This window comes from Amblyomma americanum, chromosome 7 (assembly GCF_052857255.1).
Source record: "Amblyomma americanum isolate KBUSLIRL-KWMA chromosome 7, ASM5285725v1, whole genome shotgun sequence".
Classification (NCBI taxonomy): domain Eukaryota; kingdom Metazoa; phylum Arthropoda; class Arachnida; order Ixodida; family Ixodidae; genus Amblyomma; species Amblyomma americanum.
The window spans coordinates 63080125-63152213 of record NC_135503.1 but is presented as its reverse complement, the minus strand read 5'-3'; the positions used below and the strand labels follow the sequence as shown (position 1 = coordinate 63152213).

The following is a 72089-nucleotide window of genomic DNA, read 5'->3' as shown; positions in this document are numbered from 1 at the left end:
GCATTGTGTCTCTTCCAGAACACACCGCTGAAGAAAAGATGAGGGACAAAAAATCTGCGCATTATCAGCTTCACCTCATTAGTAGTAAGTCCCGCATTTGAGCAATCATTCGTGACTGTCCTGTTTGCCTTATATCAGGATCGGTCAAGACGGCGCAATTCAGGTTTCTGATGCGAAAGCACAATTGGTGTCCTAACATGGAAAATGCCGGTGTCTGGTGAAGCCTATGAAGTTAGTCACGTGATGCGGGAAATTGCGAGAAATAAGCCAGACTTTGAATGAGGGTGAGTTTGGCCAACCGGGAGAAATAAACGTTGCCGCGACTGGGTTTCGAACCCGTGGAGGCGCAAACAGATCAGTTTCACTATTAACTGCGCGAGAGCACTATGCTATCGCCGCAGTCGATCGCGCCTCGTGTTAAATTGCAGCACTCTCGCTCTGTTCATTGCACATCGTCACCTGCATCAACTTCCATCTGTGCACAAAAGTCACGAAAGGAAAAGAAACATGCTTTCAATCCCGCTTTCATCTACGTGGCGTTGGTGTCCACCTGCAAAAACCTGATTTCGCACAATATTTTTGGGGTTAGGAATGCTGAACCTGCCAGCAATTTTATTTTATGCCTTATTCTGTCGCTCAGTGTGCATATTGGAGCCATACGCAAAACCGAAATAATGCTACAGCAACAGCTCTTTCACGAGTCAAAAATGGCGACCTAGAATCATGATCTGAACGAGCTAAACGTAATCGCGATTATTGCACGATAGGAACCGCCACGGATAAGTTTCTTTCTTCGTGTTCCCAGTTTTTCGGTCTCTTATACGACTATACTACTGCCATTCATAAAGTTCTTCATTTACGAAATGGTTTTACAAAGCGAAAACAAAAAAAAACTCAGCGATTCGACAACCATCCACGCCCCGTCCACGAGTACACCACTATGACCAACAGAGTGCGATCGATGCCAAGGTGCTAATCTAGTTAACATGTTCAATTTACGCTTGCGAGGGTTATCCGCCCTTGAACTGCTGGCTTCAAGCGAAAATAAAATGTTCAGGTTTCGCAACGCGGCATTATGCTGGTTAAGCACACATTACAGGAAAGGTGATCAGCCGAGCCAAACTACTATATATAGTCGTTGACGAAGAAGACAAAAACAGGCTGGTTTTCGCGATGTAATCTGCCATTACTCGCCACAAAATGCTAATAATTAGATTACTCTCCCTTATATAATAACAATGTTTACGCCATGTAATTCACGTGCGAAAGTAATGCGCTCAAGTTCCGCGAGTGGCATGCAAACCGCGTCAAGTGCCTCCCATGACTTTTTGAGCGTATTAGACGTCTAAAGACTGCTCGTGATTGTCGGCACGGAAGTGATAGAAAACAGCGTAAAGTTAAAGTCAGTACACGCAATGTGTAGTGCATAAATTACAGTGTAAATGCGCCACATGCATATAGGCGCGTATATCAATTAAAACCGTGCGCAACAGGACCCGCCGCGACGGAGGCTGCCGACCCAAGTCAGCGTCGTAGCGATTAGGTGACGACAAAGTGCAATTTCTCACTGAAATATGGGTTTCTCTATCTACCCCTGCCTCTCCCAGCTTTCGACATAGTAATGAAACATGCGCAGCTTCGAGAAAAAAAGAAGAGTCAAACTGGCGCTTTCTTTCTTACTCTCGTCTTGATTACAACCGGTCATTTCCGCAATGTTATTAAAAGTAAGAATGTAAACCTTTTTTCTCCCTTAAATACGCTGTAACAAAAACCGCCCCATGGCAGAGGGAGCCCAGAGGGAGGAAGGGGTACCCAGAGGGACCAGGACTGCGCATCATGGGCTCTGAGCGCTAGAAGATGGGAGGGCTGTAATAAAATTACAAAAGGCTATCATAAAAGGCTGTCATTATCAAGATGCGGCTTCGTACGTTGTGAACGACGCGCATTTCAATATCGCAAAGACGATGCTTCATCGGCTTCTTACGTGAGACAATACGTTCGGAGCCATGATGGAGCAAACATTCCGGTGTGAGGCATCGCCTTTGCCACAGCTTCAGGCTGCATGTGGCAAAGAGAAATGCAGGCAGGGCACACGTGCAACTACTATGTATAGACGCACCCTGTGAGTAAAAGGCTACGCGGGAGCGGCCACAGCAACGTCTCGAACGGGGATTCTACATATACATATAGCTGGGTCGCGCGAAGACCTGCGTTTGTCAGAGCAACAAGCCGCGTATTTGTCTGAGTCGCATGGACCTCCGCGCGCGGACCGCCCACACTTTGACCGCAACACCGAGACCGCCCTGCAATCTTCATCGCTCACGGAACACTGGCAGGCGACCACCCCACCGCAGACACAAGATTTAGGGCAACGACAGGGAGAGAGATAAAGCGGCCCAGAAAAGAGCGCATCAAGCAAGGCGGGAATGAGAGAGTCCCCGGATTATGCATGCACAACGACGCAACACGGTGGGCTGGAATTAGCCTGTGAAGGCAGAGGACACGAACTCTTGTCTAGCTTCACGCACCAATACAAGAGAAAAAGGATGATAGAAAATAAAAAAAAGGAAGAGAACATGTCGTAAATAATGACGTCGCTCTAAGGTTCTCGTTCGCGTGTCTCATCCAGGCGTCGCTCGCGCGACCTGGGGTGGTGGAAAAAAAAGAGGTCATTCAGCTCAACATTGCTGTAAGTTGATTCGAAGCAAAGCGTCAGTATGGCTCCGCGTCGACGAGATGATAGAATGGTAAAAAGTAATATCCGTGCAGGAAGAAGCCCGTCTCTCCGCTACTGTCATTGACATGGAAGAAGGCACCGACGCGCGGCCCTTCAATGAATCATGTCTACTGGCGTACTCGCCCCTGAGTCGCTGGCTGGCCTCCAGTCTGCACCGTGGATCGCTGTTGCGTGCGTGGGGGTCTTGTGCCCAATCTGATTATATGCCAACTCGATTAGTGTCAACTGCGCTGCGGGCTGCTGCGCTGTCCTCGCGCTGTGCGCGTGTGTGCGAACTGGTTTGTCTTCACGGCGCAAACAGTGTAATGTAGATCTTTTTCAGTGCTCCATTTTCTGCCTTGTCTCCTGCAGTCTAAAATCAAGGGAGGTGCCGTAACAGCATTTCGCTATATGGCTGCGCCCTGCTCAGGTCACTCTTCCCAGGTTCAAAAGGACAACAATCGCGCAGACACGCGAAGCAAGAGATGTACTAGATAAAATGAACAAACGAAGCAGAAAAAAAGTCTCTACTTCCGACCGCGAATATTTATCACGTCCACAACTCTGGCGCCTGAGAGAGGGTTTAGAGACCAATGATCCCTGCGGCCCGTCAAAGAGCCGAGTCCAGCCCCATAGCGGAGTCAAGGAAAGGGCGAAGGATCGTGGAATAAGACCCCATCCTCGTCGTAACGGATGCGGGAAGTTGTCTGGGCGGGCACGTGTCATCAACAAAGGTATTCGCCGCCACTTCAACCCCACCCCCAACAAACACACCTTGGCTCGGTACGAGAGGAGCTTTTTTTTTTTGTTGCTGAATTTGCCTCAATGGGGGCGGCGCTAATGCATGGCTTGCTAAGGAGTGTACGCTTCATTCGCTTTTCTTTTCTTAGCCTTATGCACGCTACGGCGATATGCGTCCCAACTGTCTGTGATGCACCACGACGCATGTACAGCTCTGAAAGAACATCGAAAGCCTGCGTGGAAAACTACAGGAAATGAATCTTGACGGTTCCTGTTAAACTGGGAGGAAAAGAAGGAGAAATGTGCCCAAGTCGCAACACGTTTTTCTTGAATGACTAAATTCCAATACAAAATGAAGCAGAGTTCAGCATCAAGAAGGGAGTGCGTCAGGAATGACCCCATGTTTCCTTAGGCCTCTGGCTCTCAGTCGCCACACAGTGGCGCAAATGTGCACCTGATGAGTTGATTTGAAATATTGCGGGCGCTAACCCTACAGCGTCCGTCGTTTTCTTACGAAGTGGCCAAGTCAGAGCACATGTGGTCACACGCCTCGACGTCGTTTTAGCCTCAAATTATCCACGCCATTGAGACAAGGGTCCCTTGATGGGTACCTACTTGCAACACCTCATTCTTCCCACAACCGATGGATTCGAAACGTGCAGGAGGAAGTGAACCCAGACAACACAGAATGTAAATCGTACTTTCGCCAGACAAAGAGAAAAAAAACACACAGATCGCAGCCCCCGTTGCCATGATTCTTATGGCATAAACCTCCGCTATGTAAATATTTCGGCGCACAGTCCATCTGTAGCTTATAGTGACAAATCAAGCGCCAACTCCGATTAACACAGACTTATAAGGCTGTCTGGAAGCAACGATAGTAAAAGCGTTGATATGTAAAGCACTGAGAAAAGGAAAACGCGAATGGGTTGCCCCTTGAAAACAGGAGGAGCTTCTGGTCATCTGGTAAGACCTTCAAGTGTACGATCTGTCTGATGGCTGGCGGTCTTTGGCAGTTTTTCATCGAAGCGGAGCCGTCATGCAACGACAGTGTCGTGCTGTTACAATAGTCGAATGTAGTGGGTTGAAGTCATTATATGACCATAGATTGAAGAATTGTGGCCAGGTCCTGAACGGCTATAAATCTCAGAGCCGGAAAAACTGCGATTTTGAGAGAACACGTTGGATGAAAGTATCGTGTAAGCACGTCAGTGCACCTTCAGCACAACTAGAATGCCCCTCACTTTCGGCAGTCAGCGTGGCGTTAGCATTACTTGCGTTAACATACATAAGCCAACGAGCTTCAAGTTCAAAACCGCAAATGCTATCGTCTCTTTTCCTACGTTCATTTTGCGCCAACCGAATCAAAAATTGAAAGGAGCGATTTTTTGTGCTAAATTCTTTGCCTCTTTGTAACAAAAAATTGTTAAAACTCAATTTTTTTAAATGTAACACAACAGTTTTGCACTTCATGTGATCCTCATCTAGTCTTCTTTTCTTGTTTGCGACCTATCCGTGTGCGAGAGCTGGCGGTAGAACGGCTCTAAAAATGCAAGCAAGGCATAACGGCTAATGGCATGAAATTTGTCCCCGTGGCTCCAAGGGAGTAACTTTAGAGCTCAGAGAATTAGGCCCTTATGCAGATTCCTTTCAGGGCCCACCTGGCGCGGACGTAAGAGGCAAATTTCTAGAAAATAGACGACTCAGAATTTTCTCAAACTGTTCCATTCACTCCATCCCCCTGCCCCACTCCCAGCCGTCTGTAATAAAAAAAATTATAAAAAGAAATACCCGAAGAAGCCTATGTTGTTGGTCTCTGGTGAAGTGGCACATACTCACAGTGGGGGGTTGGCCAGGGTACCTTGCGCATTCAAGCAATAGTGACACATTAACGTAATTCAGTTGTTGTCATTGGTGAAGATGATGTCGTCAGGCTTAATGGCACATCCCCCGGTCATTGGTGAAATTTTGAGGCTATCTTCTTTTTCAAAGGTTGCTTTTTCCTCTTCTCCATCTCTCTCTTCTTCCAAGCTAACCTGAAAAAACATGAATAGCCTGTTCACCTCCATAAAACAGCGCACTCTATGCGTGACCATGCGTACAGTATACACGCGTTTGAAGACATGAGTATCCTTTATTCTTGTCAAAGCCATCTTGGATTTGAATTGTTGTTCAGGTGGTCTGTGCAGTGCGGAATCAGCAGTGGTGCTAAGAATCGTATGTGAAGTAAAAAAATGAACAGGCAATCATACGATGTGATGCCACAAATCTGCATTAGCAATACTGGTTTCACAGTGCGCTTCAAAAGTTTCAAAGCCAGAGGAACTACTTCTCAGCTGTATGTTCTGACACTTATGACCCCTATGAAGCCACCGCGGTTCTCAGAAGTGAAAATGATTCTTATATCCTCTACAGAGATTATAAGTTTCAATAGAGTCGTAACGCGCCCAAGTACGTGGCCTAGAAGCAGGCCCTGTGGTCTGAGATCTTTTGGCGTAAATTGTACACTTTGCTTTTACATTGATCGCATTTCTACTGCGTCTTTGATTTTGCCGTGGATTTTTCGTTCAGCTGCTGCGTGGGCTTCTGGTGAGTTGTGGATTCTGGAGGGTTGAGGTGAGTGGATGCTCGTAGGTATAGGAGGCGCATGTTTGTCGGCAGGTGTCCTGGAGGAGGCACCTTCTCGGCCCGGAGGGCGCCCAGATTTTGGATTTGGGCAGGCCGATATCGATTTGCCCGCAATGTAGAAGGATGGACAGACAAACGCTACGTTGGGATCAATGAAGAGCGAAAAATTAAACTGTCCGAAAGCAGCGGGTTTTGCCAAAACAGGGCTGTGTTGCCAACGCAGTAAAACAGCCCAAAACCAAGACAACACGTGACGGCACGGGCGCTGACGATAAACCCAAGGTTGTTCACAGAGACAGGGGATATTTATTGCGGACGACAAAAAATGAAGGCTATATGGCAAGCTGCTTCCTTGACTTAGCAGTTTAATATGACGCCTTCCTTTCACATCTTGCATCCACAAATTCTCCTGTTTCTGTCAGTAAACCTCAATTAAGGCCAGCGCCTGTGTCGTCGTCTTTTCCTGGCTCTCGCGTGTTTTTTCTTTACGTGCGACTATGAACAACTCGCCCGCCAAGACGTTTATTGCCAATCAAATCTTACTCCAAGCCTTGGATGTGCATTTCTGCAAGAAATATCCGAGAACAACTACGGAGCAAGCTCAAGATGCAAAACGAGTCATGTCCCAAGAAGAGAATAGGCGATCAACAGTTGTAAACTGCACGCACTGGATAAACAAAGAACTGCTCACCCACCTATGGACACCGTGCAGGAACCCAGGGAGCAGCACTTTCTGAGAACAGGCAGCGCCGCCGGTGGCCGCCGGAGCAGTTGCGTTGGGAGAGTCGCGGCAGCCTGGGTCGGGCGCGCGCCCAGTTTGGGGCGGCCGTCGGAAAGTTTTCGGGATTGTTGCAGCGAAGTGTTCGTGATCTGGGCTAGTTGGAGTGACACAGCGATAAATAAACAGTGCGGGAACATGAAGACACCAGACAGAGAGGCATGGACGAGCCCTGGCTTTATGCTGGGCGTCTATTTCCAAGTAGCAAAGCACGAGAAACAGAGCAGACGGCACAAGGAGAAGGGTGCCCAAGGGCAAGAAGCAAAACACAGCAACGATCTGAAGGGGATAGGATAAAAAATACGGTGAAGAAAGAAGTAGAAAAACACAGAACAAGATTTGTGGCACCCCCAAATGTGGTACAACGCGACACAAAGCCAGCCACGAGCATGTCGATCAATCGGGACGGCTGGATAGTTGTGAGAGGTGGGGGCGTACTTAGGCAAAAGCTGCGAGAATGAAAAGAAAAAGAACGCTACGAAGGAAGTGGCGGTGGAGAAGGAAGCAAACGGTACGGAAGAAAAAGAGGAATGAACGGATGGGGAGCTGAAACGGAGAAAAAATACGAGAAGCTGACGAAAGGCCTGAAAATTCGCGTACGTCGGCCAGCTAGGCTCATAGAAAGCGACATCTCCCTGCCTATGAGAATAGCTGAGATAACTGACGTGGTAGATTGGCAGAATTTTTTTCAAAGGCTTCAATTATCTCTCCGGTGGGTCGGATTCATCTTCCCCTGATGACAGAATAATTTTTAAAGGACGTACGACATGTAGCGGTGGTCTCCGCAGCGAATCTCAATAAGACGCCCTTTGATCATTCTCTCTACACTGCACTGGTATGCGCACAGGAAGTGGCTGATCAAGTATACAAGGTTGACCCTTTATTACATATGTTCCGATTGGAACACACGAATTTAAATTTTTTTATTTGCCTTCAAGATACGCGTACCTTTCTTTAAAATTTTTGTTTTCATATCTGTATGATGACTGAGGAAATCATTGTAACTATAAAATTTCGTATCGTTTTATTTAAAGACTGCATTATTATTGGAAAATGGACATATTTTATTTAGCCTGTGTTGGAGCCGAGTGTTTGTGGGGCCCTTCACGGAAAAAAAAAGTTACAATCAACAAAAGGAAACAAAAGCACTGACAAACACTTTCTGATATTGTGACCAAACCACGGGTTAATTGAGCGTTATGTAAAAACTACCTAGGTCGGCGCGCACCACCAGACGCGTTCTGTGGTTCCTAATAGAGCACGCCTTTTCGTTCTGTCGGGTAGGCTAAAAGAGAACACAAAATACAGGGGCCACATTGCCAAATAGTTTGATTTTTTTTTTCAGATGGTGAGAAAAATTACGAATGCAGGGGTTTGTGGGTGCCTTCTTTTTCTCTTTTGGGAAAGTCATGCGGCGAATCCTGATATGATTGACGCCTCACTGCCAGTCGGGACGAGAGCCATTCACTGTTCCTGTCGCTTCGGATCGTAGAACTTGTTTGGGGACGTGAAAAACATTGTCCCTGGCGAGCTCAAGTATGTTCTAGTATATACTGCTGCGCAGCAATTGATCTGTGACCACAGAATATCCCCAAAGCAACGAGCGAAGGAAAAATAGAACGCGCTCCCGGCAGTTTTGCAGCATCTGAGCGGCGCCGGCCCCGGCGCGCATCTCCCACCCGGTCTGCCCTGTCAGCCGCGAGGGGCGCGCGCATCGCACCGGAGTTACTCCTGCCCGGTGCCTATTAAGCGTTCATCTGAGAACTACGTTTGCATTAAGACCGCGGCGCCAGCGACCATGACTGCGGAGCGACCGGCCACGTAAACGCTGTCGCGCCCACGTAGCCCCTCCCCGCCACCCTTAAAACAAAATGGACACCCATTCAGTTATTTCGCCCTTTCCCGCAATCCTCCTCCTCCTTCTCTCCTCATTTCTCCCGAGTCGCAGCTAAAGTAGGGTGATTAGAAGACCTTTCTATTGCACTCTAGCTGGAGCGAACCACTGAGATGGCCGACCTTTGTGCAGGGCGCAGAGGGCGGGTTCAGAGTGGGGTTAGACTATGGCATGGAGAGGCTAGATTCTTGGTGCACGGACCAAGTCGACTCCTCACTGCGCAAGGCAGTGGCCATTTAGCGAGAGAGGAACCACCGACTTGAGCTGAAAAGATGGGTTGAAGCAGGCCGGGTGGTGACCGTGAACTCGGGTAGCGCTCTTATAGGCGCCGCGGAGTGGACCGCCGTAGTTGTACGAAGAGGCATGATTGGACGAACGGGGCATATCCCGCGATGAAGTGTTATGTACGTAAAGAACCCGCCGCTGCGCCGAAGTGGATATATGGTGACCTTGCTCCATTAAAACTTAATCATCAACACCGTAAGTGGCGGTGGAATTCGGCTGCTGATCTCAACTTCGGGGGATCGAATTCAGGCCGCGGCGGCCGCATTTCGGCAGATACGAAATGCAAACAGGCCCCTGTGCTTGGCGGTGTAAGTGCGTGTTAAAGAACCCAGGTTGTTAAGACCTTAGCCATCCAATGCGGCGTCCATACCAGCTCGCGTTCAAGTTGAGGACATTAAACCCACTGCCATACGGTCAGAAAACCTTCATTACGGTGCTTATCAACATCTAGTACTGGTCACATTAAGTCTCAAACTCAGTAACCAATTTTTTTTTTGTATGTGAGAGCATAAGGAGCTCGGCGGGCAGCTGCCGGTGCCGCTGCCTCATGTCAGATCTGATGACGTCATAAATTACACATGATCCGTGGTCATGACAAACATGTTATGTCATGATTCGTCGTCACTAAGCGAGCGTAAAGTTTCCAAACAGGAGGTGACGTCACCCAACCGCAAGCGTAGCAAGAAAACAAATAAAGAGTATATGGTACTCACAGTTAGTTTTGTGAGTAAATGCTAACTTCGTGCTAAAAGCGTTCGACCTCATGTTGCACTAACATGTATACTGTCTGTTGCAAAAGTTTAATGTCCACCGGGCGCCGTTCTTCCGAACGGTGCGGCAAACGGTAAAATTTGCAAACAGCGATGTACGACAACGCCACCTGGTCGCGACGATGTGCTCACGATCGCAATCATTCCTCTACCTTCAGAACACATCATTCTTCGCAGCCAAGGAGAATGCGCCGAAAGGCATGCGCCATTCTGAAGGCTTACCGGCATGCCACATGTAGCCACAGGGTGCGAACACTACTTCCTATAGTATAGCGACAGACCTTTGTTGGACCAAATGGCAAGTCCTCGAAATATTAATTTAAAAAATTAGCAGCGCTTTAACTATGCTACAGCGAATGGTAAAGCGATAGCTATCGCTATCGCCATCATCATCCTGTTGGCCATAGGACAAATTTGCCTGGCTATCAGTTTGGATATCAGTTTGGATATCAAGATGGTCAAGTTTGAATGGCTGGGGCCGGCCAAATTTGGCGGTCACCATGGTGTTGTCCATAGTCAAATTAGCCTGGACATCGATTTTTGTCCAAGTCGCTGAAGGTAAACTTTCGGAAGTGGAAGGGCCAGATCTGGAAATAACCAAGAGACAGAGAAATAACATTTATTGCCACCAGTCAAAACCGCACTGCAGAAGAAGTCTTCCTCCGCAGCGTGTCTGCCATAGGCCAGGATCCCGAAGGCCACGGAAGCAAACAGAGTTTGACTGATGATTTCACTTTGCACTTTACTGTTGAACCTGCGTAGTGAAGCCTCCCAGGTTTCTATCGTGTATGTGTCGCCATACAATGCTTCCGAAATCCACAGCATGTGAACCATATGTGCTATCTTTTTTGCAAAAAAATAACACTACGGCTTGAAAACCTCCTGGTGTAACTTATTAAGGTCAGCCGGGTTAGGAAAAGCCTCTGCCTGCAATTTCCTCCGAGAAACTTCCTCTTCTTTCCTGAAAGGGCAAGCCGCCGCAACGTCTGAGGCCTTCCTTCCTTCCTTCCTTCCTTCCTTTCTTCCTTCCAAGCCGCCCCCGGGAATTCCGTTCTACCGAGCCTGTAATGCTCTCTGATTTCTCAATAGGTTCTGAGGCTCATTCTTGCAATTCCCCATCTAGAGATGAGTGAGCCCCGAGGGTACACCTGAAAGTAACCTCGGGCGACCTTATGGGCTTCCTCATTCCCTATGAGGCCCTGATGCGCGGGTGCCTAGATAAGCGAGAGCCGCGACTGAGGTCCCCATACTTCATTATTCAGATCTGCGGCAGCTGCCGTAGCTCTTCCTGTTTCATAATTTGTAGTCGCAGTTTAAGAATCACTGACGACCACCTTGATCCCGGGATGGCATGCCGCGAGTGCTACGGCCGTCTCCTCCGCCTGTACTATCACGAAACCCGTTAATGAACAGAGCACACAGGGGATCCGTCGTCTCGAGCCGCAACCGCCGTAAAGGCGTTGCCCGTCTCGTATTCTGTTGCTTGTATGTTTAGAACGCCTTTACTGCCCTGATACTTAGCCTGCGATGCAGTCGCTCCGTCCTGTTTCCTGTCCTCTTGAAATTTGGGATTCATGTTCTTGGGCAACAGTGGGACCACTAAAGGCGCTCGTGTGCTGTGCGACGTCGGTGCATGTTAAAGATGTGGTCGAAATTATTCCGAAGCCCCCCACTACGGCACGTCTTTGTTCCTTTCTTCTTTCACTCCCTCCTTTATCCCTTCCCTTACGGCGCGGATCAGGTGTCGGCCGAGATGTGAGACAGATACTGCGCCATTTTCTTTCCTCAAAAACCAGTTTTCAAGTTTTCATAGTCAAAGTATGCTTCGGCATCTGACTTAAGGCTGTTGGTATGAAATTGATAAGTCCGAAGGGCATTTGAACGTCATACGGACACACGGACTGAAACTCGTGTTTTGCATTACGTAGAACTGTCGCTCTTCTTTAAAAATAAGCTTTTATTCCCGTGACACATTTTGCACCTGTCAGACGCTACACGGGGCACGCATTCGGAGAGGCTATGCGCGCAATGCGGCAGCGTCATGTCATCATGCTGAAGCATCTTAAGTTAAGGGCACGTTTCACGGTTCTGAGGCGTCAGTGTTTGCGTTGGCAGCGCAACACAAAGTAGAAGTGCGAGGAGGAAGCAGAGGAAGAAAGTGAGCGGCTCTGCGCCAATCGCAGTTTCACAGATCCGTGGCGCCATCTGTGCGCAGTGACACGACTACCACCTTCACCGAGCCCCGCTCCACCATACGCTCTACAAGGAAGTCGACGTTCCACAACACCTACAGAGCTCCATCCGCTCCACTAGGGCACTGGCCGAGGAAGTTTGGCCATCCTACGCTGGATGGATGGATGGATGGATGGATGGATGGATGGATGGATGGATGGATGGATGGATGGATGGATGGATGGGTGGATGGATGGATGGATGGATGGATGAATTGTAGGAGCGTCCCCTTTGAAACTTTGAAACGGAGTAGTGGCAGTTGCCACTATGCTCGGCTTTTTTTTTTTCTTTCCGCGGATTCGAGGCGCCATTCTGTGCGCAGCTGCGAAAACTAGTGCTTGCGCCGCTCGAGCGTGACGCGGTCTGGTCACGATTATTCACGCCAAAGTTATTAGCCAATACTTTAAATACCACTGCACGGACGACATAGCACTGCTGCTCACTTTAAAGGCAGCAGAGCAACCACACAGAGCAATAGAAACAGCATAAAAAAGCACCAAGAAGATCCGCACCATAAAAAAAGGAAAGAGGTATCAAATAAAATATTATAGCCACCACCGCAAACTGTTGTTGCAGAATATCGAGTTACACAGACTTGGTAACAGACGGTAAAATTTTTTATACATATGCGCGGTCAGCTCACATGTCACGTCAGCTTTCTTTTTGTTATTATCCCTGAAGAGACATCTTTCACTTCTAATAACTCACGACATGCAGTGAATGTAACGAAAAGGAACTAGGCGGCGATCGACAGCCACTTGCGCACTGCAGAGGCATTACGATAAGGGGCATAATTACCTCAAATGGAAGGTACTCGCATAATTAAGACGTAGTTGGTACTTCTGAGCAGCGTAAAACCCGCTGTTGATCCGTTGTCCATAACGCTCTACAGCACCACATGCCACTCATGCCTCCTTTAGACATGTCTTGCTATGTTTCCCATTCACAGTCGGGTCAGCACAGGCACCGACAGTAACCTGCCGCACCCTGACAATTAGAAGCGGTGCACAGTGGATTCACATCATCCAAGGCTTCCCAACTACATCCGCTACGCTGAAATCTATGGTGGGCTCTGAATACCATCTCCATCTTCGCTTTCTGACTCAGGTCGTGTGGATCTCCCTTCTTCCATGTGCTACAATATACTTCCGACAACCATCTCTTTCTCTGCATTTTCAGACTCTCGAGAACAAAGAAGAGCTACGAGTAGCAGCTTGCTGGATCGCAAGAATAATACATATGCCAGCCGTGCGCGAAGCTCTGTTGCAGATACAGAGTCAGGTTTGATTACATCGACAGTGTCCTCAGTTGAACAGGATCTTTCTGTGGTGGTCGAGCGAATGCTGCGCAACTTCACCGAGGCTTTATCTCAACTTGTTGCAGGCCAATCTCTGCCTTCTCAATCACCTCTTTCGGCGGCGGCGCCTGCATCGGTCCCAAATTGTGCTGCTAGTAAGAGTCACTCCATGTCGCCTCCTGACACATCCGAAGTCCCGCCTGCCAACAGCGTTCCTGGCATTGTCTCTCACGTAGATATTTGTAACACGGATGTTGAAATGCTCTGTCCTTCCCAGAAACGTCGAGCTTCTTCCTCACCCTCGAAGTCAGCTGTTCCGCAAATCAAAGCAAAGAAAGAACCCCCCCCCCCCAAAAAAAAAAATAATAATAATAATTATCCCCCAGACTGATGTGCTGAAGGAGGCTGTTGCTGCCTCTTTCATCAGTCAATAATCATGGCGAGTCTAAAAGTTCTGCAATGGAATTGTAGTTCCGCACTTTCTTCTTTCACGGATCTTGAACTACTTATTCATAAACATAATCCAAATATTGTGATTTCGCAAGAAACGTGGCTCTCTCCACTTAAATCATTTTCGATAGAAAAATTCCGTGTTTTCAGGGTAGATCGCATTAATGGCCGGGGTGGTGGGTCTGTACAAAAATATGTCACCGGGCATCAATATCGCAGAAAGTTATGCTCCCTGACTATGAGTTGTTGGCGGTTGAAATATCCCTTCCACAGTGCGGCAAATTAACAATTGCTAATGTGTACTTTCCTGTACGTGTTCACAGGACAGACTGTTTTGATACCTTACTGAGCGGAGCAAACAGCGCAGTCATCGCAGGGGATTTTAATTCGCACCACAGTGTCTGGGGTTGCGGCCAGCTATTCTGGTTGCGGACACCTGCGGCCAGCTTCTCTGGTCCTGGATGTCTATGAATGCAGTGCGTTGCTGCAATTTCGGAGCAATAACCTTTATGCGTGGAGTTTCTCGTTCAGTCATAGATTTAACATTAGCATCTCGTGGGGTTGGAGTATCTGCATGGTCAACAATAGACTCAGGTACATCTAATGACCCACTTTCCAATAACCTTTACTATTATATCCTCTCGCCTCAGAAAAGATGGTGCAACAATGAAATTTGTAAACAACATTGCGTAAAAAAAAAATTGATATCTGCCTGATTCCCTCCATAGTTAGCTCAGGTCGAGCAGTAAGAGCTCAGCGGGAAATTTCCTTTCTGCAAGATGCTGCTGCGAGCTCTGTATTCTCTGTGTGCGCTACTGCCCCTGCCAGACAGCCGTCTCCTTGGTGGACGGAGGAGTGTGAGAAAGCTTATTGCCTTAGAAAAGCAGCATGGAAAAGCCTTTCCTATAATCAGAGCCCAGCTAATTGGATAAATTATAAGTTCTACTCTGCATCTTTCAAAAGAACTGTTAAAAAAGCAAAGGAGGGTTATAATCAAAATTTAAACACGTATCTCTCTAAACCCCAGAATAAGAAGGCTCTATATAGATTCATGGCGCGGAATAACAACTCTCCGGCCTCCAACCGCATAAAGTCAATGGTATTGTTTCCGCAGGAAGCTAAGCAACACCTTGAACGTATCGTTCAGGGGCTGGCTTTACGTTCCAAGTGCAGAAACGGTACCTTCGCACACTCTCACCCCCAACTCGGACTATCCTGAGGTGGACGTGTCGGAGCTCCTCCCAATTGTTTCCTCGATGCACTCTGCTGCCCCGGGATCTGATGGGGTTACTGTGGGCATGTTAAAAATTTTAGCGCAAGACTTTCCAACTCACCTTCTGGATATTGTAAATGCGTCATTGGAAAACTCTTGGACTCCTTACAGTTGGGAAATTGCGAAAAAAAATTTACTTTTGAAAAATGCAAAGAATGGATTTCATTTAGACAATATTCAGCCGATTGCTTTAATTTCAAATTTAGTAAAGCTAATAGAAAGAGTAATACATAGTCGCCTCACAGAGCATGTTCCTCACGTTAATGGCCTCAGCTCCGCAGATTGCCTTTCGCCGCGGTTGTTCCATATGGTCCACGCATGTGGATCTCGAGAGCCGAATACGACTCTCAATGCGCAAGAGAGAAGTTGCGGTCTTGGTGACACTTGATGTTGCTAAGGCCTACGACAGCGTTGAGCACACGGTCCTTATTAACAACCTTGCTCAGCTACATCGACCGCACTACACCTATGCTTGTATTTGTGAATTTTTAAAAGATAGATTTTTCTTCTGTACAGACAGATCTTTCTGTTCTGACACCTACGTTCAATCAAGAGGTGCGCCGCAAGGATCTGTTTTGTCTCCACTGCTTTTCAACATATTGGTTCGGGACATACCCATTCATCCAAACATTACAGTTTATGTATACGCAGATGATATAGCTTTTTTCGCATCAGCAAAGGATATTCATGCACTCTACGAGTGTTTGCAGGCATACCTGAATGCTATTGATGTCTGGTTGAACCAAATTAATTTATCACCTAATGTCAGCAAATGTGGTGTGCTAGTATTTCCGCCCGACACTCCTTTGTACATCTCGCTAGTCTACCGCTCCACTCCAATTTCGCAGGTGGAATCGGTTAAATACCTAGACGTTACTTATGATCAAAGTTTGGACTGGCGACACCATATTAAGAATAATGTTATTAAAAGGGAACGTGATCTGGGCCGGCTGACACGAGTTGGCAATAAAAAGTTTGGCATGCGTCGTGGCACGTTATTGTTGCTCTATAATTAAGGCTTATATGAGACCAATTCTGGAATTTAGTTGCGTCTTGTTCTCTGGTAGCGCAAACTACAGGCTGCAGCCATTAGCTTTACTGGAAAGGCGTGCCCTACGGCTATGCCTCGGGCTCCGAAAATCAGCTTCAAACGCTGTCGTTTATCTGGAAGCCCGTACCCCCGATCTCTTTTCCCGCTTCCAGCTTCTAACAGTGCGTACTTTCCTCAGGTCCTTTGACCCGGCCCCCCGCGTTAGTTGTTCCATTTTTCTATCCCAACCACAGCTGTTTCTCAATAATCATTGGCCACGCTATCAGCTTCCGCAAGTTAGGTTCCCGCAGAATCTGTTAGCCCCGCTTCAGGTTGATCTGATCTCCTTGCAACAAGTTGCAGATATGCAGGCTGACCCCGTCTTCTATTACGACCATATTTTCCCGTGCCATGCGAAATATATGCCCGCAAATATCCTAAGTGTCCTCCTTTCTGAACACCTACAGAATTTTCCCCTTCATACGGTTATCTCCACTGATGCCTCCGGCAGCTGTGAGAAGGCGGCGACTGGGATATATTCGCAGGAGCTGGCTTGGAGCTATTCTGTTCGTATCCCAGCTTATACTCCTATATTCTTCGCAGAGTTTCTGGCTATTGGTTTGGCCCTTCTTCAACTTCCTAGGCATGTAGCACGTGTTCTTATTCTTGCAGACTGCCTTTCAGTTCTAGTCTTTCTCCATAATTCGGAAAGATCTTTATTGAATCGTTCGCTTAGGTTTTTTTGTTCCGCGCACAGTGTGTGAGATCCGCTTTGTCTGGGTACCTGGGCATTCGGGCGTCTATTTTAACGAGGTGACTGATTTATTGGCAAGGTCAGCTCTCTGCGCACCTGTAATCTATCCCGTCCCGCACCTCATTTTGTTAGAAACTTCACGATTCCAGCGCTTCCAGCATATCTCGGCCAACTTGAGTGATCCATTGCTCAATACTGTGGATTTTCACCACTTAAAGTACCCATGGAATATCCGGTGGTGTAAATAAAGGCTTTGTGAGGTGTCAATGACCCTTCTGCGATGCAGAATCCCTCACTTAAATTTGTACTTATGCAGATGTGGGTTCGCTGCGACAAACCTTTGTGTATCATGTGGGCAAGTTGAAACAATAGATCATTTTCTCCTCTCTTGCCGGCGGTTCGCAGTTCAAAGAAAACAATATTTGCGGTCCCTCTATCGTGGTTAGGACTCCCTCTGTTTCTTCCAGTTCTTTCGTTCGGTGCGAGCGCAAAGGGATTCCCTTTAAGCAGTGTTTGCAGCTGCGTTCATGATTACATAAGTGCAACTGATCGATTACCTTGTTAGCTGTATACAAAATTTTGTCGCATGTCCAAAAATGCTCGATTCTATTCCTGGTAATTCATATTTCTTTAATTCATTTGACATTTCCAAGTTTTATCTTGATTCAGTCTTCGCACGCCTATTTTTCCCCGCGCAAATACCTCATTGGGATTATCTACTGAACCTTGGCCAAATCCCGTGCGAAGAAGAAGAAGAAGTTTCCCTCGCGGGCACGTGAAGGCATTAAAAGAAGACGAAGAAGCCGTTGCCTACCAGTCAGGGCCTATTCAACCCACTGCTCACAAATGCCGAAGACGCGAAGCAAGCGCACGACTCGCTCATCAAGCGCGAGGCATCGCGTAGCCTCCTCCTCTGGCGACGCGACGCTGCCTGCGACAGAATGCCTCAGCTCAGACTCGACCTCGGAGACGGGGCGCTGCAGCTGCGCTGCGGACGACGCCCAGCTGTCCACCACCGACGCCCAGCTGTCCACCACCGACACCCAGCTGACCACCATCGACACCCAGTTCACCACAACCGAGGCGACGTCGAGTACCCGGTATCCTCCGCACAGGCGCCTCTTGCAACTGGAGAGCCAGCTGGAAGACTTGCCTCGTGCCTGCTCGTGCTCCCTCCAGCAGCACACGTCTGGCGGCGAGCGGGCAGCCAAAGACCCGGCGCGCCGGGGTGCCAGGCTGCAGAACGCGTTGTGGTTCCTGCCAAGGCTCCGTATTCCGTCCAAAACGCGGGCCGGGACAGGCCGGCTGACGTCTTTCGTGCGCCGCAACAAGAGCAACCTCGTCACGAGTCTCGTAGCCGCGTTCACGGTGTTCCTGCTGGTGCCCCTGTGTGTAGTATACTACATGGCAGGAACCATGGCAGCAGGTTAGTATAGCAGCTGAGGTAAACAATAATTTTGTGTCGCTGTGAGTCTCAAGCCAGATAACAGAATGACGGCCCGTTATTTTTGCTGTGCTTGCCTGCTGCGACGTGCACTAAAACTTCACTACTCAAAGCCTTTAGGAACGTTGACAGTTTCTTTTCTCAACTGCGCTACAATGTACGCCAAATTAATCGAACCATACGTAGAGAGAGTTTGGCACTTTCCAAAGCGCCTGCGCGGTAAACACTATGTAGACCAACCGCGTTGTTAGGCCTGGGAGACTTCACATCCTGCTGCCAAGCACAAGAGCTCAGGTTCAGTATCGTTTTGCGGAAACCGCGATACTCGCAAATGGACATACTCGCAAATGGACCGAGGCTAGTGTGTACGGATGAGCTTTAGTAGTGGCAGATATCAATCAGAAACTCTATTCGAAGTCTCTGCAGGTGCAGCTTTGGTGCAGATAACAAATTTGAAGCTTCGGAGCTCGAGGTATGAGAAATAGTTCCGGTCAGGTCGTCAATGTGTGCTGTGTTTCCACGGCAGGCTTTCCTCGGAAAGGAGCGTTCCTTGCGGGCGAGGGCCTCGACATGGGCTTAGAGTCCGAGACAGGCTTCGAGACAGGGACCTGCAAGGACTTCCATCCGCTGGCGAGCAGTGTTCCTGTGTACGCGGAGCTGTCCTTCGCCAACACGGGGGACTTCGTCCCGTACCGGACCAAGGCCGTGAGCGCAAACGCCATCTTCTGCGTCTACCAGAACGACGTGTTCCTGCGTTTTCCCAAGCTGCGCTACCGCGTGGTCGACGTGCCGGGAGCCTACTGCACTCACCTCATCTACCACTCGGCTGGCGTCACGGCCGACGGGTCCATCTACAGCAAGGACCCCACATTCGACGAGGCGTACCAGGCGAGGATCCATATATTACTGCTCTTCCGCGTAGAGTTTACCGCTTTGGCGTGCGACAGTGCTTTCTTCAGCTGTGTGTCTCGGAAGTTTTCCACTTGTAATATTCGTGGCCGACCCATGAAAAAAAAGCAAGCAAAGAAGAAGTGCATAGGGATGGTCATGGTCAAAATCGACAAAATACAAACGAGCACAACCGTACTGGATGCGCACAGTCCTAGAGCGCCATTTACACCCGCAGCCAAAAGTAATTGGAAGGCAATATAAGGTGTAAAAATCAATTTCACCGCGTCGTTTGTCCTTGCATCCTGGTATTGATGTATGCAGTGTAATTGCCATCGTGCGAATTACGCAGTGCATTCTTAAATTTTCAGCAACACATCTCGGATGCAAATAAATTAATTTTTCTCGAAAGAGTCGCCTTTCAGAAACTTTTGTCGGTGGGTGTAAGTGCTTAGAAGAATAGCCATGAGCCATTAGTCTGCGTGCACTATGCAAACGTTGCAACAGATGCAATGGACGAAGCAAGCTTGGAGCGCTGTGCATATATTATATGTATTTCAAGTGTGTCGTTGTCTTTAACCCTTTACTCCCCAGTGCATTGAATTCGCGACATACCGTTTTCACGCCGTGTACTCATTGCCGCATGGAGTTCACATACAAAGTTTGGTGCCAAGATATTTTCAGTAGCGAGCGCCTTCTGGTCACAACGCCCTCGCTGTGAGCAAGCCGTCTGAACAAAAAAGGGGCATGAAAGTGCGCCTTCGAGCCAGCGTCCAACAATTCCTCGTCTCTGACGTATTTTCTGACAGGTGTTGTGGGGGAAATAGGAGGTAAGACATCTGTTTCAAGAACATTTTAATGCGTGAGCGTCAGAGGGGACGTGTCGCCATAAACAGAGTGAAGCCCTAGGTAAAGGCCTAGGAGTGAAGCCCTACCCACCGGAATGTGAGCAAACTGCGCACCGTGGCAGGAGGCAGTTTATTTAATGATTGGTCGCGAGAAGTTGCCCGGGAAGAATAACCAATGGGTTGCACAAGCCCCACCAATGGCAGCGGCTGCTATCGCAGAGCAGTGGCGCATCGCTTAACCGGTGCACCACTGCGCCAGGAGTGAAATGAAGACTCCCAGGGACCGTGAGTTCAAAGTAGAGAATGGCCGATGCCGCGGCGTTAAAATATAACGAGAACGAAGAGCCAACAAGGAAAATAAAAGAAATTAAAAGTAAATCTGTGTGTGGTCAACGAGCGTAGCTCGTAACAGGAACCGCTCACGCATTTTCGTTGTCGCCTAAGCACACGCCATTGTGATTTTTTAAAATGTGTCTCAGTCTTCGAGTTGGTTTGAACGTTCGTTTTGGCCTTTCGAAACACCAGAACAAGCTGCTCAATTGATAGGCCAAATGCTAACTGTTGCTAAGTGGTAGCATACCGATTTCTTAGTTTATCGGTGCCAGTAAAATTCTGGTGTTCTTGTAAGAATATGGTACATCAATGATGATGATGATGAAATTTTATGGCGCAAGAGCATCTGTGGCCAAAGAGCACCATGGCACAAGGTTTTTCTTCTTCACAAGGTGGGGTCAAAGACCATTTCCCAAGCATTTCACCCTAAAGAAGCCGAGCACCAAGCAGGGGAAAGCTTAATTGTACCCATTGTATCACCGGTGGGTACCCGGCGGCCGGTGGGTACCTGCCGCATGCGAGGCGGATGCTCAAACGACTAGGCCACTGCTACGGTACATCAGCTAGCATGATGTGGAGGTACGATTCCTTGTTGCACTCGTTCGTTCCCATACAGTGCAGGCGGCTTCTTAGAATGGGTGCACTAAACTCGCGATATTTATGTATTAACCATGGATTTACTTCCATCGCTTGATAAACCCCACGTGACAAAACATAATCTTCACTCTTCGCTCCTGTTCTGGAATAATGCGTTCGAACTTAAACAGGTCGCTTGATTGTGCACAGCTCCATTTTTTTTCTTCTTCGCAGCGCGATTCATGCAAGTGAAATCATCTGAAGCAACATCAGAGATGGTGAACTTTCTTAGCTGAAAAAAAAAACAAACAAAAAGCTCGACGATCCTCAGTGAATCGTTTAAATTCGTTAGCAGCCAAACGTTCGTTATATCCGAGTACGCACAAAGTTTAGTTATATTCGAGGTTAACCGACGAAAGTTTGTTATATCCGAGATGACCGTGACATACTAAGATTAGTTATATCCAAGGCTAACACACGAACGGTCGTTATATCCTAAGTGGCATACTAACGTTCATTACATATACGGTATTATGCTTGGTCCGTATAGGTAGTCCGTATATACCGGTGGACAGGTTGCCACCTGCCAGTGGCTACTGACAGACGGCGCTCGCCATTTGCGTTTGCACATACCGTTCTAACCCCAACGTGTTAATAAGCCACAAGACTTTTTTTTTCTCTCCTCCGCGGCGAATAAGTGACAGCGGTAGCTTTTGTCGAGCACCACATCGCTTTGCGGGAGCACCACATCGATTTGCGAGAGCCTGCACAGGAATACTAGGCCAATTCAGGCCAAGCCACTCAAATCGCGCGGCCACACACAAGGTATAGGGCTGTTCAAAAGTTTCCAGGCCACAGGGTATGCGTTTCATCGGTATATACTGGCACTTAAAATGCCGATAAAGCTATCAAGGTTCTCAACAGTTTAGAGCGGTGCTTCTACCCTCTACAGATATTTAGAGCTTCGGAGGTGTCGTAAATGCCTGAAAGTACTGCTCAAAAGCAGACCCTGTGGCCTGGGAACTTTTGACCGACCCTGTATATATTAGGGCGACACTCTGATTACATTTTTGTTGAGCAGTAGCAGCACGCAGGAATCTTCGGTTGCGACATAAAGCGCACATCGCCAGGAGGAAACAGAACCGACCTTCACGGTAGTGCAAATCCGCCGTTAACAGCTATAACGGTACTAGCTCCGTTGTAAACGGCGTTAGTATTGCGCAACCATAAGCGCTTCCTCCAGGTTGGAAGCTGATCAAGAAGGCGTACAGGTGCGCTCTTGGGGCGCTTAGGGGAAGGAGCCGTGTACGTACGATTGTCGCCTTCACTGTTTCGTTCCGGTGGAAGGAGAAAAAGCCTGGGTGCTCTCGCGTACGATACACAGCGCAGAGGCGACTTCTCTGTACCCATTACCACCGGATATGAGGCACTGTATAGTCAGGCGTGATTTAAAAGTGATCACTGAAGGTTTAACCTACTCGCACTATAGACTCCTCTAATGCGGCTTCTTTTCTACAAAAGGATGAAAGAAATTCGTGACTTCTGCTATTTGAAGGGTTTCTTCACCTTGCACAGTAACTTTTATTCCATAGGAAGCGACCATCATAAGAGGGAACAATTATTGCTGCTTGTTGGCCGAAATGAACCTAACTTTCGATTAGCGCGAGACTTGCTTTAGTGCTGCGCCCTCGCCGATTGCATCGCACTACGTTAAAAGCACTTTAGGACTGCTTATTTTTCATTTAAACAACCTCCTCCTGGTCAAAGCTATCAGGTCTTACCACACAGATTTACCTGAGCTTAGGTACGTGCCTGATAGTTTCAATCAGATCTTAACCGACCAGTTAACAGCTTTCGCGCTCAGTTGACCGCGATGCCTCAGGGCAGTTGGTCTGACGTCTACGACTGCACGCAGGGCTACCGGCAGGCGGCCGAGCTGAAGACCGTGTACCCGCACCTCAAGGTTCTATTGTCGCTGGGCGGCGGCCCAGATGACCGCGACACCTTCCAGTTCTCGAGCGTGGCCCGCGACCTGAACCGCACACGCACCTTCGCGGACAGGGCCTACTGGTGGCTCGTCAACCGCGGCTTCGACGGCGTCCACCTGGACTGGCGCCGTCCGGGAGGACCCTGCGGTTCGCGCTCGGACAAGCACAACTTCCTCACTCTCGTCGAGACGCTGCGCGAGCGCTTCGGGCTGCGCTACATCATCACTGTCGGCGTGCCTTACCAGGCACGAGCTCCTCTTTCAGTACTACGCTATAATGCCTATAACCGTAACACACCGCAAGGTCGGGAGCTAGTCGCGCTCGGGTGTGGCTTCTGGCCATATATGGCCAACGAATCGAAGCCGCTCTGCCCATAGTTATAAAGTCCATGACGTCATTATGTCTACTGAACCATATCTCATTTCCTTGGGAATAACAATGCACAAAAGGATAAAATACCGCGCTGTATAGACACTACAGATCAGTATTTCGATCTACACGACTTAGGGATTTCAAGGAGGGCGTACCAGGCTTCCAAGTAGCGGTGCATTGTTTGGTTTCTACGTGTAACGTGGTCAGGTTGCACACTGAATCTGTTAATAACTGGCTTGAAGGCCGGCCAGTTACAAGCTCGCCGCGTCAGCTGCAAGTTCCTATATCGCCGAGGAGCAAAAAGCCTATCGCGTGTGCGTGATCATTGTGGCACCATTTACATTGGATTCGCACGCTGGACCACTGGCCCGCGGAACAGGCGTCACGTGACCTCAAGCTCCGTGAGGTCAAGCGCATGCACTTGGCCCGCGCATGTCTTGTATAAGCATTGTGGTCCGCAAAACTCACGGAGCGGAAGTGGGAGGTCACGTGACGCCTGGCCCACGGGCCATTCTGTACTTCCGGCGTGTGAACATACGCTAACCGGCGGCCTCCCACAACAGGATTCGTGGCGGTACCGCGGCTACCACCTGCCGGGAATCGCGGACCAGGCTGACTTCCTGTTGGCCACTACGCACGGATTCCACAACGCCAGCGAGCGCCACACGCACTGCCTCAGCCCGTACTCCGCCCCGGCCTCCAACGGCGCGAGCGGACGCGGGAAGCCCAGAACGCCAGGGTAGAGCACAAATCTCAGTGCACTCCAGAGCAGTAATATGCCGACATTCTAGGATAGATGCGTCCCGACATCTAGCTGTCCCGCGTCTATCGCCTCGCGCTACAGCTCCACACTGTTTTCGCTGCGAAGCGTCGATGGACGATGGAGGTCAACAAATTTGTAGATCTGGAGTTATAAGAATTTTAGCATTTGCACAGCACGTGATCATGTCAGGATGAAGCCCACCACGTGAAGCTGAAGAATAAACTTCTGGTCGTGGACAGCGTGCTCGTGTGATATACAAGTGGTAACATCCGTGGGCAATATCTTAACACACGGTTATCATCTGAATAACACCGCTTCACAGTCCGATAAATGTCTCAAGTAGAAGTAACCGCCGCACACAATTACTCCGGTGAATAAAAGTAGTCCGCTATCAAACTTTTTTTTTGGCACTTGAACAAAACGCTAACCACCAGACGAAATTATAAGCTCAAGAATTTTGAAGCATCCGGGTTGTTTGGCAGTCAAACATAAAAAAATGTTTCGTTTGCTTTTCTGATTGCCCAGCGGATGATACAGGACGCCGTGCACCATGGCCTATTGTTACCAACTGCTTTTTTAACGCGACAGCGTTAAGGAGCTCGTGTCGCAGAAAAGCCGGTGTCGTCGGCGGCGTTGGTCGTGAGCGAAAAATGGCGCATCTCGGTGGACACTTGAACCGCGCTGTAAGGGAAGAGATTTTCTTTCCCTTACGGCGCGGTACGGGTGTCCAGCGAGAATTGTGAGACAGGCGCCATTTCCTTTCCTTAAAACCAATTTTCATTTCATTTTCTTTCCCTTACGGCCCGGTTCGGGTGTCCACAGAGATATGTGAGACAGGCGTCCTTTCCTTAAATTGTCTAACGGGCCAAGCGTCGCGCCTAACGCGCGATGGCGTTCCGTGCACCCCTTGGCAACGCTGCAACACGCTGTCGCGTCTCACTCTTGGAGCTTAAGCGTCTTCCAAGTTTTTCTTTTAGTTGTATCCTACAATAGTTGTCATTCAGGTTTAGATACAGGCATGGCTCAAGGACGTAGGTAGGCTAAAATGGGGGAAAAATCAATTTTTGGTTTCCTATCAATATCAAATCACGCCACACCCTTTTCCGCCCTCAGTAGACCCAGAACATGCTCATTTGCAAAGCCTATAGTGGCGAGCGGTCAAGCCCGACTTTCCCGGAGCTTCCACACATTCGCACTTCCGGCTAGAAGCAAATCTGGAAATTCCTCTGTGTTCGCATGTTTCAACAGATGTCAGGAAAAACAAGACGGTACAGCCAGCATCAATTGAAACACGAATAAGGAAAGAATGGAAACAACGAAACGAAAAAGATTTTAGCTGAAAGACAGCGAACATTAGTGATTTTCAGTTTCACTTGTTCGGTGCCAAGATATTTGCGTGGAAGTTTTAATAGACCTTGCTTGCATTTATTCTACAGAGCCCAATATGTTTGTGTTCTGGCGTTTACGTATCAGTTATCCTGTTGAAAAACAAAACTGAAAATTTGTTTTTGAGGAAAGGAAATGGCGCAGTAACTTTCTCACATATCTTGGTGGACACCCGAACCGCGCCATAAGGAAGGGATAAAGGAGGGAGTGAAAGAATAAATGAAGAAAGAGGTGGCGTAGTGGAGGTCTCCGGATTTATATCGAACGCCTGGGGATCTTTAACGTGCACTGACATCGCGTTTCATCTGATGGAGATAGCACATTGTATGTTTTGCTGAACGAAGACCCTTTGTCCTCTGAGGTTTTCAATCCTTGTGTGAGACGCTCAATTTCTTCACTCCTGTGTGGTTATTTAAAACTTTTCTTTTAAAGCGAAAGCTTTACTGGCCGCGAACTTGCGATTTCGCCATGGCGGTGCTCCGAGGAGGCACATGACGTCACAACGCGCGCCTCGCCACGGATATTTCTCTCTCTCTCGCTCCCTAGTCACTACTGCTCATGCGCCACTAGTAGCACCGAGCCACAGGTGTTCAGCCGCTGCGCAGCCCCGCGCCTTTCCTCAAAATCGAACTTTCAAGAGAGTTTTTCTCTTCCTTCTTTCCCTCCCTCCTTTATGCCTTTACTGTGCGGTTCGGGTGTCCACCGAGATATGTGAGACGGTTACTGTGCCTTTCCTTTCCTCAAAAAACGAACAAAACAAGTGAGCCACGGCGTTCGTGGGGTCCATTGCCGTTACAACTTTGCAAAGGCCGTTCATTTTCACGAAAGGAAAGGCGCACAGCCGGCTCTGTGGGTCAGTGGAGACCTCAATCTCGCGTTTATGTACGTGGCGTTGATGTTCAACTGCAAAAGCCTGCTTTGATTGCGTTCCGCACACTGGATAGGCAGCGCGCCCTGCCTGCCACCCTGGGAGGTGGCTGGAGTTAACGGTTGATCGTGAGAGATTGATCACCAAATGAACGCTGCGGTCTAGCTATTGCTGCAGTGCCGCATGTCAGCCACAACGTTGTCAGCGCTAATGCTTTCAGGCTAGATCTGTCTCTCACCACCGCCACAAGTATTAAAGCACGAATGAGGCGTCCGCATACCCAGGTAGCCAGTTATGCTAGAACGCCGACATCTTCCGCTTTGTATATCCTGGATTAGCTGAGCTAATCCATATTAATTTTTTTTTTTAGTTGGAGACCTAGAGAACGTAAGTACATAACGCTGTTTGGGCCACGTATTTCTACGTGCTGCGTTCGAAATACCGCAGCGTTGGGTGTGCGGGTAAGAGGAAAATGACAACCGACTGTTTTGTGCGTGAGTAGCGGCCCAAATCAGTTCACGCCATAAAGTCCGTTTTCCAGAAGCCACCACAGCCAGAGCTTCTCAACCAGTGTCTCTAAAGGTAAACTCAAAATTCCATCATTTAACTACATAGCCCGAGAGCACGCACCCAATAATTCCTTCCTCCACATGCATATCCCCGAATTACATACTTAGACGCAGCATTCGGATTCAGTGATGTCAGTATGACCAGAGTTAATGGTCCGTGATACTATTGGTGACATCCTAATTAGGCAGCTGGGACATCAGTGAGGTGCTACATTGTGACAAGCTGCGTGAGGCTGACCGTCGTTCAAAGTGCCTTACTGGGAATGATGCCGACAAGGTCACAAGGGAGGATACAGATGCAAGCTATCAAGCGTAAAATTGCCAAATGTAGTGACTACATGGCGAGTGGACTGAATAGAGAAAAAAGTAGAGGAAGTTTCTTGTCTTTGACCTTAAACAGCTTTAAATTTTTTTTACATTTTACCAACTATTTTACATTTTACATTTTCTACATTTTACCAACTTCTACCAGCAGGGTAGAAGGCTTCTTCTAACCAGCCTTGACTTAACATAGTGGGCCTTATAAAAGGATCAATCTACGAAAACGCCAGCTTACGGTTCGGAAAAAATTACAAAACTGCAAATATTAACAGAAAAAGAATAATTCCAGTTGAGTTAAAATAAGGTACAAAAGAATGTGGAATAAAATTATAATAATAATTGGTTTTTGGCGAAAGGAAATGGCACAGTATTTGTCTCATATATCGTTGGACACCTGCACCGCGACGTAAGGGAAGGGATAAAGGAGGGAGAGAAAGGAAGAGTTGCCTATTGGAGTGCTCCGAAATAAACTTCAACGTGCACTGACATCGCACAGCACTCGGGCGCCTTAGCGTTTCGCCTCCATCGAAACGCAGCCGCCGCGGTCGGGTTCGAAGGAATAAAATGATAAAAACACAAATTAGGTATGTGTAGTACTTAAAAGAAAATAGTACATAAATATACCTTAAAATACATTGCATGAAAAGGGCGTACCGTGTGCCGTAAATACTAGGAAGCAGTAATTGTATAATAATAATAATTGGTTTTTTGGGGAAAGGAAATGACGCAGTATCTGTCTCATATATCGTTGGACACCTGAACCGCACCGTAAGGAAAGGGATAAAGGAGAGAGTGAAAGAAGAAATGAAGAATGAGCTCCCGTAGTGGAGGGCTCCGGAATAATTTCGACCACCTGGGGATCTTTAACGTGCACTGACATCGCACAGCACACGGGCGCCTTAGCGTTTTGCCTCCATAAAAACGCAGTCGCCGCGGTCGGGTTCGAACCCGGGAACTCCGGATCAGTAGTCGAGCGCCCTAACCACTGAGCCACCGCGGCGGGGTTAATTGTATATAGCAGGTTTTAATGTCTTACGTGACTCGAGCTTAACAGTTCCGCCATAGCCACCATTCTACCGTTAGAATAATAATAATAATGTAAACCGCTTTTGCGACCTCAGCCGCGGTGGAACAGTGGTTAGGGCGCTCAGCTACTGATCCGGAGCAGCCGGGTTCGAACCCGACCACAGCGGCCGCGTTTCGATGGGCGCGAAACGCAAAGGCACCGGTGTTCTTTGTCATGTCTGTGCACGTTTAAGATCCCCAGGTGGTCGAAATTATTCCGGAGCCCTCCACTACGGCACGTCTTTCTTCCTTTCTTCTCTTAGTCCCTCCTTTATCCCTTCCTCTACGGCGTGGCTCAGGTGTCCGCCGATATGTGACACAGATACTGCGCGACCCCCCCCCCCCCCCCCAAAAAAAAAACAATTTTCAATTTACCTCAGCAAATAATTGGCGGTTTTTTCTGGTTCTCGCTTGAGGTGAAGTATGGTTCCTAGAAATATTAAGATACTGATCTGTACTTCCAAGGAGCGAAGGTGAAGGCCAAGCTTCTTGAGCCAAGAAATCTTCCAGATAAGAAAATCTCGCTGCTCTAACGTTTAGAATTACGATCACTAGAATAAAAAATTGAGAGTAAAAAAAACTGCCGAAACCCGGGATCGAACCAGGGACCTTTAGATCTTCAGTCTAACGCTCTCCCAACTGAGCTATTTCGGCTGGTGCGCGATGCTGCCTTGTATTGCACAAAGGATGTCGCAATTTTTGTGGAGGCAAAGAGTGCTCAGGTAGCGAGTAGGGAAGCTAGATCTTTCTGTAACGTCAGTGCAAGCGTGAAAAGGTTAAACAAATGCTTACCCTCCTGATATGGCGTCTGGGAAGCTAGTCCAGAACTCTTTGTTAGCATCGAATTCAGTAGAAGCATAAGTGAACCAGAAAAGATTTCAGAGAACCGCATTCATTTACCTAGCACCATCTTCGAATACTCTGGGCTGGCCTCTGGGACCTGCGTAAGTGCACGAAGGTGCTGCCTGAAGGAAGTTCAATAATTCATTTTTCCCGTTTATTCCAAGTGATCACGATATATTCGAAGTTTCGATCCTAACTACGCAGGGGTTTTACCACAATAGGAAGTTTTAGCATCGCCGTACAGTACTGCAACTGCTCCCGTACGGTAATGTGACTAGGCAAGCCTGGCAACGGCAACGCGTTAGTGTATTTGCCCTACGGATGACCGGCTGCACTAAAACACTATTGACGTTGCGAAGGCAGATAGTTTTCACGTGACATCACGGGCGGCATCTATGGGTACTGCAGCTAGCATCCACAGTGTACGCAGGAACCGGTTGCCGATGGGCGGATTAACAAAACGCCGAGACCTTTGCCGCGCTTTCTGGACCCAAAGATGGCGGCCGCTTTGGCGTCGCGTCGGTGAAAGCAGTGCGCTACAAATGTGATTCGGAAGTTCTAGCAGACCCGTACGCACGGGAAATACGGTAACGCGTAGCCAGGCTTGCTGTCACCAACAAAAAAAAAGAAGCGGAAATTGCCGTAATCACGAAAGTAGGCTGGGAAGGAGGGCGCCTGAGCCACTACCCGTTTCTCGGTGAAGTACTTCCTTGATGCCGCGACGCACGTCGTCACGTCAATGTTCTCCTGTTGAGAAAGTTATTCATTAGATCTGTCACGACATATTCCACCGACAGCGACTAAATTTTAGGCAACGGTAACTGCACAAGAGCAATGTACTGCTTAAAAAGTATGCTCACGTGGGATGTTTTGGCGATATCTTTTGACCGACATGTCGCGAATCACAATACATTGCGCGAAAGCAGGTTTTCGCACGTGGACGCCAACGCCACGTACCTCAAAGTGCGTTTGAAAGCGCGTTTGCTTTCCTTTCGCGACTTGCACGCAGATGGAAGTTGATGGAGGCGGCGTGCAATGCACAGCGCTAGACTAAGTTACTGTTTAACATCGGCTGCGGCGATAGCACAGTGATCTCGCGCAGTGGCCAGCGAAGCAGCTCTTTTCGCGCCACTCGCGGGTTCGGAACATAGTCGCGGCAATACTTTATTTCTCCAGGTTGACCAAGTTCACCCTCATTCCGTCGTTTATTTCCCGCATCACGGGACTAACGTACTTGAGGCCTTTTGCCCCTCTGCCCACATCAGACTTGGTTACGAGCGAGGTTTATCTTTGCCAACTCCATGGGCTCAGCGCACAAGATTTACAGCGCATTTGAGACATCACCGGTTTTCGTTGTCAGGACCGGCCCTACCGTCCAAGAGGTGCTCCGCAGGCTGAAGCATGAGGTGCCCCCGCGAGCACCGGCAACGGCTGTGCTTCAGCGTGTCCCTCAAGGCACAGCACTGGACGCTCCGCTCGTCAGGCGCCTTCCACTTGGGAAGTCCCGCCCGAAAGGCTGCGCCCGCGACGGGGGGCAGCCAGGCCCAGGGCCTGGTCGAATACCCGCTCGTGTGCAAGTACATGCTGCGCGACAGCCTCGACGCCGAAGGCCTGTGCAACTACGCGGTACGCTTCCGGGACTTCGTGACATACGAGGGCACGAAGTCGCTGCCCGTCAAGCTGTCGCGCATGCGGCGAGACATGGGTACGCCGGGACTCTGCCTGGCTGTCTGGGACCTGGCCTTCGACGATTTCAAAGGGCGACTGCGGAATGTCCCGGTCGCCCCTGCTCAGGGCCATAAACAAGGCGCTCAGTTCTCGCACCAAGCCATGGATGCCTTCAGGGCCAGCGCCGACAATGGATAGCGCAGCCTATCATTAACATGCGCTGTAATTTGCTTTGTGTGATAAAATGCCCGTTTTACATGCTCATACTCGATACAGAACAGCACTCTTCAAGGACCGACACCCTGCAAAGATGTCTCCGCCCGTTTCATGCATAGGCTTTTATACCCGTCACACGGGCACCCCAAAGGCGCAAGGAGTGCAGCGACGCGGCACTAATGTTCAGCATTTGCATCTAACGGCCTTCGGGAACCTGTGGTCGCCGCTAGATGCAGCCAACAATGTTTTGAAACGTCTGTAAAAAAATAGGAAAGGTTTAATAATAATTGGTTTTTGGGGAAAGGAAATGGCGCAGTATCTGTCTCGTATATCGTTGGACACCTGAACCGCGTCGTAAGGGAAGGGATAAGGGAGGGAGTTAAAGGAAGAATGAGGTGCCGTAGTGGAGGGCTCCGGAATAATTTCGGCCACCTGGGGATCTTTAACGTGCACTGACATCGCACAGCACACGGGCGCTTAGCGTTATCCCTCCATAAAAACGCAGCCGCCTGGTGTTTTCTGGACGAGTGTTTACATTTTATGCCCAGGTTTCAAGACAGTAAAAGTGTTGCAGCAACACCGACTGCACCTGGTGGCCAAGCCAATGCACCAAAACTGCTGATGAGTATAGCTGTTGCAGTGCTTTTAAGGAAGCAATTTGAATGTCTCAGCTGAACAAATGAACAGAATTGCCTTTTAAAACAGCACAGCGGCGAGTGCTAAGCCTGAATGGCTGTTCCACCTTTAGGCTGCACAGTGTAGCTGCTCCTTTGGACAAGAGGGGCCTTTGAGGAATGCCGTGCGACAGGGGCATCAGGTCCACAACCATCATAACCCCACTTCTTACAAACATGCATAAAAAAACTGATAACTGCAATTATGGTATAAAAGAAACTGCTAGACAAAGAAGTACACTAAAAATGATAGCAACTTTATTTACACAAAACATATTCGAGGGGTCATCCACTTGCAGAAGCTAGCAAATTGAGATGCTCCTCCAAAAGCAGTGGGTCTGCCTTGTGCTTCATCAGGAACCGCCCATTCAGATGGAACACTGGAATGTCATAACGATAGCACCGTTGCCAGGCCTCATTGCCAGGCTCCTCAATGTTGACTTCAACAAGCTGGACTCTGGGCAGCAGCTCCCTGAGCTGCTGTTTCGCAACGTCACAGAGGGGACATGGGTGCTTAGTGTACAGAGTGAGAACGGGAAGCCTGTCTGCACACTCTCTGGGTTCGTGCCTGTGCAGAAAAGCGAGAGCCAGGGTGTTGGAAGGCCTTATCCCATACACCAACCGTGGGGCACTTTGCATTTCGCATGTGTATGCTTCTACAACGTGCCATCTGTACATTGAATTCTCTTATTAGAGCAGGTTTACATTGAGCCTACAAGTGAAAAAGATCTTCCACAACTATGTGCGATTTCACTGGACCCTGGTCAAAAAAGTTTGCCAGTTAATATTTGCTGGGTGGCCCTGTGTGCCATCCAAGGTGAAAAATGAGACATCTTTATGATGCATATACTCCATTCCATACATAGAGGGCAACTGAGTGGAGGCTAGAAAACTAGTGCGCCAGCGAACCATATTACCGTGCCGTGTATCACTCGTTGCTCTCGAAGCCTTGGCGAGTGTTTCGACAAAAACGAAGAGTGGCATAAAATGAAGTGCTAGCAATGAAAATCGTGGTTGAAGCTGTGAGGCTGACACATCACACTGCCACATCATTCTTACATCTCGAATTCTTGATGAGTAGCAAGACGAAAATGTGAAGTGTAGGAGGTTGCCAGCCACGATAGTTGATAATGTCGAAATAAAATACGTCTGTGTTCACTTTAGTTGTGTGGAGAACTACTTCGACAAGGCAAGTTATTGGGCGAGTTGGTTACGATATCCCACGACTACAGCGTGACGAACGGGACATGGAAGGACACACTCTGCGACACAACACAGCGCTGTGCCTTTCCGTGTGTCCTATGTCCCGTTCGTCGCGCTGTAGTCAGGGAGAACTACTTTCCGGGTGCAGACTAGGCCTGTGCGAACAGGTGCGCTAGCTTTGGCAGCGTTGCCTACTATGTATGAAACGCAGTATAGCGAGTTAAAAAACGACCACCTCAAGTCGAGTTACCGAAGTGCACCGTTTTGACCTAAGAACACTAAAGCCCAATGCACTACTACTGCCCCAGGTTGGTTAAGCTTGCACAAAGGCACTATTTAAATCCTGTAACAATCCTGGGCCTGTTTTCTCTAAGTTTCTTCGTTTTCAGCAGTACCCAATCCACCTTTTATATACAGCCACACTGCGCATGCATGCCTCTCCTGGTTAAAGACACTTGACTCCTCCGCAAGAGCTATTCATATCAGCAACAGATAGCAACTGCCAAGCACACACATGCAACTTTGCAGGCATAGATGGCAGCCTGTGGAACCAGATCTCTCCAGTCTCCCGAGTGCATTTACACAAACACACATTTGTGTGCACTCGCTCACTAGACAAGTAATGAATGTACGCTACTACCATACTGAAACAGCAAGACTCTGCGATGACCTCCAGACAGCAGATACACGACACCTGAAACATTCTGCTGTGATCGGACCTCTGTGCAGATTGTAATCACATTTTGCATGCTTACGAGACACACAAAGGACTGGAAGACACCATTATAACACGTTTTTTTTTTTTTTCAGTAAATAAATGTTAAGATCTGCAAAACTACTTCCTGTGTTTCTGGCATATCATCATCAGCCTGACTATGCCCACTGCAGGGTAAAAGCCTCTCCCATGTCTCTCCAATTAACCCTGTCCCTTTGCCAGCTGCACCCACCCTATGCCTGCAAGCTTCCTAATTTCATCCGCCCATTTAACCTTCTGCTATGCTTGCCTTCTCTTGGAATCCACTCCATTACCCTTAAGGACCAGTGGTTATCTTGCCTTCGCATTGCATGCCCTGCTTAAGCCCATTTCACCCCCTTGATTTCGACTGGGATGTCATTAAACCGTGTCTGTTCCCTCACCCACTCTGCCTGCTTCGTCTCCTAACATTACACCTATCATTTTTCTTTCCATAGCTCGCTGCATTGTCTAATTTAAGCTGAACCCTTTTCGCTAGCCTGCATGTTTCTGCCCCATAGGCGAGTACCCGCAAGATACAGCTGTTGTACACTTTCCTCTTCAGAGATATTGGTAAACTGCCATTCACAATCTGCGAGAACCTGCCATATGTGCTCCACGCCATTCTTATCATTCTAGTTATTTCCCTCTCGCGATCCACATCAGCTGTCACTACCTGCCCTAAGTAGACCGTTACCACTTTCAGCACCTTGCTGCCAATTGTGAACTGCTGTTCCCTTGCTAGACTGTTGAGCATTACTTTGGTTTTCTGCATGTTAATTTTTAGACCCACCGTTCTGCTCTAACTCATTGACCATGATTTGCAGTTAACCTCCCAAGTGATTCAGCAAGGCAATATCAGCGATTCACAGGCTTTGGTGAGCCTACAAAAGCTATGTCAACAAAGTGCGCACACGCTCTTTGGCATGAACTCTACGTGCAGCAATCAACAGCCATAAGTGATCCCAACAAACCTCCTGCCACAATTAGAGTTTCCAACCGTAAACAGTACAGCGTTAGTGACTAATCTCAGCTGCATCAGCTAGCGGAATATAGAACATTTTTTGGAATGGGTAAGTGCACAATTAAAAACACAGGTCATTGTCGTTTCTGTGGCACAATGGATTATAGCACTGCTTCTGGACGCACAAGATAGTTCATATCCCATTTTTACTTGAAATCCTTCAATGCCTTTTACTTTTTCAGTATTCACACCAGCAAACCATTTTTCATTTCCAACCGGCGTTGTGTTGACCTTTAGATCGCACTTTGAAATGCCAGTTAAAATCGCTGTTTAATCCACTCTATACAAACCAATTTTACTTTTTTTTCTTTATTTGAAAAGGCAATTACAGCACCACACAAATAATTTACTATTTCCCATCGCAGTTTGTGTTACCTTGTATACAGGTTGCAGGAGCTGGTGCACTGTGCCGTTGACGGAATGGAATTGTGTATTGCTGACTGCCGACCATTGGATTTAAGATACCACACACCGTACATATTCATGATGAGACGATCCGACAGCCGAGCGGTTTAGAATGGCACATGCAGATTTGCGTCACTGCACAAAAGCATTTCATGGGACTGTACCATATATACCACATCACCTCTGCCGCCGCAGTGGCTCAGTGGTTATGGCGCTCTGCTGCTGACCCGAAAGACGCGGGTTTCATCCCAGTCGCATCTCGATGGAGGTGAAATTCTAGAGGCCCATGTACTGTGAGATGTCAGCGCATGTTTAGAACTCCAGGTGGTCGAAATTTCCCGAGCCCCTAACTATGGCGTCCCTCATAGCTTGAGTCATTTCAAGTCCTTAAACCCCCCATTTGCTATTTGTGCGACATCACTGTCCAGTTTCATCGAAACATTTTGCTGTATTTGCCTCCAGTGCTTCAGCCAATAGTCTGTCACCAAAAACGTTGCAACTTAAGATGAACTTTTGCAGCAACCCAGCTTTCACAGCGCGGAGTCACAGGGAGTCTACGTAGTGTTGTAAAGGCAAAAAAAAAAAAAGGTACAAAATGCTTTTGCACAATAAAGCACACCCGCACATGATGGCTTCTGTGCACCTTTGCACAAAACTGCAGGGAAGTCATCTTGCAGGAGTGCGCTTTGTCGGTGCAGAAAAACAGGACACCATCGCGCCTGCGCTGCTGTAGAGATCCTACATGCTCAGATCTTGGCAACATGTGCAAGTCACGTCTCAAGTTACCTCCCACAGACTAAAAGGGGCATGTGCACAAAGTTCATCGGCTCGTTTACTTACAAGGTCACATAGTCAACTGATGCAGCGTTGCAGCACTCATAATTGTGGCACAGGGGTAGTACAATAAATGCGGTATTTGCAATTATCCTTTCCCTCAAAGGCTATTTTATTCATTTTTTTATTGCAACGTATACCAGGTGTTTCAGAGCAGCCCACCACTAAAAGCTTCTTGCAGCATTGTAACACAGACGTTAAAACAGGCGAATGATGTTAAATGTAAAGTAACTAAATTATCAGTTAGTTTTTAAACTATGTGGCAGGCGCTCAATTGTAATTAAGAGATTTGTAGTTGGCAGTTAGCAATGACCATATCAGGTTTTATAATTTCAAAAACACGATTCCCTCACTGCTCTGGATCAAGTAATTTGGGCTATTCCTCACTGTTCGAAAGCTGCGTGTCTCTGAGAGGGCACGAAGTGATGCCTATCGGAGAAATTAAGCACACTGCGAGTTGAATGTGAGGCTGGGTATTGGCAGCTCCCCCCACATGCTGTGCACAAAAATTGTTCACACAAGAAACGAAATTCCTCTTCTGGCTCAGTGGTTAGGGCGCTCGACTACTGATCCGGAGTTCCCGGGTTCGAACCCGACCGCGGCGGCTGCGTTTTTATGGAGGAAAAACGCTAAGGCGCCCGTGTGCTGTGCGATGTCAGTGCACGTTAAAGATCCCCAGGTGGTCGAAATTATTCCGGAGCCCTCCACTACGGACCTATTTGTTCCTCTCTTCTTTCACTCCCTCCTTTATCCCTTCCCTTACGGCATGGTTCAGGTGTCCAACGATACAAGAGACAGATACTGCGCCATTTCCTTTCCACCAAAAACCAATTATTATTATTCTCTATGCAGGCTTTCTTTAATATATATATATATTTTCAGGTGTGAAGTTGGGCCTGACAGCCCTTTCACGAGTGTATACAGAAATATGTATGCTTGCAACACTCCTACACAATCCACTACAGGAGAGATTCTCCTCTGTCTTCCTCTTTAGGGCCAGCATCCATCTGCTTCCATTAGCACAATTCTCCCCCACCACCCTCCGAGTGCCCAACAGCTCCTGAGGCTGCTCCAGCTTGCGGATGATTTTTTCCACATCGCAGTCATCCCACAATAGATGCTCAATAGCAACATTACCACTGTACTGTTTCCCAATCCCTGCCACTGTGAAACTATCCACGTCCCATGTCTCAAGCCACACTAAGATCCAACTGTGAGGGGGCCAGCACTGTAAAGAAGATAATGCCAGCCGCATTGCGCCATCACCATTGGTGGGAATGGCCAAAATTTGGAGCAGACTTTGTAGCAGCTGCGTGTTTTCTAGCAGGAGCTTGATATTGAGAAATGTAAAACTGCAAACATACACGGTATTTCAGCAGACTTGAGCAGAGGTTTAAACAAACTACAACATGCTACTCAAAGATTTGAATAGTGAAAGATTGCAGGCAGTCTTTGCTAGGTTTGCACATTCTTTAATGCACGTGAACATGTAACAAAGATAAATTAGCTAACATTGGAATTGTTAACTTTAACGCAATAAATTTTATGTTGAGAAATGCTCACTGCAGTTATTTTCTTCAATGCAACTTTCGCTCGGTTTCTTTTTTTCAAGTTTAATATGAAAACTCGCTTTACTACACACTGTTTCAGTGCGATGTTGCTTGGAAAACACTGGAAACTCAACGAGAAAAGCAACTTCGCACCTTCAATTTGATGTGCAAAGTGGGTTGGCCACACTTATGCTAACAAATGCCACTTCAACATGAAGGCACCATGCCAGAAAACGTCAGCATTGACTAATTAAGGTAATCATTACAGAGTACTGCACCAAAAAAGCACTATGCTGAAAAAAAGTCATACAGTAAAAAGGAACACGAGCCACACAAAAAAATTGCTACGCATTTATTTCAAAAGAAAATGCTTTACAAAAGCAATATATTAGAATCCCTATATTATTAAATCCTTAATTATACAGAGAATCTTTACACTGGCAATGTCATATGTAGTACGAAATTCGGCATTATAAAAGGAAATATGGTCCAGGCATATCTCGATACATCATTATGGCCCTAAAGGGCGTGTCGCGTCCTTCAGTTTCCTACAAGTATCTGCCCCTCCCAAAACGGGCAGACTTACAACTTCTCAATGAGTATGGCAGAGGCCCCACCACCACCATTGCAGATACCAGCCAAGCCATACTGCCCTGGCTTGAGGTGCAGTGCCATGCGCCCCGTTATCCGAGCTCCAGACATCCTGCACAGCAAAGTTGGAAGCATGCACAGTACTGGCGGCGAGTGCACGGGATCCGAAAAATAGAGCATTCAGTTGCAGTGACTCTGAAATTTCAGGTGTTCTTATACATTGGCTCTATGGGCCATGCCGCGCTAGCATGAAAAAGTCAATGAAATGTCCAAAAAATCAGAGGTCCGGATTTTCGGTCGTCAACTGCATATGATGCGGCAACACCTGGAAATTGTCCACACAAGTGAACTCTGCTGTCCTGAAGACAGCCCCAGCAACTGAAGCATGTGTATAGGGCAACAATATTAAAAGATTACACATGCCTAATTTTAGTTGCGTATTTTTTTCTCTGTAATGATGCCTAACAAATTACACATGAACCACTACATGCTAATCCCCTACGACAACTAAATAATATTGGATTTCTTTTCTCACGCCGCTTTGGTTTCAACAACCTGAACGAATGCACTGCCAAGTAGCCCAAGCAATTTTTTTGTACTGATGGGTAGGTTTAGCATGAAGAGTTCTGCAACGTTGGACAACAAATGTACCGTATTTACGCACATAATTTGCGCACCCTGAACTTATCACCCAGGTTTACAAAAAAAACATTCTTTACTAGCATATTTTACGCACCGCGCTGCACTAGACCACCATCATGCACGCGGGCTCTACCCAGTAGCATTCGGCTATTCCACGTGTTTGTTCAGAAGGCTTTTTGAATCTTTTGTGGACTGGGCGTTCATGGTGGTGTCAAAGGCCGCTGTTACAACCGCGGCATCTCCACTCGGAACGGCAGCTGATAGAAGAGCCAACACCGCTGTTTGTTTGGCTGATGCATGTGACTCGACTGCCGGCTACGCTTTTCTTGGTGGCTCTGACGGCTTGTGTTTGGTTGTTCGGTCGTGTCTTGTGATGGGATATCACAACTATACGGGGAGTTTCAAACTGCTTGTCAGCGCCTTATCACGGCGCGGAGCGGCGAAGTCAGCGAGAATAACCGCGTGTGCACAAGTTTGCGCATTGACGACAATCGTTGTGTCGGAAAACTTGTGCGCACGTGGCTATTCTCGCTGGCTTTGCAGCTCCGCGTCGTGACAAGGCGCCGACAAGCAGTTTGGTCGACGCTCGCGCGGTACTGTTAAAGAATTGTGTGGTGTGATAATTGATTTATTGATTCGCGCTTGCTATCCCGGACGAAGTTGCGAAAGCGAACTTACGGAATCCAGAACTACCGAACAACTGGCTAGGCCGCAAGCGATGACGCTGTTTTAGCGTCTTATCCAGCTTCATGCATGCACCTTGATGCCATCCTGCAAGAGAGGGGGGGGGGAGTGCGCGTGCAGCTTTGGGTGGCCAGCGTAGGGTGCGGGCCCGGTACTGACGTATACGCAGCAACATACACTATACCTATATTGCGCGTTATGACATTTGTGGAGTTTTATTAAGTCGTGCTCGCGAAATCCCCGCGTAATTTGTGTACCCCTTTGTTCGAGCCCCAATTTCTAAATAAAAAGTGCACAAATTATGCGCGTAAATACGGTAAGACCCTTCTGACAGAAACAGTTTCTAACAAAGGCACCCACGGCAAGAGATAGACTAGTGAAACTGGCACACTCACCCGATGGGGTGCCCAAGGCTCACGGCACCTCCGTGAATGTTCACCTTGGAGGGGTCTAGCTTAAGGTGCTTGATGTTGCACAGCACCACGGAGCTGAAGGCTTCGTTGATTTCAAACATGGACACATCTTCCGCCTTTACGCCAGCCTGCTTCAGAACCTGCAACCAATAACGCAGTCCGTTGAGACCTCTACCAGTGTGCCATCACTCGTTTTCTTTCTCGATGCGAACTGAAAGGGGACTAAAATCTGGAGTTTTGCAGTTAAAATCGCCTTACAGTACATTAGAAGTACATTCGATACTGATGGGGTCAAAGTGCGAGTTTGTGTTAACAAGATAAGAGTCCACGCTATACAGTTAAACCTCGATATAACGAAGTCGTAAAAATCGGCACTTTACTTCGTTATAATGACATTTCGTTGCATCGAAATTTCGTACCTAGCATGCGGAAACATTACCAAATCACTTGCCAGTTGTAAGCACTCATCCTTTATTTTCTCTGAAAGTAATCAGTGACTTTCTTTTGCGTCTGCTTTGCAATCAGAGATGGCCTCACACTGCGTTCATAGGCCCACAAGGATTGCATTGCATCTTGCTGCCCAATCGAACTCGCGTGGCGCCGCAGAACATCAATTGCGTCAAGCACTTCGCGGCTGCTCGGGGCATCGTCGTCTTCAGCATCGATATCGCTGCCTGGGTCCTCCTGCATGCTTCCTAGCACATCCTGCACGATGGAGTCGTCGGTAACTTCCTCCGTGGCAACGACGCAATAGTCTGCGTAGAGGAAGTCTTCCAGAGCGACACCGTCAGGAACGGCCCCGTCACTCTCCAGGCACCTCCATGCTTCTTCAAGGCCGGCTTGATCGCCTTCCTCGCCATCGAACGGAGCCCTTTCATTAGCCTCTGTGCTGTTATTGTCTTCGGAGGCACTCGCTGCTGCTGCCACGCCGTTCTCAAACCCGGTTTTCCGGAAGCAGTTCTTGATAATTTCCTTTGATGTCGCCTTCCACGATGCGGAAAACATCTCTAAGGCTTGAAAAATATCCACCTTAGTGGGGCGTTTTAAGTGGAGATTGAGCAGCAGCTTGTCGATCAACCAGCGACGATACGCACACTTCACGCTGTTGATGACTCCTTGGTCGAGCGGCTGAAGCAGCGACGTGCAGTTCGGTGGAAAAAACCGTAGCTCGACATTGGTAAGCTCTAAGTCGTCGACGTGATGGGCGGAACAATTGTCCACTAAGAGGCACACGCTGCGGCCGCCATTCTTCATATCCTTGTCGAACGCCCGGAGCCAGTCACGGAAGATGTCGCGGGACATCCACGCTTTCGTGTTAGAAGTGTACTCCACTTCCAGCTTCCGAGCGTTTCTGAAGCACTGCGGCTTCTTGCTCTTGCCAATCACAAGCGGCACTCTCTTATCACTGCCATCCATGTTGGCGCACAGCAGAGCAGTTATGCGCAGTTTACTCTGTTTGCCACCATGGCAGCGATCACCTTTCAGTGCTAGCGTCCGATTCGGTAGCATCTGATAAAAAAATCCAGTTTCGTCCGCGTTGTAAACGTCCGATGGCTGGTATCGCGTCAGTATTGCTGGCATTTCCTTCTCCAGCCAACTAGCGGCTTCAGGCGCGTCAGCCGACGTTGACTCCCCGCACAGCAGCCGTCCGACGATCCCGTACCGGGCCTTAAAACGGTGGAGCCAACCACTGCTTGCCTTGAATGAATCCTTCTCGAGCAGGCAACCGAAATCCAGCCTTATCTACGTCTTGATACGTAGCAGGCTTCAATCGCTTACGTTGGGCGCTCGTTCCACACTTCACTGAGCTGAGGATAGACTCCTTGGCTTTCAAAATTGTTGAAAGCGTACTCATGGATATGCTGAATCGAGCCGCTACGTCCTTCTTCTTTTCGCCTTTCGAAACTGCGTCCAGAATCGCCTCTTTTTGCTCAAGCGAAAGGGCTTTCCGCTTGCCACTCATGGCGGCGACGCACGCGGGCATACACGAGGGCAACCAAAGCAACGCCTGCGATGTATCCAGCACGTGTGGTAGCAGCGAGTGAACAACGCGACAACGCGGACAAAGGAGTACGGCGGCGATGGCGGCCGCGCAAGTGCGCAAGCAATCACATGGGTTGGCAGATCCAATGAGAGACGGGCGTGTAAGCTGACGCATGCACAGCAAAGAAGCCTGGGAGGAGTGGGGGGGGGGGGGGAGAGGAGTGCGCCGTCGCCGGCGACCGAGCAAAAAAAAAAATAAAGACGGGCCCGGACGGGGGGAAGAGAGAGGGTTGCTCTCTCTCTCTCCCGCTTGCTGGGAGCGAATTCCACGCGCCCCATGAGGCCCATCCGCGTGGGTTACCCAAGTCACTCACGCTAGCACCGCTTTCCCCGCGGCCGTCATCGTCACGGCGACATTTTCCTTCCGGGTAAATTTTTTTAGGATACGCGACTTCGTTGTAATGAAATTGCAGCAATATTACTTCGTTATGTCAAGGCAAAATATACATGGTTTCCAATGGGGAATAAGTTGAATATGCCTTGTAACTTCGTTATATTGAGGATTTCGTTATATTGAAGTTCGTTATATCGAGGTTTAACTGTATACCAGGGGCATAGTCGTGTGCCATTTTGACCAATGAACAAAATGGCATGTAACGGGTAAGTAAGGGCACAACACAATCAACTACCATATATAAGTAATCTCTCGTTATAAGGAAATCGCTTTACTTGAAATATCGCTTTATTTGATATTTCTTACGGTCCCGACCAAAAAACATGCATTTTAAGCCGCATTACTCGAAGTGCACGACGAGCTTGGCCCGCTTAGAGCAAAGTGGCAAGCGGAAGCATTGCCGCGGCAGTGGCAACCCTTTTGCACATACAGTGACAAATTAATACCGCCGACGAATTAGCCTCAGGCAGGCACGGAACGGGCCACAAAAGTACCCAACCTGCGACCGATGACCTGCCTAGTAACGGGTACCAAGCGAGTGCCCCCATCTGTCCACGGCGGATGCGAACGAAAGCGCGCCCGAGTCGGTCGCAGTCGCATCGCTGGTGTCCCCCGCGATAGAATCCAAACGAAAATTAAATCGATGCCAAAAAAACGCGGTCTCTTGGATGCCGAAAAGTGGCCAAAAGACCGTGCGCAGACTTGCACCGTAGCATTCCCAGGGGTGCGCTCTGTGAGCAAAATTTTACCGCTCCAAAGAAAATTTCTGGCGCTGAAACGTGCCAAAAACCACAAAGTAACTTCCCCTCCGATTATGAGCCCATTCACGCTTGCGACTCGCGGGCGAGGTGAGCTTTCGGCAACGAACTGAGCTGCTCCCTGGCTGCCGTAGTTGTCGTTAAGCCTAACCGCTTCACATCGGTCAAAGCAGACTAAACTCTCGAAAGTGCGCGAGCAACGTCATTCCCGAAGAATTTTTGTTTCAAATGAGAAGGCGACCCGCAGGTCGCGCTTGCAAGCTACAACAATGTTTTCGAGCTGCTGCTGTGTGCTGTCGGGTGCTCTCGAGCACTTGCAATGGTGTTGTCGAGCTGCTGCCTAGTCGCAAGCAACTGCTGGTCGCAAGCCCTTTGCCGTGTTCGACGCGAGGATCTGCGTTAACAAACCGGGAAGACGACTTTGGGGAAGCCGGTCTAGAAATTTGCTTGCCGTTCGTCATAATCGGCCTGCATAGCAATAAATCACCACCCCTAGCTTCGATGCACTTTTAGCAGTGCAAATCGACCGATAACTTGCCGAAAACACGAAAAATAAGAGCGTCGCCAGCGGCGAGAGAGGTTGTCAACATGGCAGGCCAACGCAACCAGCCGGTCATGTTTGATTCGCGTCAAACGGTCCAAATGCGTAGTAGGGTCATTGAATTTTGTTTCTCGACATCTGTCAACGGCGCGGAGGCGGCGCGTGAACACTGATACTCAGACCGTAGAATTAGCACTGTCGTCGACAACGGCACGCCGAAAAACTCAATTGCAAACCTCACAGCTGTACACCTAAAAAACTGCTCGTAATCATGCGAAACCCCTACCGCAAAACCGCTCAGTTTTCATGATCGCGCTGCGTACCTACAATGAACGGCCAATCGTTTTTTTTTGAGAACGACAAACACAACCTCAGACTCGAGCCACGGCATTTCCGTGGCCCGCATGAAAGTGGCCCCTGCCTTCGAGATTCGAAATACCCCGAAGGTTGAATGCATGGGCGACGGCCGCGGCCTCGTGCAATGCTTGGTCAGATTAGAGCAGGGGTTGCACGCGCCCGGTAAGAACTTGAAACAACCAAAGCTCACTGCCTTTCTTGCACCCGAATAGTTTTTCTTCACTGAATACAATGTATTTTGCCTTCTTCACCGTTGCAGAACAATTAAAGCTCGACTGCTTTAGATTTTTTCGGGTGGTCGCTTATATCGAATTACAGCTTAAATGAATTTTTTCACCATCCCACTGACTTTGTTATAACGAGGGATTACTGTACTTGTGCAAGAGCACTAACGTTAAAGTTGATCTCTTGATTTTTAAGACTGATCATCACAGGGCCTGTCTGCCATTTCGCATTTTTTGCAATATGCCCATGGGCACTCATCTCACAGAAGAAAGCTTCCTCGAGTTGGCCATTTTTTTTTTTCTGTGTGTGTGTGTGTGTGTGTGGGGGGGGGGGGGGGGGGGGGAAGGGGGATGCATGCAAACCTCAGACCTAACAATGGTCACAAAGAACGAAGAGAAGTACAGTTGAACCTCTATGTAACGAACCTCTATGTAACGAATTCCTGGATTTTACGAAATTTTTCAATTCCCCAGCACATCCCCCATTGAAGCCCATGTATAGGCGACCTCCATGTAACGAACTCGTTGCGGCAGTTGACCTTGATGTAACGAATCCGTGGCTCTGATCATCGAGCTGTATCTTGTAATGTTTTGCCCGAAATTTGACCGGGCAGTGCGCAACTTTAATGAATATTGTTTAAGTAAGTTTTTATATTAAAAGGTAAAGTAGACCGCGAGCAGAACGCTTGCAATCGCAGCAAACAAGCAGACCTCAGTGATGATGATGATGTTGAGCGCCGCTATCGCCGCTCCGTGGCAAGCGTAGCAACTTTTAAGCTTTCATTTTGTAGCTTGACACTAGGTGGCACTACTATGACAAATTTTTCGTGGTGTTGCGGCGCAGTTATGGTAAGCCTTCTTCGTCAGCGTGTTGACGTGTGTGTGTTGGTGTGTGTTTACGGTGTCGGTTCGTTACGATGAGTTCTGCTGTGAGGAAACGCAAAGTTTTGTTGCTTGAAGATAAGCTCTCGATTTTGAATGCGGTTACCGCCGGCGAAAAAAAGAAGGATGTCGCTGCCCGCTTCAATATACCAGCCAGCTCCCTGTCAACCATTCTTGCTGCAGAACAAATCATCCGCAGTGCGATGGAGTCGGGCACAAGCGCCCAGAAGAAAAGACTGAAGACGTCGACGTATGCTGATGTGGACAACGCCGTGTTTGCATGGTTTTTGGACAGACGAGCACAAAACGTGCCCATAAGTGGCGCGATTTTGCAGCAGAAAGCCATAGATTTTGCTTGTATCCTGGGCCACGACGACTTCAAAGCGAGTAACAGCTGGCTACAAGGATTTAAAAGCCGGCACGGTGTCGTCGGAAAAGTGGTATCTGGCGAGTCTGCCTCCGCAGACAGCGATGCTGCTGCCTCGTGGGTGGCCAAGAAGCTTCCCGGCATTTTCAGCCACTATGAAGCTGCCGACATTTATAATGCTGATGAGACGGCCCTGTTTTTTTAAATGTTACCGAGCCGCACGTTCTCACTGAAAGGAGAAGACTGCCGCGGTGGAAAGCAAATTAAACTCCGCGTGACGGTTTTGCTTTGCGCCAACACTGATGCCAGCGACAAGCGAATCCTGATTGTTATTTTCCGCAATGCCCGATCCGGATGTTTTAAAGGAACAGGGCGGATGCCAGTAAAATATGTGGCAAACTCCAAAGCTTGGATGTCGCGGGCAATTTTTTACGACTGGCTGAAGGAGCTCAACCAAGATGTCAAGCGACAAGTTCGCAGCATTTGTTTGCTGCTTGACAACTGCTCCGCGCACCATGTGGAAGGCCTACAGCTTTCTAAGGTCGAGCTGCAGCATTTGCCACCTAACTGCACTTCTCTGGTACAGCCCTTAGACAAATGGGTTATTAACAGCTTTAAATGCTGTTACCGGCGTCGATTGATACAGAAGATGCTCCTGGACATCCGCCTTGAATGGCCAACAAAAGTGGATATCTACCAAGCAATCGAAATGCTTGCTGCGTCGTGGCAAGAGGTCGGATCACAAGTGATCACCAATTGCTTCGCCAAGGCTCAGGTAAATAAGGCCATTCAAGCTACAGTCACTGAAGACGAACCTTCAAGCCCACCCGAGGTCGCAGAAGCGTGGGATGAACTACGCATGAACGGTGGGGTGCCCGACGGTGTCGAGCTGTGCAACTTTTTGTTCGTGGACAACGGCGCCGTGGCTACGGAAGAGATGACTGATGCGGCACTTGTCGAAACCGTTAAAGATAGCCTTGAAGGTGACGGTTCGTCAGAGCCTGATACGTTTTGTGCTGTTCCCACCGCGAGGGAACTGATGGACGCGGTGGACGTTCTGCGCCATTTCGTCGGCTCGCAGGACGATGAAGCAGCCATGGATGCCTTAGTTTCCTTGGAGCGCCGAGTAGTGGCTTCGATCGGGCAAAAACAGCAAGCGAAAATTACGCAGTTTTTCTCTATTAAATAAATTCTTTGAATGGCGAGTTCACTTGAATTGATATCTGTCGAATTTTTATTTCGTTTTGGCATAATCCTTACCAGTCTTAACCCAAAACTGCATGTAACGAAAACCTGGATATAACGAAAAATTGCGAACTTTTTTCAATTTTGTTATATCCAGGTTTGACTGTAGTAGACAATGTGGAAAATGGACAAGCTCTAGACAACCACACAAAAGCAATCACACCTTTGGCATTGCATAAGCTGGCGCAATGGAGAAGTGCACTGGTTCCACTGCCGCATCCCCGAAGCCTGTGAAGAAAAGGCACAAAAGAAACTAATGTTGACAAACGCTCTGCTCACATGCGCTCTACAAGACAGTGAGTGCAAAGAAATGTACCAGCTCCTTAGAACCCTCCCAGAGAGGTAGGTCTGAGAAGGTGTTTCACTCTGGCATAGCATTTTCTTTGGCAACAGCCATATCAGACCACAGACACACAGTGTGCACTGCAGAAAAAGTAGATGACGTTGCGGAAAGAGGAAAACTCTCAAAGCCCATCGACACACCACAGGAAGGCAATATGAGCTAAGCTACACCTCCCACATAGCAAAGCATGCTAAAGGGCTGACTGAAACAGATATGAATTTTTATGGCAAAAGGTATGTAGTCCACGCAATGTAGGGGTCAAAGACCCATTTTCGAAGCATATCACCCAAGATTAGCCGAGCACCAGGCCAGGAGAAAGCTTGCACCATTGTTTCACCAGTGGGTACCCAGCCGCACTGGGGATCAAACCCCACTACTCAGTCCACTAGGCCACCACTGTGGCACAACTGATCAAAACAGATGTTGCACACTGCAGTACAGATGATATCTGCTGCAACCAAATTCACAAGTTGAAAAATGTGGCTGAAGTGAAAGCTTAACATGAAACAAGCAGAGAACAACAGGTTGGATTAGACAGTCATTAACGTTTACTGACAAAAATTTATCAATTCTGCCAGCTTTTGCTGTTTGAACGTCAGTGCTGGCACTTAATTTTTTCACTTCGATCCACAGTGGGGGTTCAATGGCTCTGGTGTTCGGCTACTGATGCCAAGACCACGAGGTCGAATCTTAGCCACAGAGGTCACATTTCGACAGAGACGAAATGCAAAAGCACCTGTGTGGTGCGCAATGTGAGTGCACGTTACAGAGCTTTGTAACCACTCTGTTCACATACTAAAACCTTGTTAAGGTGTGCCTTGCGGGACTGCGGAATTATTGTAATTAGCTGATCATGTGGAATGGACAACATTGTGGTGCAGTAGAAATTTTGCTGTAGCGGCGTTTTTGCATCAGATTCAACTACAGTGCTGTAAATCTGAGTCTGAACGAATTTCACCAGAACCACCACAGCAACTCCGCGAAACATGTGACTACAATGAGAAAAGAAATATGCACACAGAGAACTGAACAGATGTCACATTTTCATAAACTCCCACAAGCCATTATTCACAAATGTTCAATGCAAGGACCAGTTAAGAAAGAGCCGACTCACCAACTATGCGTGCAAGGGGCTTCACCCCTAGCCGGTCCGCTGCCTGACGGGTCATCAGGACACAGGCCGCAGCTCCATCGTTCAGTGTGCTAGCATTTGCTGCAGTTATAGTGCCTACAGAACAGACAAAAGAAGAAAATCACCAACTGCAAGCATATGAAACTGCACAGGTTAAAACGCCCCTATTATGGAGCATGCTTTACAACAGACTGAAACCCATGCAGCAGGTTCAAGTAACCGAGTGGGAGGACAGCCAGGAAGCATCAAAATCTAGTCCTCAACATTTGACCCAAAGTACCGCAGAATCCAGCTTATACGGGGTGCAATCAGGGAATAGCAAAAAAAGGAACTGTATTCATTGGCATATAACAACAGTAAAGAAAGCTCATCGAAAGCATTTACTGGATATACTTGTGCAAGGGATGCACTTTTTTGCGGTTCGACGGGGTGCGGCCCGGCCCTTACACGGGACCGGCATTTCTCCATAAAACCTTTCCCGGCTACAACGAAGCCCGATTATACATCCCTTCTTTGTGCTGCGATATGAATTTTTACGACGGCTTAGTGCAGTACCAGAGAATCCTTCAAATACACAATGCATTGAATGTATGGATAATAGAACGCACGCCTGACGGCTGGCACGAATTAACTGCATGAAGTAAAACAGCTTACTATATCAGTTCATGGGAAGACAACGTGATTCTAAGTTACGATCAAGGCCCTTCAAAGATCTGGTGCTCGGATCACTGCTAGTTCGGAGTGCCACGCCACGCATGCAACCCGCAGCTGTCAGTGTGAGGTGACGCTCGCCTGGCCTCCTTTTCCACTCGCTTCACTGTGGAAGGCATTGTGGAAATCAATTATATGTTCATTTTAATATGAGGTTATTGTGTGATGGGAAGCTGGTAACAAAGTTAGACCTTCTATAGTAAACCGTGACTGATTCAAAGCATATTCGGTGCGGCTTCCATGCAAAGCATGCTAGGCCTAGCAACACCAGGCAGATGGCATGTTGCCGCAAAGAACCTCGCCACTGCCGTGTGTGCAGCATAACATTTTTTCCCTGGTGTGACCGCAGAGCGCACAAGATGTGCTAGCAGCGCTGCAGCATGTTTACGGTTGCAGGCGGAGTCCGGCACGCAGGACGATGCTTGTGTGGTCTTACTGAGTGTTGCAGGCAGTTATTGTCTATCAGCTCCCAGCGTAACATACCACGTGTGCAAAATTATGTACACATGAAGCAAATATTTTGGCAGGCTTTCTTTTTCCAAATTACCGGCTCCCAAGTTGAGGGTGTGGCGCTTTGACAACTACAGTAAAATCTCGTAACAAGAGACACTCAAGGGACCCAAGAAAGAAGCCTTTTGTAACCAAAAACTCTAAAAACACTGAGAAGTCTGACTAGATCAGTTTATTGCATATCAGGAGTAAGTGCATTTAAACACAGTTACACACATTAACAGGAAATTGTTAATGTGATTTCGCATGATTTCACTCCAACATGACTTTTAGACATTTGAGTTCGTGTCTGATACGAAACTATAGCAGACGAATCATCGAACAGAACTGTCCCATGTAAACATGGCGACAGCTACGGTGTCCAGCCGGTCTGACTACCGGCGTACAAAGTGACCGGCACCGCAGAAGCTGGGATAGAAATCCAACCCAACGTAAATTCAACTCAACAGCCGGTACAGCAGTGCAACTGCCATTATAGAAGCAGAATGACGAAAATTTTGGTGCAGTGAGACAATAATCGCAACCACATGATGTATGACATCCAGCTGCGGAATGGAACAGAATTGAGCCAAAGGAATGAAAAGTGCAGGGCATACGAAATTAATACAACATTGGCAGCGTTGCGTGAGCATATCTGGGTTGTGTCTCTCCTAAATAGTGAAGAATTTACTCTAGGGACCTAAAAAAGTTGCCCTTAGTATCCGAGTGTCTCCTATAACCTCGTCTCTTGTATGCAATGTTGTTTACGTGGCGAACATAGGAAAACCAACCAAACCACTTATAACCACTTATATGTCTCTTATAACCGAGTGTCTCTTGTAAAGAGATTTTACTGTATACGCGGAATTAACCTTGCATTTTATGCTAGACTCTGGTGACTCAATGGACATTCGTGAGGTGTAAATGCAGCCCCACCCGGTGACAGGCACCGAAAAAGGGCACATTTCCATGTGCCTGATGCTGGCTTGCTCCCCGTCTTGCGCCAACACGCTTGATCAGAGAATTTCATGTCCTGAAGAAAAGTGCAGCTCACACTCAGCCCAACACTTGTGGGAGCCATGCGGTCCTTCAATAGGTGTAAACTGATGTGCCACTTCCGGTCCGTGCACGGGAAGGCAGCGCAGATGTGTGCATGTGGAAACTGGCCCTGGCATATGTGTCCGAGTCCCCAAGAAGTGTCCTCTGAGTCTGGGCTTTTTAGACTGTCCTCACTGGGTGTACTATCCTCTGACAGATATCTTCCCATAGGAACTTTTGTTCGGTACCACTCAGTGCGTTCAGTACTCTGCACACTTCTACTGCTTGGATTGTGACTGAACTTGCCAGACACGTTTTTTATTAATTTTAGTAACCTGAACAACTAGAATCCAGAGAAGTCTATCAAACTCACGTTTGGCGCTGCATCCCCTTATCAGAAATCTAACTACAGTAAAACCTCAATAATTTGGACTTCCAGGGGGTGGAAAAAGTCTGAATTATCGAATGGCCCCTCAAAACTGCCAAGAACCATTCACATGAAAGCGACATTTATTTGGTGGGAGCCTGGGCAATTGCTACCTCCTTTTAGCATGAAAACTGCGTGACTGCAGCGATTTCTCGCAGTTCCGTCAAATGTTCTGGGAATGGCAAAAGCAGAACTGCTGCACAATGTTAAAGATCTCCGCGCCTACTTTCCGCGCCACAGCAGGAAGACTCCTTTGAAAAAAGATCAGCAACAAGGCAATCATCGTACCAAACGGGGTGCACCTTGGCTGGAACACTGATATGCACAGCAGATAGCTGCACTTGCCGCAGGCTGGCGGTAAAGCTTTGAAAACGAAGCTATGATGTCGGACTCTCTCTTAGCTTGTCGATGGGAACCAATCAATCGTCAACATGCCTGCCTTTCCGCACACATCAGAGGGGTGCGGGAGACAATGCGATATGCAGCTCAATCCTGTGGACGAATATCTAGACGATCGCCTGTCAAACACGTCCTATCTCGATGATGCGGCCCTTCGGGGGCCCCGTTCAAATGAACGGATGCGAGCCCCGTGGCGTCCGAATAAATGAGCTTCCGATGCCATAGAATTTCATGGGTGTTTGGTGGGACTCTGGCTGCAGTCCAAATTAACGAGGTTTTAGTGTAATTTTTCAATGAGTACAAGGAAACAGGTGAATCAATTATGTTAATCGATCGGAAGTAAAGATGTAAGAAGCTCTTTACCGCCTTCCTTGACGAACACAGTTGGGACGGTGCCAAACTTTTCAAAGTTGGCCCTCTTGTACTCCTCGTCTTCAGCCACGACTACGTCGGGCTTGCCACGCTTGCCCGGGATCGTGACTGGAACAATTTCCTTGGCAAGGACGCCCTCCTGCACACACATACAAGCGCAACGGTGTCCCAGCCATGCCTTGCAACTGCAAACTCACCACAGGGCTACCAAAGACCAATGTGACTAGGCAAAGTGAAAGAGGGATGGGACCGAGGACACTAAATGCTCCGAGGTCACAGCTAATGCTTCAACACTTGTGCTGCTGCCACTCTGAACCTCACCATCAGCCTGACTAGACTACATCAGCACAAAGTAGAGGCATCTCTCAATCTCATTAGTCCTGTTCTGTGCCAGCTGTGGCCATCCACCGCTGCAAACTTCCTAGTCTCATACAGCAGCCCGACTCTCGCCACCCCTTGCTGTGCTTGCCTTCCCTTGGAACCAACCTACCTTGTTATGCTAACGGATCGTCACTTAACTTGCCTTCGCATTACATGCACTGCCCATGCCCAATTCGTTTTCTTGATCTCGGGTACAATATCAACTCTCTTTTGTTCCCTAGACCCCAACTCAGCTATCTTCTTGCCTCTTATAAGTTACACCTATCATTTTCCTTTCAGCGGCTCATTGTGCCACCGTTAGTTTAATTTCCAGGCTTTTCGTCACTCTCTCACGCGAGTATTGACAAGATGTGACAATCATGTGATAAACAGGCCTCCTCGGTTTGGATGTACTCTCTACACTCATTCACAAAAGTTCTGTGCCAGTGCAGCGCCAGTTCTTGTGGAGATCCTGCTAAACTAGCACACCACAGCATGAAAAGGCCGTGGTTGGCATGGCACAGCCAGCCCGGCCACGGAGTAAAAATGGTTGCGTTGCGGGTCGCTCGATGCTACTAAGGATAATGGGTGCATCGATGCCAGCGTCTCCGCTGGTATCGCTGCATTGATGCAGCGGTGACAGCATGCGACCGGCATCCATCCCGTTGCATTGCAGTGAAGTTTCCTCCTCAGCAGGCATGCGCTTCAGCAGTCCGCGTGCCATATCATGGACCAAATTTAGTGCTGGGAGTACTGCGAATGCGATGCTTCACCTATCAAGCATCAGCATCACCTTGAAGCTCCAAAGGGCCATCGCATCACTAGGTTTGCAGGAAAATCAGGATCAGGCACTCTGGCAGAGCGCCCGAGGTCTTCAAATTAACTAGGCTGATACAGACCGCTAGTTCGTACTACGGTATCCGATAAAATTTACGTTGGAAATTGCAGCAGAACAGAAATTCTTGAAATATTCCAGATTTCGAATTATCAAGGCTTGGCTGTATACTTTCACCTTTAAAAATATTGGTAAGTTTCTATTCGTGACCTAGAAGTACCTGCAAAATGCGCTTTGTACCGTATTTCCCTCTCCACGGCTGGATCTGTGGTCACTGCCTGTGCCAGACATGCGTTCTCATCATGCAACCTCAAAATTACCTTGGCAGCCGCTTCACTTTTCTTGTAGCTGTCTATGGCAAAGTTGTCCTGGTCTTGCCGCGATACCTCATACTTCTTGGCAGTCTGCTCCGCACAAGCTCCCTGAAATTGCAAAGTGCAGAGATCTCCATACAAGCAACTAAAAGACGACCATTGCAGCATTGAAAAACGGAGCCAGGTCAGATACTATCTAGCAAAGGCTTTGTGCTCACGCTGGTATCACAGCCCAATTTATACATCACACCAAGGCAAGCTGCATGCACGTTGGAACTGGTTTGAAAGATGAAAGAACTGATGCATACCATGTGAAGCTTGTTGTAGGCATCAGTCAGGCCGTCATACACTATGCCATCCTAAGATAAAAAAACATTGATTAGTACAGCAGCGGCAGATTAGTTCGAGCAAAGCTTCATTTTGGAATATACTGAGGCAGAAAACTGATGATGCTTAAGGGAAGACCCTTTAACCAAACATCATTTCTAAATTGCACAGATTATGCAATTGTTTTTTCTCCATTCCTCATGGATTTCAAGATGTTGTGACTTATTACTGTGCCCAAGCTTTTAGCAATTTCCACATCAAAATTTGGTAAGACTTTTATGTTTATGTTATAGTACATTATATTGAGTAATAATTAGAGTTATAGAACCTCGTGAATCTGGTTATGAAAAAACTGAAAAATCAATCTCCATATTTTTCAGCCCTAAAGATGCAGGTCCCCTTTCAAGCTACCCTTAAGAGTACAATGCAAGAGTACACTTCGTTGCACACGCCCTCAAACTATCGCTCTGTATGGATGCTGCTCAGTGGAGTAGAGTGGCACTGTGCAACCCTTGCCCGGTATGGTACCGTCTCCCGCGTTTGCTGCTCCATGCAAGAAAGTGCTGTAACGTACTTGTCTCATTACTAAAAAGCAGAATGCTGAAGTCACAAAGCGTGACCTGCATATTCAGAGTAGTGCATGTCTGTTCCCATGGTTAACAGTATGGGCTCCACAAATGACAATGCATGTGCTGGATGACTATTCGACTGCCAATTCGTGGACTAACAGTTCAGTGGCACCTCTTGCACCGATTAAAACAATCAGGCACGCTCCAGTGCAACAATTAAGGGGCCCACAATCTGCGCGCAAGGAATTGTTTCATTTAGGCAAGGCAGTGAGTCGTTTTTATAAACCCTCTTAACGTGTTCCATGTATGGAGACAACATCCAGAGTGGTGCAGTCAGGACGAAGTGTCGGAGCATATATAAGAACATCGACTGCCTCTTCCACCAGCTTATTTTCCTGAATTCTCGAACTTCGAAAATATTTGCACAACTCTAGAAATGGCGACAGCGACAATGAAAAAATCCCTGTTACTTTCATTCTTGCCATCATTGGGATGGATACTTCGCAGCAAAGATATTTTTGCACTTGAGGCAATGCAAGAGCAGACTTCTCCACATATTTATGACAAACGACAAGCATATGTCGTTCGGTTTTAGTAGGGCACAGCAGATGAGATTGCTGGCCCTGTGGATAGCCTGAACCTGTGTTTATTTGCCAGGGCTCAATTAACTACCAGGTTCTACAACGAAGAACCTAGAGTACTCAACATGCCCTGGGTTTGGTGTTGCAGTTACATTCAATGAGAATAAACACTTCCCACCAGCAGTTTTTTTTTTCCTTCAAAATGCGACACATCAAATTCCTAGCTGCAGAGGTCAACAGCACCAGAAAAAAGTGCCGACCAGCCTTCGGAAGAAGTGTCAATAAATGCCCCCATGCATCTTTTCAAGCCACAGCTTGCAGAAGTTCAGCGGTCTTGGATTACATGTTTTTCCCGGATCACATGCTCTACCATGGAATTTTTTAAATAACTTGTCAACGAGGCTATACTATTCAGCCTGAAGAATTTTGGGTGAACGTGGTGCATTACTGGAGCTTCCAATGAAATGTGCAGTGCAGCAGGAGTGCACTGATCCTGCTTACACTCATAGTCGAGAGCTGGGACAGACCTTTGTGCGCTCTCTTAATGGCCAGCGACTATGCATGCAGATGTGCTGAATGTTCGCCAAGTGGCCTGGTCACTTCTGACAAAGACTACACTCCACACATTGCTTCCAGAACCTAACTGCACATCTCACTGGACAAATGAAAGGCGCCCCTTCTAAACAAACACAACTACACCAAAATGCCTTGACTTGTATACACTCACCTGCAAATGGACTCCTCCATACGGAGTTTCTCCTCGGGCCATATAATAGGGAACGTTGGACATGCTCTCCATGCCTCCTGCAACCATGATCTCCTGGAAGAAGAAATGAAAATGATATTCAAGAAGTCAATGCAAAAACAGACTTTCTCCACACAATTTAGGGCCACTGATTAGCATATGTCGTTCGGTTTTAGTAGGGCACAGCAGATTGAGATTGCTGGCCCTGTGGATAGCCCGAACCTGTGTTTATTTGCCAGGGCTCAATTACTACCAGGCTCTACAACGAAGAACCTAGAGTACTCAACATGCCCTGGGTTTGATTCTCCGGTTACACTCCACTGGAACACACACTTCCTCCACCAGACCTTGTTCTTTAAAATACGGCAACTAGGAAATCCAGCCACAGTGGAGACCCTGTGATCGATCTGCTTTAGCGAACAAAGTTATCTTGAAGCACAACTGAATTCCATCTTAGACGGTCAGAAGTAAAGCCTTAAAGACTGTGCAACCAGGTCCAAGAGCCAGGATTCTCAACCTTTTTAGCAGGCCTGTACGAATACAGCCGACAATTTTTTTCGGGCTCTCTAGGGAGTGTGAAAACATCCACTGTAGTCAGCTACTCACCAAAAATGTCGCTAACGTATTCCAAAATACCGAGGGAAGGGGTCAGTAGTTGCACATGCGCTCTGAAGCTCCTCACGACTAAATCTTGCCACGTGTCACGTACAGAAACAAGAGGTGGTTTCACGAGCTCGGCATACAATAGTTGTACATTAGAATCCGATCGTACAAATCTCACGGTGTTATGAAAAAATGTTCGTATCATCCAAAATGAACAAAGTTCATATGCAGAATTTACGCACAACTGTTTTCAGCTAACGGGGTTTACTTACGCCACCGCCACTCACTACTTGTGGTGCGCATCGAAAGATTTGGTGCCTGGAAATCTCTCAAGACGAACTTCCCCAAGATTCAACTCCGACATTTTGAACTAGTGGCAATACCGAATAGCAGAATTTAGAACAATTTGTGCAAAATGCAGAAATGACCTGTGCATATGACAAACACTAAATGCATGTTGGACAATACGGTCACGCTAACCTCGCCTGAGCCCCTTCTAGCCAGGACGTCAAAAAAAAAAAAGCAAACAAAAGGAAGACGGTTCATTGGTTTTAATTATAAGCAAAAGACAGAATTTTTGGGAGGGTTGTTTCTGCTATTTGCACTATCCTGTGCAAGAGGCTTCAAAAATGGCCCCCCAATGTTGTAGCCACTGACGGGAGTTTAAACCCAGCTCGCTTGCGCTAGCGGCCGCTTCCCCAGACAAAGCGGTAGGAAGCACGAGAACAAACTTGCAGAACCGCTGGCAGCTTGGTTTTGTCATTTAGTCAGCCAGGATGCGCATGAGAGTCTAGAAGGCATGAATGTCAGTTTTATCATCTTGGATCACGAATTGCCTCCGACTGCTGGTCTTAATTGCAACAATGTCATTGCGTCACAACTGTTTTTCACTGCATGCACCACGATGCTGCCCTGCCCAGTACGTTGAACCAAAACCACACAAAGCAAGCGCTCCAAAAACGTTTATCGTCCGATACGATAACTTCAAGATTTTGAATGACATTTGGATCTAATCCATTACTTTAATATCCGACAGAATATTTCGCAAGTGTAGCCAACACCAACAAGCATGTTGAAAACACCTTGCATCACAACTACTAATAATGCTGAACTCAGTAGCAGATGTTATGCTTAACAATGAAACATGCAATGCCAGTGTGCCTTACAAAAATTACTGGCATTTTTAACAAGTTTATTGCACGTGGCTTCAGTCACATGGCACTAGGCAATTTCAAAGCCACACTAATGTAAGGACAGCACCACCCATCTAGAGGAGGGGGGGAGGTCTAAACAAACAATTTCTTGCCGTGCTCTAGTAATGTGAAAACCCGGTTATTTATGTTTTTCGTGGTCCTTATGACTTTGAATCTGAGGTTTTACTGTATCCCTCAAAGTGCAAGCAACAAAACCTAGGATATCACTTGGGAGGAAATCTCAAAACAATACGCATTTTTACTTGCTCGAGACTAATGCTCCTCATACGCAAAAGAGTGCACTTCACTTTCTTCTAGCCACCCACATATGGAGGAGTTCAAAATGGCACAAGTGTGAGCACTGGAATCCACCCACAGTCTACATTGTGGTAACACATAGCCACTTTACCTGGGAGCCACACATGAGGCTCTGGGCTGCCAGAATGATGGCTTTCATGCCCGAAGCGCAGACCTTATTTATCGCTGTGCACGGCGTGGACTCCGAGAGACCTGCAACAAAGGCAATGTTGCAAACAGTGAGAACAGAAACAAGAAAGACTTATTGCTAAGGTCGCAAGAGCCAATGTGCATTGCAATAAGTGCAGCATCAGAACTGCACCTGCATGGAATACACAATACACACACTGCTATGATACCTCACATGCCACTTCTTACGTCTGAATGTTCACTAATGCAAAGTTCCCAACTCTATGCAAAAGCAAACATAAGAACTTTAAATTTTTTCCTTGGGCACCTGACACCTTTGGGTCAAAGCCCCAATGCCCTCTGATAATCAGCAAAATTTAATAATGCAACCACAATGAGTCTTGTGCTGTATCACAAGTTGCAACATCAGTGTTTCAGTTGAGCAAACCTTGTAGTTCAGCATTAGTAGGGCACAGCAAACAGAAGCATCACCGACCCTGTGGATAGCCGAACCACATTTCCTCTGCCAGGGTTTAATTACCACTAGGCTGGATGGAGCCAAGCCTAGGGTACTCAACATACCCTGGGTAGCAAGAGAAACCCAACGCCTATAACCCTCTCCACTACCAGCACCCTGCACAACCACATATCTAGTGCATTCTTTGAAAACATTACCTCTGGACGTTTAAGCTATGAGTCTCAACACAACCATTTCTCATGTGATGAATTGCTCTGGAATGCAAGCTTAACCCTTTTCGTTGTCCAATTTTGTGCTCAGAATTTGTTATGCCACAGAGGGCTTGTATAAGTAACTGACAGTGATATCCACATCCATCCTCGGCATTTATCTTAATCTCTGACACACTGAAATTCTCTCGCTAAAAGTGATCTGTTTGCTACTCCACAGCAATAATCTAATATAATCAGGCTTCACTGTACTTCTCTTTAGCTTTCCTTACTACCTCTCTGACTGCATGTTCTGCCATGACAACAGAAGACTGGTTTTTGACATAAAATACTTGCCTGCTCCCAAGGCTGCTTGCCTTGCTGGTGCCTGGCCGCCACCAGCAGAGACCACGTTGCCCATGAACACTTCCTGAACATCTTCACTCTTGATCCCTGCAGCAAGTGACAAAAAAACAAGGGAACAAGGGAGACATCCTTCTACTACAAACAAACAAAAGTATGTTCACTGCTGTGAAGCATAAAAGCAAAAGCTGCCAGCAACAGACTGGGCACTCACACCAAAGAAAAGAATTTCCATTGGGGAAGAAGCACACAGAAGGGCAACATGCTCTAAAAGCAGAAGGCCCACGCTGTTACACATGCATAGCCATGAAACAAGGCAGCTCAAAGGGAAGTTGCCAGATCAGATACTATCTAGCAAAGGCATTGCGCACACTGTAGTGTTCACAGCCTCCCATGTATGCATCACTTCTGGCAACCACACTAGCATACAAAATCAAGGGGCCTTCAGCAACAACTTGTCAATGACAGAAAAATGCGCCCTGCCTGTAGTACCCTTATACGGATAACTCATGTAAGCAGCATATCAGCAACCTTGTTTCTCCAGCAGCAATGACAAAATTTCACAAAACAGCAGGAAGCCAGAAAGCACCTAAGCTACGTTCAACTTTAAAAAAAAAGTAGCCGAATCCCAACACAGCAGTGCTCACCTGCTCTCTCAATAGCCCCTTTGATTGCTATAGAGCCAAGTCGTGTGGCTGGCACAGATCCCAGAGAGCTACGGAATGAGCCGATTGGTGTCCTTGCAAATGAGGCTATAACCACTTCCTGGAATTAACAAGTAAAGGCATCTTGGCAGTTTCCACTCAGAAAGTGTTCGGCTATCAGCCTAAGAACCAGCGCAACAGTCGCAAGCAACACTCAGAAGCTCATGAATATTCACATCTTGTGACCCTGGCACACGTATTGGACAAGCTTGTACCTAAGTAAACAATTTTTCAGATTCACATTAAAATTTAACATCCAAGTCTGAAAACACTGGCAATGAAGGCACATTTAATTGATGCAAACTTAGAAAACTGCCCATTCCAATACTGCTATGCAATGAGAAAAATGCAAATGATTATATCAATTCTTAATGCACTAAAGCAGGACCACAGGCTATCCAACACAATGTAGTTATGGGCTGTACATTTTTGACTGCCTGGGATTTTTTAAAGAAGAAACAAAACTTGTTTTGCTAACATCAAAATTTGGCTACCAGGATAAGACAACATGTGAACTGGTGTTGTGCAACCGTACACAGCTATAAACCACCACCACAAGCGTTTGATACTAAGTTTACAAATATATTTTTAATGCCCAATCAGCCTCACCAACAAAGAGCAACTTTTACTCCATATGAAATGACTCACAGGAGAAATTTGTGCGACAGTGACATAAGGTCGGCCTTCATATATTAAATGAAACAGTTTTCATCTCAAATCATTGATGTTCGTAAACTAAAATATACCCATACAAGAACGCACACGAGTGAATTCAGGCCGACCCACTCCCCGACTGGAAGTGGAAAGAAGTGCAGCATGCTGTGCTTGTGCGATACCCCTGTCACAAGGTATTCCCGAAGGCCTTTCCTGCAAAGGCACCTCTTTTCACCAGAGGAGCGAAAGCGCAAAGGAGCAGCGACACGGTGCAGCTCAGAGGTGGGACAGCCGTTGAGGCTTAGCACCCGCTGTTGTGCTTGAGGCAGCTGAAGTGAGTGTTTCAAAATTAAAATGGCGAATTCTGTTCATTCGTTGAGCTCTGACAATTTTTTATTCTAATTGCTTAGTTGAAAGAGCTACAATAGCTATGCTCATCAGCAGCAGCAGCTTTTTGTAATTGCCTTGGCCACAAGGGGCTGTTGGCATTGCTGCAACACTTTTACAGTCTTGAAATCTGAACATAAAATATAAATACCCGTATAAAAACAAAGCCAGATACACATTTCGTATTTTTTTAAAGATGTTTTCAAAAAAAGATCTTTATTCATTGCTTTTACTTTTCGACGGTATTGCGATTGGAAAGGCCTCGCCTTTGGGCTCCAAAGGTCTCTGACGGCGCCTGCGCCTCCAAGGCCCTTAGCAGCAAAGGTGCAACATTTGTGCCGTGTAGCTGCACTCCTTATGCCCTTGCATATAAGGACCTGATTCTCAAAGGCCTTTGCGGTGTCCGTGTGACAGGGGTATAACCCTGTGCAATATGAGCCATCAAGCGGAGGCTCATCCTTGTCAAACTCTAGATATGAGAACCCTAGTGCTTCAAATATGCCGCCTTTGAAGGAATGAGAACCTGACTGCACTCACATTTAAAGTATTTGCATTGCCGTTGCAGTACATCCTATGTAACAGAACAGTGGCGAGCTGAAACAGAGAGCAAGAAAGGAGCAAAGTGAGTTCACTTCTTGAAGTACATGCTTTCATAAAGATATTTTACAATTACTATCCTGTGATTGCAACCACTCAGCATATCATACAGCGGACATTTTAAAAGCTAAGCAAACGCAAGTAGGTTTAATGTGACCAAAGGGATGCAATTTGACATGAAAGCCAAGCTACAATGAACACACCTGAAAAATACTGCACCTCTGCATGCCTCATGCCACAAGGGAAAGGAATGGATGCCTCATAAAATGTAGCTGCATTTACAAGCTCCGCAAATGTGCGCAGCCACTTGGGCCAAACTTTTTAGTGCATGCGAAAGATGCAAGACAAAGGTCCCAGAAGGGCAATTAAGCAGCCCTAAAACTGGCCAAACTCTTGCACCGATTGCTGGAGTGGAAAACTATGGCAAAGACCTCTTTAGATTACTGCAAACATTTGCACAAAACATCCCAGTAAGAGGAACATGGCAGGGAGTACTTTCTGGAAAGGTCCACATCACTTTGTCCAAGATTCCACACTAAAAGCAGGCAACTTTATTATTAACCAGATTATTCTTTTACATCTCATATTGGCTAGATCCAAAAGTTGGCACGCTTGACCTTTTGCATTTCGCCTACAGGTTGGATAGCAGCTATGCTCTTCTCAGTAAGCAGACAATTTACAGTTTGAATGAATAATGTTGTTCGGCTTTGGTAGAGCGAAGCAACTTAAGCCGTCGCTGGCTCTTTGGAATACCGAACTTTCGATTTTCCAGGGATTAATCAGCTCCAAACCAAACAGATGCAGGCTTGGCGCGATGCTTTTCAACACCCTGGCTAATTAATAGAAAGACTGGCTCGGAAACGCAGAAATGCGCCCCGCACACATTGCAGCTTGCTCCACTTGCTGCGAAGCGGACAATGAGCTGCTACACACGTCCTCGACCGCCGGATGAATGTGAACGACAGATATTTGCACTAAGCGAAAATATTTCTGCTTTACAAAACACAACTGAAAATCAAGAACACGTTAGAACGATGCCACAACGAATAGATAACAGAGCTCGGCTACTAGTTACCACGTGGAAGAGGAATGTGCATAAATTGTCAAATAAATTTCTCCCGAGCTCTCATCCGGGCACAGTACAAATTAATGCTGGTAAGGGAACCTAGGCGATCGCCGAAGAAAGTTAATGCTCAACCAAGGAGCGAAAAATTGCAAAAAGTTGCCGGCGAACTTACCACGTGGTGCGCCCAACCGCGGCTTAACAAATGGCGACGCCAAAGATACGAGACATTCGCAATTTAGCCTAGCGCCTCGCATCGGGAGCGACACGTCGTTTCCCATTTCGTTACAATTCATAACGACGGCGAGAACAAAGCAAGAACTGATATCGCGAGACATCACTGCCCGTTGTCCCCGCTTGACGCGACAAGGAGGAGTGTGGCCAGGTGCGGAGCCCGCGCAACGACCAGTCTTCTATTGGCTTCCGGCTTCGTTTTTGGATCTTTGGATTCGTTGCGAAGTTGCCAGACCGCGCACCAGAACCCACTGAATACAGAAAAAGAAAACGCAGAAAAACAGATTTGGGCCACCGATTTCGTTTCATAGGCCTCGAATCGGCGCCCGCGGCCTGAAACAAAACGCGCAGCTGGCTGGACGCCCATTGGCACTGCTCCATTATTTCAAAGCCTCCACACACCAAACAAATAATAAACAAAAATAGGTTACCTGTACTTCGAAATGAGGAGAGCTACAACTGACAATAGAATAATTACAGAAAAAAAAACTGTGACAGAGTATATGCATATCTCTACTTGCGGCGACAGGGGCATTTGCATCGGACCTGCATGGACGGGCCGGATCGGTACATAGCTAAAATTCCCCTCAATTTCGCAGTTGCGATTTCATGAAATCATGTGGCACTGAGATCACATGAAGCGCTGTGACGAGCGGCTTGGGAGGACACCAACGTGTACGGTGTTGCAAGTCAATCACAGACTGCAGGAAACACTGTCAGGATCCCATCCTTACCTATAACATCAATGTTTCATTTATTTATGTTTGTACCACATTTAATTATTTTGTAAATTCGTTGCAAAGTTAACTGCAGCAAGCTTGCACATATTTAAGAAAAGAAGGCATGCTTTTTTTTAATTCAGTCATGAAAGAGAAGATAAAATGCCACTTTTACATGTTGCTCGACTAGTAGTCTATGATGCAAAGTGTAATTTTAATTCCATCTGCTAGATTGTTACACACCAGTATTTTTTGTTTGTGCATGTCCCTAATTCATTCTGTGAATTAGTTGCAAGATTGTATCCCTGTGCACTGATTGATTCATTGATTGAAAATGTTTATTCCGGATTTTGGTTGGGATGCCTGATCGAGGAATACACTGGCTTTGGCTGACATCCTGGCCCTGCATACCAGCCATAGCTGGACAGCACTGCCTCGTGTCTAGTTGTGAATTTTTCTGCCACTCCCATACCACATGGTAAGGAGAGGCCATTCTTCCACAGAATATACAGCGCGAGAATATACAGCATATACAGTGCGAGACTAGCTGGAGGCGAGTGTGCTTCCTTGTCTCCAGAGGCGTGCAAGATACTGGAGCAATACTTGAAATCACATTGCTGTGCTGCTTACCCAACAATACCACCGTCATATCACGCACTTACTTTACACTTCCAAACTCCCCTACTAAGTTCATTTCCAACCCTGACTAAGTGTAACTCACGCTCAACAGACAGCTACAGTCTGGTACAACTCAAGAATGAAGCAGGTTTTCCCCTTCAAAGGACCTCCTACCAACCAACGGCATCAGCCGATTCTCATGAACCTGCTAGCGCGACGACGCAAGGAGCGGCATGAGAACTTAACTTCTACACCCGGCCCTCACATGTCATTTCTTTCGAAAGCAACATATGGATATGTCCTTGTTTACGTCCCACTATATGATGCAGGGATGGGATTATACTCGACCATGGAAAAAGGAGACAGCCCCTTTCATCTGCCACTCCCTGCACTGTCATGCTAGCAGGCTCATGAGAATCAGCTGACCACATTGGCTTGACGGGGGTCCTTTGAGGGGAAAAAGCCACTTCGTTCTTGAGTGTATTTGACTGTAGTCGTCTTATTGTTATTTTTTGTTCTCTGGTGAGGGAGGAGACCGCTGTAGTGTGTATTCTGATACTTAGCCTATGGTGGTGGAGATTTTCTCTGTATCCTATCACTGGAACTATTGCGGTATCCTCAGAGCAGGAGGGTGTCCAAGGGAGTATTGCGCGGGCTGCGGCACAAGCACCTTGGTTCCCTCCGATTGTGGGGTGTCCTGGAGTCGGTCCATATGATGGTTGAGAGTGTATCTATCTGGCGCTATATGGAGCATGTGGAGCACTTGCTTGCCTAGGCGTCCTCTCCTGTAGTTTCTACATGTTTCTCGGGTGATTGTATACTTGTTTGCACAAGGGCTTCGCGTGGAGATAGCAAGTGCCACTGCTGGTTCTTGTGCTTGCATGGTATCTGTGCATTTGACGGAAGCTGCGCTTAGGAGTTTACTATCTCGGTCAGTGCAAGCCTGAGTTAGGGTGCCTTCGATGGGTTCGGCTGCATCTACATATACTGTTTCTTCTTAGGAGCCCCATATTTTTCGGACAGCTTTTGCTTCAGCCAATATTCTGCTGCTGTGAAAACCAGGGTGCATGTTCCAAGGGATTGGCCACACTGAGATGGCTTGTAAGATGTTTGGGTGGATGTCACTTCTCGGCAAGTGTGCAGGCTGACACTGCATGCGGAGGTGTTCAAGTACCAGGCTGCTGGTTTTACTTTTGGGTAATGTGGAAATCTGCGACGAGATCTGGCCCTCACTGATTTCATCTAGGGTGCTATGAACTCTAATTTTCTTAGTATAGCAATGCTGGAGTTGGCTGGGTGGCTTGATGTTTAACTGTTTATTTTTTCTTAGTCACTCTTCTCCCAGTTTAGGTAAGGTACTGAGTACATGCCGCTACTGGCAATGAAGGCATGAACTAGTCCTATAACTTCTTCCTCCTTGACCCCCGAATTTACAGCCCAATGCCTGGCTCATCATACATGCCACTTGATCCGCAGTAGTGTTTATGCAATCTCGGTGCATGCACAACTTTGGTTCTACATAAATGTTCTAGTCAGTGGTGACAGCCTTGAGTGCAGGTGAGAAAAGCCTTTGCGTCAACGAAACATGAGCAGTCGTGCAGGTTTTGAGTAATCAATGCAATGAGGAACTATACAATAATATGCTAGAAAATATTTGGCAAGGATTGTGCGTAACCGTTACTGAATGCTGCTTCCGGAACACCCGATTAGCTGACAACATAGTGCTGCTAAGTAACTCCACAGACAGATTGCAGAAGTGTACTGTATAAATGCAACGGCAGGCTTAAGAATAAGTATGATGAAAATTAATGTTCAACAGTTTTTGATCATTTGACACCATCGTAAATGTTTCAGGGGAATCTCACAAGGATGAGTAGAATTTGTAATAAGGCAGCAATTACCCATTGGCATCCACCCAAGCGCAGCCATATTGCTACAAAGGAAAGCTAAACAACTCCCACAGAAACATTGTAGTTAAAAAAAAATTCATCCTTGTCCAGGATTTGAACCCAGGAGCACCACTACACCGAAGCAGTCGCTTTACCATCTGAGCCGAGACTGCCAGCACTAGAAGGTTATTAACAGTACCTTACTGATATCCCTTAAAGTGTGTAACCAATGCATCATGCCAGTATTCACATAAGGGGTTGAAAGACGCAAACAAATAGAACTGTAGCTGTCCAAATGTGTGATGCTAAGGAAGGGGAAGAGATAGACATAACATTAAGTGGTAGAAACAAAGCAGTCTAGCTCAGAGAACTAACACAATAATATTCTAGATGGATTTAATGAGAGTGAATGGACTTGAACAGAGCACATCCAAGGAACAGATAATAAATGGTTACAGAGTGAGAGAGGTGAGAGAATAATATAGAGTGGCAAACTCAGGCAACTTTGCTTGCATAAAGTAACAGCAGTTGAAACAGGACAGCAATAAGTGGAGACCATGGAAGAGGCTTCTGTCGAGTAGACTAACTCAGTTGATCATGATAAGTACAATGGAGTCATTGTACTATTGTACAGTGTCATTCAAGGCACCTGCTATAGTACCAGTTAAAACAGCTCTTTTTTTTTAGGTTTTCTGCATCCAATTTTCATTGCAGAGAAGCTATACCTCTGCTTCATACCGCAAGTATAAGGTATGCCAGTTCTCGGGAAAAAAACTTATTACAGTGCTGTCTTGTCACTCAGTCACCTGGTATTGTTGCCAGCGGAAGATGGATGCACATCCTCTGATGTGTTGAGATATTTTATGCAATTGGCTGATGAGACTGCTCCAAAATAAATTTTTTGCTGCACGTCATCTTGAACCCCTCTACTGCCGACAGTACAGAGTCGATCACACTTGTCTAGAGCGCTCTGGCGGTGTGCTGCGGAACAAATGAAGTGAAATCTTTTCGCGACCGCTTTGCTAGTGTTAATGCACTGATGCCTGCGTGGTTCACGTGTCTATTCGGCTGCTATCCAGCGCAAGCATTATCAGAGAACGTCAACACCTCCTTTAGAATGTCGCCCTTCTTTCCCCAGGTGGCACCTCTCGAGCGCTCTAGACAACTAGACAGTGTGATCGACTCTGTACATGGAGCTTTAATGTCCCAAAGCTGCATATGAGCTATGAGAAACACTGAAGTCGAGGGATGCTAATTAATTTCAACCACTAATACGCACCGACATCACGCAGCACACAGGTGCGCTGGCATTTCACCTTCAATGAAATGTGGCCACTGTGGCCAAGCCTCAGTCCAATGTTCTTGGGCTTGGCTGCTAAATGGCAAAGCCACAGAGCCATCGCGGCAGCTCCATTACATAAGGTAAAAAATGTTGTCACCACTGGATTATGATTTTGTTCTATGCTCCCTGGCCTCATGAGCTTTCTTTAGATATTCCCCTATTCTACACAGCTCTATAACACCTCAAACTACATACAATTAACTTTTACAGCAGAAGGTGTACCGGCGACCAAGGGAACCAGCGTAACTTGGTGCAACGAGAGCCAAGAAGGTGGTGCACAGGTGCTGGTTAACGACTGACTATCTTTATCGCAGTCGCTAGAAAGTGCTCTCATCCAAGGTGCACCGTTTCCTTCCTTCTTCAATGATGTAGTGACTAGCCCAACAGTGTATCCTTTGCAAATGCATAGCGATTCTCTGAAGTCCCTACACTATGCTGCAACTGAAAACTCCCGCGTTAAGCAAGTGATTCATAAGAATGTTATACAAGTGGGCCGGCCAGTGGTCATGCGTCTTGCTTGGTCACGAGATCAATGTACACTTTGGGATCGGTGCTCACACAAAGCGTTCATAGGGAAGGATGTCATTCAGACACTGCTGTCCTTTTTCACCCCTGACTAGGGGTAAAGTGGTGCACGAAGGTGCATCTTTCTGACAGGGATTTAAGAAATAATGCTCAGCTGCTTGTGCCTCCTACTTGTCAGTAACAAGAAGCACCAATTTTTCCATGGTCCAATTACAAGCAAGTACTTTTCAATCCCAATGAAAAAAAGCTGAGTATACCTCCCCATATGCATTACTACATGCTGAAGCGTGAAATGCTTTATTTTGGAACTGGCCAATTTCTTGGCGACTGCTTTACTTCACTAACAATATGTGACCATGCAACGGACTCAGCACATTACTGGAACTTCAGTTGCACATTATACATTTTAATTTACAAATGAACCCAATTCATGATATGTGTATGGGTTAGAGTATTATAGATACCAGCATCAGCATCGTCAGCCTGACAACTCCCACTGCAGAGCAAAGGCCCCTCCCATGTCTTTTGCCAGCTGCAGCCGCCATATCCCTGCAAACAACTTAAGCGTCCTTAAGTGGCGCCAAACCTGAGCTAGTATGTGTTCTCTGCATTAGAGCAGCTGAGTCAAGCACGATCACACACAGGACACGTATAGCAGCAGACTCAGACCTCAAAGCGCATGAAAGCACCTACATTTTCGTGAGGGAAGTGAAGGTGTCAACAATGGGTGCTGTGAAATAAGTGGGAGCAATATTACAAGATAGTTACACACAGCGCTTTCTCAGCAAATCTTATTCTCATGCCAAAAAAGTTTTCATACTGTCGCTTTTAGTAACGGATGTTTTACATCTACAGATATCCGAAACTTCAACTCTACATACGCGAACTTCTAATCCAGGTCGCATAACGTGCAAACGCTCCCCGTCGCCCTGTACTCACTGGGCTTCTCCAAAGAGCGTGCTCGACGACAAATATATTTTGTACATTTATGCTCTTTCAGCAGTCATACCAATCAAAGTGCCTGAGCAAAATGAAAAGCTTTGGAGAAAATCGCCAAACTAACGAACACCCGAAATACAGCGGCGCTCAGCAGGGTTGCTCTAAATATGTCAGTGACCCCGCATCTCGTAGACCTGACCGCCGGTGAACTTGACACTGAAAACCGTACGACCAACCTAACAGAGAAAGGACCGGACGACATACCTTCGGAAAACAACGAGGCTTTGGCTCTTCGATGCGCTTGAATACGAAACGTCTGCCGAAGTGATGCTCCGTACCGAGAAGAGCGTCAAGAGCAAATGCCAAAGAACGAGGAAGCGCGAATATGATTGTGTTTGCGGTTTCGGTTTTTTTGTGTCTTGTCTAGGGCGAGATGAATAAAAAAAAGGCAAAGGTTGTCGGGTGCCGCAAACCGGTTTCCTCGTGGCTTTCGGAGCTCCCGTCGGAGCACATGCTTTCGGCCGCTGTGCCGGCAACATTAATCGTAGGAAACGTACACGATGCATATGCACCGCGTCTTGTTTGTCATTGACAAATGATCCCCAGACATACGCCACGAACGAATGCGAAACAGCACACGGAAGAACCGGAGAAGTCTGCAAATGCATGCTAGAGCAGTGGTGCCATGGAAAACGTCACAGATAAGAGAGTTGGATAGACAGAGAAAAAGCCAGATCTGCTGCATGCAATAACCTCAAAAGGGAGCAGCAGGCGCCTCACCTTTCTGTTACACCTCGCCGTCACGAATAGCGCCATCATGCATACAGAACAATACAAAGAAATACGCGTCACAAATTATATAAAAACCGTCGGCTGCCAGACGATAGGACGATGTAGCCTTTCCTTCCTAGGCCTAGCACACCGCTAAAAGAAAAGATTGTTGAGGGCGCCAGTAGCTTGCCTTTACGTGCAAAGCTAAATGAGGATGATTTTGGAAACAATATTTGAATCAAAATGCATAAATTAAATAAAATATAGTGACATGTTTTAGTACGGTCTACAACAATAAATAAAAATTCCCGCTTCTGGTTTTGGTGTTAAAGGGGTTGGGCTGTTTGACGACCCAAAGCGACTCGGGCTATGCGTATAGTGGAGGATTCCGAAAATTTCCAGCACCTGGGGTTCTTTAACGTCCACGAACATCGCAGAGTACACGGGCCTCTAGAATTCCGCCTTCACCGAGAGAGAGAGAGAGAGAGAGTAAACTTTATTGTTCCAATTGAGAGGTTTGGTTGCGTGCCCGGAGACTGCCGATGTCTTCCAGGCTGAGCGTGGTTGGCGCCCCTAGTCCAAGGCACCACTGTCCATGGCCATCCGGCATGCGTGGCTCACTAGGTCCCTTTGGACCTTAAGCTGGCTGCTGGTTAGCCGGTCCTCCCACTGCTCCGCATTTGGGTCTTTATTATTTCGGAACGCTACATTGTGTGTACATTCCCATGTGATATGATATAACGTGGGGGTTGCCCCGCACCACGGACATGTATCCCTATACTGCTCTGGATACATCTTATGTAGGACATGAAGGTTGTAGAAGGTCCCTGTTTGGAGTCTTCTCCAGCATGTCGCCTCGTATTGTGTTAGCTGAGGGTGTGGCTGGGGGTATTTGCGCCTTCTGCCTTTAATGAGGTTGAGGATAGCTGCGTACGTGAGCTCCACCGTCATCCCCGGGCCGTCCGAGGCATTTGACGCACCAGCTCGGGTAATGAGCTCGCGAGCTAGCTTGTCTGCCTTCAGATTGCCTTTGATTCCGGCGTGTCCTGGTACCCAGTAGATCCTATGTTGGATATTTTCATTGGTTCGCTTCGTTTTCAAGAGTATCTTTAGTGCTTTCTTATTGATTCTTCCTGCCATGTAGCGTCTGCACGTTCCCTGGGAGTCAGTTAAGATTGTGAGAGATTTGTTGGCGCGATAGCCCTCGGCTGCCGCTAGGGCTACGGCTATCTCCTCTGCCTCAGCTATCGTTCCATCTCTCGTAGATGCACCGCTGATGAGGTCACCTTCCTTCGTTGTTACAACCGAAACTGTTTTCTTGATGCTTTGGCTGCGATTCCATGGATACAGTGTGGCGTCAGTGTACACTACTCGATCTTGTGTGGCTATCTTCGTTTCTACATATTTAGCCCTTGCCTGTCTTCTTGCTGCGTGGAGGTTTGGATCCATATTCCTGGGTATGGGACTAACATGGAAGGTTCGAAGTATTTCATCTGGGATGTTTTCCGACCTGTCCTCGATGTCCAAGGCTTCTTTATAGTTCAGCCTTCTTAAGAGGGCCCTTCCTGTTGTCCAGTTCCTTAGCCTTTGTATTTGCGACATGAATTGTGCCTTACTAAGCTCATCAAAAGCGTTGTGCAGCCCCAGTTCTGCCAGCTTGTCGTTTGACGTGTTTCTTGGTAAGTTCAGAGCTGTTTTGTAGGCTGCTTTGATTAGAACCTCCGTCTGATTTTCCTCGCTTTTGAGCATGTTGTGGTATGGTAGTGAGTAGATTATTCTGCTGATGACTAGGCGGTTCACTAGTTTCAGCGTGTCGCACTCCTTCATGCCGTATCTTCTGGATGATACTCTGGTTATCATGCGGCAAACTTGTTCCGTTGATTTTTTAAGGAGGTTTATCGTGTGGTTTCATTTGCCGTTGCTCTGTAGCCACATGCCTAAAATTCGAATAGTCTCCTTTTCCGGGATGGTGTTGTCCTCGAGCTTTATTTCTAGTCTAGGCTCTGGTTCAGGCCGCGGTCGTTCAGGCAACTCTAAAAAAACAAAACAAAAACATGGCAAATCCAGAAATGTATCGCACCAACAAGTACCTTGGCGCCGTTAGCGGCCTTGAGCGATAGAGACACTGGATAAGTTTCCAGTGACTCTATTGAACGAAGGTACTCGCTATGATGGTTGTAGCAGACGGCGCGTACTGGCGCCACTTTCACGTTTTGATAATTTGGCTTTGATTACATCTTCGCGATGCATTGCTTCCAGCTGCTGCCTCACCGGATGCGCTAACATTTATTGCAAATATCCACGAGGAACGAAGCGTTTGTTTGTTTTTACAGCGAAAGCTGTTGTACACTTAAAAAGCCGCAACAGAGAAGAACCAGACACAAGGAAGAAACGCACAGACGTGGACGAGGCTGTACTGAGTGCTGAAGATCTATTAGGAATGTCGCATAATATATACCGGAAGAATCAACAAATCAAATTAGTTCTTATCATTATTTGTTTGCACCGCTGCGCAGGAAATTCATTTCTTTCTTCGATAGGCACACTGAAGACGCGCTGACGCATTGTTTTCCGGAATCACGGATTGCTAAGGCTTCCAAGATTTCTCGGGTTAGCTTGTCTCGGTTCTTTTTTAGTATCTGCACATGATGTAGATCAGCGAGGCTTGTTAGTTTTTTAGTCATGTCAACATCAGATGAGCCAGAGCTTCCAGCGTCAGATTGTTATGCTTCGGGAAGCGGGGTACCCCTTGACAATGCTATGCATAATCGCAGAAAGCCTCTTGCTGCTGAACAAATGTAGCAAAGAAAATGAAAATGCAACTGATGAAACCACGCAAAAGATGAAGTTTTCCATGATTCCCCATGTCCACGGGCTCACCCCCAATCTTAACAAAATCGGGAAGAGGCATGACATCGAGATCTTTTCCACGGTATCAAACAAGGCAATAAGCATGTGTGTCCGCGTGTGAATAGGCAGGTGAACAAATCTAGTTGTCAGGCCAAACACCGAACGAGGTACTCCGAATGCGTCCAAGGCGTCGTGTATCGCACCCCGTATCCCGTGGAAAGCATTACATAGGACAGACGGGGAGATGTGTCAATGGCAGAACAAGAGAGCACACTAACGTCATAGCAGAGAAATCTAGTACTAACCTAGCGGTGCACTGCAGGGTTTGTGAGGAATGTAAAAAC

General features: G+C 47.4%; 1 protein-coding gene, 1 non-coding gene and 1 pseudogene across 4 annotated transcripts; 1 reads left to right on the top strand and 2 right to left on the bottom strand.

The window, feature by feature from the left end:
• Window positions 1-17675: 17675 nt before the first annotated feature.
• On the top strand, window positions 17676-31051 carry LOC144097738 (chitotriosidase-1-like; annotated as a pseudogene).
• On the bottom strand, window positions 28851-28923 carry TRNAF-GAA (transfer RNA phenylalanine (anticodon GAA)). The gene has a single exon. It is a non-coding gene; the product is annotated as a tRNA-Phe (tRNA).
• Window positions 31052-31906: 855 nt separating the features above from the next.
• Window positions 31907-69042, bottom strand: LOC144099235 (acetyl-CoA acetyltransferase A, mitochondrial-like). 3 transcript variants are annotated; one of them, XM_077632387.1, is made up of 14 exons: window positions 68905-69042; window positions 60736-60792; window positions 59101-59218; window positions 58448-58543; window positions 57408-57508; window positions 55185-55277; window positions 53289-53339; window positions 52987-53088; window positions 51463-51610; window positions 48018-48131; window positions 46724-46788; window positions 39732-39889; window positions 38006-38122; window positions 31907-32238 (listed from the first exon to the last, which is right to left on the bottom strand). In XM_077632387.1, the coding sequence occupies exons 1-14, from the start codon at window positions 68941-68943 to the stop codon at window positions 31956-31958; spliced, it is 1542 nt and encodes a 513-aa protein (XP_077488513.1). In that variant the 5' UTR covers window positions 68944-69042; the 3' UTR covers window positions 31907-31955. The 3 variants fall into 3 exon arrangements, with proteins under 3 accessions (XP_077488513.1, XP_077488515.1, XP_077488514.1); XM_077632389.1 differs by lacking the exon at window positions 68905-69042 and adding an exon at window positions 68389-68518; XM_077632388.1 differs by lacking the exon at window positions 68905-69042 and adding an exon at window positions 62034-62261.
• Window positions 69043-72089: the final 3047 nt, after the last annotated feature.

What these genes read in the sequence shown, in the direction of transcription:
- LOC144099235 (XM_077632387.1), bottom strand. Translation starts at nt 68,943, where the DNA reads ATGATGGCGCTATTCGTGACGGCGAGGTGTAACAGAAAG. An exon ending in GCAATGCAAATACTTTAAAT is followed by an intron (nt 59,219 to 60,735) that starts GTGAGTGCAGTC and finishes TGTTAATTCCAG; the next exon opens with GAAGTGGTTATAGCCTCATT. An exon ending in CCTACAACAAGCTTCACATG is followed by an intron (nt 53,089 to 53,288) that starts GTATGCATCAGT and finishes TTGCAATTTCAG; the next exon opens with GGAGCTTGTGCGGAGCAGAC.